Source organism: Capricornis sumatraensis, chromosome 1 (genome assembly GCF_032405125.1).
Source record: "Capricornis sumatraensis isolate serow.1 chromosome 1, serow.2, whole genome shotgun sequence".
In the NCBI taxonomy this organism is placed as follows: Eukaryota; Metazoa; Chordata; class Mammalia; order Artiodactyla; family Bovidae; genus Capricornis; species Capricornis sumatraensis.
The window spans coordinates 188,922,333-188,993,778 of NC_091069.1; the positions used below are offsets into that span (position 1 = coordinate 188,922,333).

The window sequence follows — 71,446 nt, forward strand, 5'->3', positions numbered from 1 at the left end:
GTCGAGTTCAGCTATTCAATATTAGAGCCCTCTGTAAAACCCAAGGTAAGACGCTCAGCCTCTGTTCTTCCACCTGAAAACATGTCAACGTGGTGGAGATAAGATGAGACAAGAGAAGGGAAAGGAAGAACAGTGGGAAAGGGAAAAGGTATAAATCTCAGTTTCTCGCTTCCTTTGATCAACATGCTCCCCACACACTCACAGGCTGTGGGAGAAGGCCCATTCCTGGATCGGAGGGGAATCCTCTCCCCTTCTTTCTTCCCCAGGCCATTCGAGGGCCCCCATGACTCATCCTTCACAACAAGCAGCTCTTTTTTGTTCAGCATGGAGCAAGGTGCCTTGCCTGCTGGCGCCTGACCCAGAGAGGGAGGCTCGGGGTCTGTGGGGCTGGTCTGGCTTCCTCAGAGGTTCCATGACTAGATCCACTCCCACTTGTACCCCGATGCCACTGCTCAAGCCTTGAAGATTCCCAAGGACCTGAGCTAGAGGGGGCAGAAGGCAGGAGAAGGCTTCACCAGGAGGTTCCCCTGATGCTATGCTGGTTCCCCGAGGCCACGGGGACCTTATACCCATGACATCAATTATCCCCCCAAACTATACTTCTTCTTAAACAGATACAGAGCAGGGAGTCAGCTTATCTTCCCCAGAAAAACTGAAACCTTCACACATTATTACTCCTAGGAAGCATCTGTTACTGTGTGCTACACATTTTCTTTGCATCATCTTGTTTCATTTTCTCAGCAACCATCTGAAGCGGCTGCCATTAATTCCCCTGTGGTAGAGCTAAAGACTTCTAATTGAATGCCTTCAGAAATGGAGCCTGCCTTATTCCTTCTAGCCTGCCTGACCTGACTGCTATTCTGAAAACACCTTCTCTACCTAAGAATAGATATGGCTGTCCTGCCAGCCCCAGAGAACACTCCTTTCTCCCTAACACTGTGCCCCTAACACCTTCTGAGATGCTTGTTAGTTTCCCACTTTAATCTCAGCCTTCCATCCTAGCATCTGCTTGTGTCATGGGGCTCTGGGTTAGGCCTATTAAAGAGACCACACAGGGGATGGAGCGGGGAGCACCCATCACCCCCATCCTCCCCCTCAACCACCACTCACCTTCTTTCTAGGCTGGTTATTTGGAAGGTGCTTTCCCTGGACATCAAGGCAGAAGACCAGGAAAGGAATCAGGATTGCTGGAATTCATTCCAAGATGTCTTTGTACTGGGGGGTGTGGGGACCAAACTTTGGGGACTGGCTGTGGGTTTGCAGAGGGTGGGTAAGGACAAGATACATTCCACACGCCAATGTGGAAGAAATGGCTAAGAGAAGTCATAGCTACATGGAGGGAAAAGGATAAAGGCTATAATTTGTGGGTTTTCTTATTCTCTTTTATAGCCCCAAATACAAGAATCCATTCCTTTATCCAGCCAACCATCTAAACATCCACTCATCCATCCAACCATCCAATCATCCAGCCATCTAATCATCTAATTACCTATCCATTCATGTATCCCTTCATCCATAGGCCCATTGTCTTATCCATTCATGCTACCATTAATCTGTCTTTCCATTCATCCACTCATTTATCTACTCATCCATCCATTCACCCATTCATCTCCCTAACAATCTTCTCATCTATGCTTTTGTATCCATTCATCGTTCCATTTCTCCTTCTATCCTTCTATCCACTCACCAACTCACCTATTTTTTCATCTCTTCACGTATTCATTCATCCGCCCATCCATCCATGCATTCTCTCATCCATACACCTGCTGCCTATCCTTTCATTCATCCTACTATTAATTCATCCATATATCCATTTATCCATTCACCTACCTGTCATCCATTTATTCAACTATTCATTCATACAGACATTCACTTATCTATCCATCTATCCATCCTGCCACTTATTTTTTCCTTTACTCATTGATTCATTAATCCATAATTCATCCACTTGTTTCATGTATGTGTGTGTATATATATATATATATATACACTACATATTTTACTCCATCCATCAAAACATTTATCTATTCATTCATTTATATAGAAATAAATTAAATAACCTAATAATGTTCTTAGCACAGTACCTGGCACAGTAAGCATTCAGTAATGGCAATCAAGAGTAGTTGATTTTATTACAAGATTTTATTTGAGAAGCAGAATAGTGTGGGAGTAAAATGCATCAGCTTTGGACTTAGACTACCTGGATTCACATCTAAACTCTTATTTCCACTTGATCTCAAACAAGTTATTTAACTTTTCTTAGTCAAGTTTTCCCATGTGTAATATGGAAATGGCAAGAGTACATTTCCATTGAGAGTTGGAAATGTTAAGTTGTCCTGAAGATTAAATGAATTTCTAAATGTAGAGCACTTAGAAAGGTGCCTGGCACATAGTAAGCCCTCAACATACTACTTGGAGAGGGCACTGGTGACCCACTCCAGTACTCTTGCCTTGAAAATCCCATGAACAGAAGAGCCTGGTAGGCTGCAGTTCATGGGGTCTCTAAGAGTCGGATGTGACTGAGCGACTTCACTTTCACGCATTGGAGAAGGAAATGGCAACCCACTCCAGTATTCTTGCCTGGAGAATCCCAGGGATGGAGGAGCCTGGTGGGCTGCCGTCTCTGGGGTCGCACAGAGTCGGACATGACTGATGCGACTTAGCAGCAGCAGCAACATACTACTATAATCATTCTTCCATCCTTCAGGCATTAATGAGCTTCTATCTTGCGCCAGACCCATGTATATCTTCCTGGGAAATAAGAGTCGTAAGGATGTGTTGCCTCCTTCAAGGAGCCCACATCCAGGGAGAAAAGACAAACAGATAATTCATGTGATAAGAGCTCTCAGAGAGGCATGAAAGATGCCTAGGAGCAGTGAGGGGACATTCCCCACATACCCACCTCAACCTCTTTTGTCTTCTCTGTACAACTCTCCTGGGCAATCCTGCCCATGATCTGAACTTCATCCCTGGACTCCACGCTGTGCCTGGTACTCCAGCTCAGACCTCTCTCCTGAGCTCCAGATCCATATATTCAGTGGCTTACTGGGCACCTCTCTTTGAAAGCTTCAGACTGAGCCTATTGTTCTCCTTCTCATATCCTGTCCTTCTTCCTGTACTCCTGAATCCATAAATGGTACCAAAGGATGCCTGCTTGCCCAGTGCTCAGAATCCCCCAGGCTCAGACATCTACTGTGTCTCCCCTTCCATACCCAGTCAGTCACTAGGCGTGTTGCTACTTACCTTTGCACCTATCCCTCACGCCTATCTTCTCCTCGTCATCTCTGCAGCACCTCCTCACCCCGTCTCCATCCAGGACTTACTATCCTCCACCTAGACTGTGGCCTCCTCCCCTGTCTACCTGCCACCATCTCTGTGTCCTCCAATCCATCCCACACTGGCCTCACTTCACTTCCCAGACACTGTGCTCATGATGTCATTCTCCTCTTCAAAATTCAGCAGTGATACCTGGAATATCCCTATATCACTCTATCACTTGCCTTTATATTCCCCTGCTGGAGGCTTCTTGAAGGCAGCACACTTATCTCCATTGCCTGCGACTCAGTGCCTGGCAAGAATGCATTATTTTAGTTAAGTAGGAGGTAAGACGGAAAAGGCGATGGCACCCCACTCCAGTACTCTTTCGTGGAAAATCCCATGGACAGAGGAGCCTGGTAGGCTGCGGTCCATGGGGTCACGAAGAGTCGGACACGACTGAGTGACTTCCCTTTCACTTTTCACTTTCATGCATTGGAGAAGGAAATGGCAACCCACTCCAGTGTTCTTGCCTGGAGAATCCCAGGGACGGGGGAGCCTGGTGGGCTGCCGTCTATGTGGTCGCACAGAGTCGGACACGACTGAAGTGACTTAGCAGTAGCAGCAGCAGGAGGTAAGAATGGAAGAAGGTGCAAGTATGGGCTCAAGTAGCATAGAAAAGTCTACACAGCTGCTGCAGAGGGAATTTTATTGGAAATGAGCAAAACAAGAAAAATGTTGCTCAGAGAGATCATGGTGGGATTGTTTAGGAGTGGGAATAGTCCAGGTTGGGCTGGGAGAGAAGTAGACACCAGAAGGCCCCCAGGTAGGGAGAAGAAGAGGTTTGGGGACCAAAGATTTTGAAACTAGGCAGAACAGGAGGAAGTTGTAGGAGCCTGGGGTATCAGACGCAGTCTGGAGGAGACGGTTAAGTGATATAACCAGGATCATAGCATAGTCCAGTGTGCTGTACTAAGTGGAGGCCAATTAGGAAGGAGGAGGAGGTCACTGAAGGCGAGAGGTCAGCATCTGGGTGTGAAAGCCAAGAGGCTGGAGCCAAGAAGAGTCTGGTTGGCCAGGTACCAAGACCGAGAAGAAGCCTAACTGTGAACCTGAGGCTCAGAAAGGCCAAGGAAGGTGAGGCTGGGAGGAAGGTACGACAAGGGAAGAGTGCAGTGGTGACTTCAAAAGCAGGTGGAGAGGATGTGGGAGGACCGTGCCCGGGAGCAGTGCTGGGGTGGCTGAGTGGAAGGAGTGGTAGGCTTGTGGGAAGCCGGGGCTTCAGGGGACAGCAGCCTCCTGTACCCACCCACCACGGTCCCGCAGATACACCCTTCCTGGTCCCCTCGGGCAAATGCCACCTCTTTCATTCACATGCCCCAAGTTCAATGCCCAGGAAAGGGAGAGGGGTTCAGGCAGGGTTGTCTCCTGCCTTTCTCCTTCTCCCCGTCAGGCCAAGACAAAGTGGGGAAGAGGGTCTTCCCCAGCCCCCAATAGTCAGGGTCAGGGCAGCCACCTTGGGGCTGATGTCACAGCAGGCCTCCAGCCAGATCTCGAGTCTGTTTTCATTCCTGCTCCATGAGACAGGAATAATTAATGAGAAACAGAGAGGGGCAGGGAGGCAAAGTGGAGGGACAGAGCTGCTTGCCTGTCATACCCGCCCCCCAAGGTGGAACCCTATCCCACTCTTGGACTGTGCTCCTGACAAGGGCCTTCAGCACCTGGGGGCCCAGCTCTCTTCCTCTTTCTTTCCCTCCCTTCTCTGAAGAAGGAACACTGAGGCAGCCCTTGCCCACGAGTGCAGACCCCCCTCCAGGGCAGGGTTGGGGGGAAGAGTGTCACTCTGAAGTGGTCCAAGTGCACTTCTAGGTTCCCTTAGGCCCCCTGCCAAGGGATCTTGATGTAGTGGGAAGAACACAGAATCGTGGATGGGTGAAGTCTGATTCAGATCCAGGCTTTGCCATTGACTGGCTCTGCGACTTCACCCAAGCCACATCATCTCTCCTGTAGAATGGGGATAGAAGACAACAGGTGCTCAGAAATGCTGTAGACAGATGTGCTGTGTGTAGCAGGGAACAGGCAGAGCAGAGGGCTACAGAAGTAGGAGAGGAGAGGGTGCCTGAGTTGTAGACCTGCTGGGACCACATGCCCGAGACTAGCCAGCCCTCTGGGCTGTGAGAAATGGATGGCCTGATGGAGGAGGAGTCGTGGCAAAGAGGAAGCCTTGGTCAGTGTCATCTGTCCATGGCCCTGTTCCTTCCTCATCCTGACTTGGAATGGCCTCTGTGCCCTTTCTTACCTAGCCCAGGACCTTTGTAAACACTGCTCCCTGCTCCCCTCTTGCTAACTGCAAACAAGTGGGTCTGGGGGTGGGTCTGACATGCAAGCAGCTCTGTCCCTCCTCTTTGCCTCCCTGCCCCTCTTCAAGGCTTAATTCAAGCCTGGGTCCCTTCCTCCAGCCCCGAGTGCTTACCTAGCTGTAGTACTTATGCACCACATTGTATTAGTTGGTTTATATATCAGTATCCCCCTGTGAGCTGTGTCCCCCACACCTTAAGGGAGTGGGAGCTGTAACCGGTTCATCCCCACACCCTCAGCTCCATACACTCAGGCTGGCATATGGAAGGGACCAGTGAAGGTATGTTGAATAAATGAAGTGAGGCAGGGACAGAGTGAATGAAGATATACTCAGAGTCAGATACCAAAAAGCTAAATAAAGGGACCTGGAGAGTAATGAGGGCCCCGACTTCCTCTGCGGGGCATTAGAGGATGCTCAGCTTTGCACTAGATTAGTTCAGGTCACTAGAGCTGGAATTTGATCCTGCACCAGTAACATTTACCTTGACTTGTAATTATATACATTTTTTTTGCATTATTATTTGAAGAGCATCTATACCCCTATTAGACTAAGCTCTTTGAAGCAGCATCTGTCTTTGTTCTTGTTCATCACAGTATCTTGGTGCCCAGCACAGTGCCTGACACACAACAAATATCCCGTAAATATTTGAAGAATGAATGAATATTGGAGGGAAAGAATCCCCTCCCTGCCCCAAACACACCCAGGATCAGTGTACTAAGGGGTCACATGCAGAAACCACGGTCCCTCAGCCACTTGCTGCATTCTCTACCCCTTAGCAAGCTTCAGCACCCTCACTCTCATTGCTTTCAAACCACTTGGGCCCCAGTAGAACTATCCCAGGAAGTGGGCCAGCCTGGGCTAAGCCTGCAGCAAAATGCCAATCATTCCCGTGGCTAGAATGGGGTTGGTGGATTTCCGCACCCCGTGCCTTAGTTTATTGGATCCCAGCTATGCACCAAGCACTACTCGGCATTTTCCTATCTGTTCTTATATTTTATTCAAACGCCATACTAATAAAAATAGTAGCTGACATTTTTGAGTACTTACTATGACCCTGGCACACATTTTACATGTATTAACTGATTTCATGTTTGCAACAATCTCATGAGGTAGAAATGATCACTACACCTTTCTACAGATGAGGACATGGAGGCACAGAGAAGTCAACCTGCCCAAGGTCAAAGAGCAAAAAGCTGGGCTCTGACCCGAGGTCTGCCTGTACTCTAAATCTGCAGCTGCCCTGCCCCAGGCACCCCAGATCTCCAGATTTGAATTCAGGGTCTGGCCACCCAGGCTTAGATCTAATAGCTCCTTGTCCAGGACCCTCTCCCTGGGGCCACTGTGGAGGAGGGGGATACTGTGGGGGGCTGAGTACAGCCTAGAGTAGCTTACTGTCTTTACCTGTCCCTATTCTCTGCACTCAGGCACAGAGAGGAGCATGACATGGGTCATTTGGGGCTGCAACTGTCTCTCTGGGGCAGATGGGATGAGGGAGGTGAGGGGAAGCAGCCCCAACTCTAGGCTCAACACTCTCCCCCACCCTCAGCCCTCTGGCTTCCCTTTTCAAGCACTAGCTTGGGAGATCGAATGTTCTGCCCCCAGGAGTGTGTAATTAATTAAGGAAGACTCTAACCAGATCAAGACCTCACTACCTCTCATTCCTCTCCTGCCCCCAGGAAAGCCAGACTCCTCCTGAGTATTCTCATTCTTCCTATGCCCTAACCACGCCCCGTCCCTCTACATCACTGCTCAAGGACTGAGGACTCATCTCAGACCCCAGTGAGACACAGGTTGTTAGTAGGGTCACGCGGCCCAGGTAGGAATGCACTGGGGGGAGGAGCCTCCAACGAAGGGGATGGCTTTTGTTCTCCCTTCTTTGCATCCCTTCCCCCACCTCTTCTCTATCTTGGGAAGCTCTTAGGGTGTGTGGGCTGGGAGGTGGAGCCAGGCAGAGTATTGTAACGGGACGTAAGAACACGGGTAAGGACGTGACTTGGGGACATGGTGTGTTTGCAGGAGAGTAACAAATCCGGACACAAGTGAAGGGAGGTATGTGTCCTGTGCTGCACACGGCACATTCGACAGAGTACTTTATGCCCCCTTGAAATCGCCCTGGAGCGCACCCACCAAGTGCCCCCTCACTGTGCGGCTCCCAGACCCCAACCCCTCCCTCGGCGTTCGAAGCCCACGGTCCCGCCCTCTCTGCCTACCCACTGGGGCGATGCCCTACCTCTTCGGGCCAAGCCCCCATCCCAGAGTCCCGCTAAAATGATTACAGTGAAGGAATAAGTGAGGGGGTCACTCCAGGAGACGCGGGCCACGGACCTTCCCCCATCCCGGGGCCTCGCGAGTAGGAAGGGGACACTTGAGCAGGAGCTTGGAACACCCCCTCCCCTTTATCTGAGCCCTCAGCCCGGGAATGCGGCGCAGGACGCCACTCAACACCGCCTCCCCTCCTCTGGCCGCTCGCCACACCTCGCGCCGATGACAGCGGCGGCGCCTGGGTCCAAGGCGGCCTGGGTCCCCCACCTTGTCCTCTCTAGCTTCCGCCCTCGGCAGAGTTCCCAGCTAGGGAAGAGAGGAGGGCTCCGTCCCACCGGGTCCCGGATCCCCGAGGCTTCCCGTCCCACCTCCCCCGGCCCCACCGCCCGGGGCCTGAGCCTCGCGGGGCGCCCCTCCCCCGAGCAGCCTCTGCAGCGCCGCTGGGCTCCGTGGGGGGAATACTAAAGAGCCGCGCTAAGCGTGCAGCCCCAGCGCGTGAGCGCGCGGTGAGGGGCGGAGCGGCCTCTGCCCCTCTGCCTGTCGGGCTTTGGGCTGGCGGGTCGAGTGCCTCAACCTCCGCCTTGGACCAACTCTACTCTCGCCGGCCTGGTCTGCCTCCCGGGGTCTGGCCCCCTGCCCCTGAAATAGCTGCCCGTTGCCTGCAGCCCTTCAGCATCGCCAAACCCTAGCTACCGCCCCCGCTTAGAATTCTGCTACGAAGCTCTGCCCTGCCTGGAAAGAAGTGCTCCGTGTGAACCAGGAGATCCACAAGGCTTTGCCTACACTCCCTACCGGGTCCAGCCAGACTCGAATTTGGGATCGGCAGGTTCCTTGGAAACCTGTTCTATGCGCCACAAAGGTTTACTGCCCAAGGTTCCCTCCTTCTGACACTGGGAAAGTCACTGCATTCGCACCCTCCGCGCGCCACCCCCCCCCGCCCCGCCCCGCAACACACACATACGTTTCTGCATCTAAGGGGCCTCTGAGTCCCCATTCCCACTCCACCCCCTTTCTCCTTTGACATTTATTTCCAGAAGCTGTTTTCCTAACCCTCTCCCTGGTTCTGGTTATTTATCCTCTGAACCTTTCAAGTGTGCAGGCAGTCTCAGGGTGGGAATCCCAGCCTCGGGCCTCACTTACTGGCTCAGCGACTTTGGGCAAGTTACTTAACCTCTCCCCTTCCTCCTCTGTAAAAAAGAGATAAAAATACTTCCTTCCCTGGCTCAGTTGTTGTGAGATTAAATAAGATCCATGTATAAATGGAGCATTTTAGCCCAATGCCAGGAATATGGGAATTGTTCAGTAAAGAGTAGCCATACTTCTCCACAGACACTTGCTGAAAAGGACTGCCCTCTGCATCTGAACACCAGTGCGGTTCCATCCTCTTTGTCCTGGGCCCTATGACCCTGGGTGCTGATCAACTCCCTCTACCCCCAGCTCCTTCTAGACAACAAGTGTGAAAGGGCTCAGTCTATAAAACACCATCCAGAAGCAAGTGTCTGCCCAGACAGCCCCTGGAACGGGAATGGCTGGGCCTTAGCAGGAAGGAGCTCTGGGGGAGTTTGCTCTATACTGTTATCACCCCACTTCCAAGAAGTTAGGTGCAATAAGGCTGAAACACAAAAAGGAAGTTGAGCCTGGAGAAGCCTGCATTTGGCCTCCCAATGACTCTTGGGAATTCTGAAGGGCCAGGGCTGAGAGGCCATGAATTTGAGAGGTGGAATGAGGAGGGGCAAGAGAATCATCTTATTGCCTTTATTCCGCTGACGGCCCAACTGGCCCCACGGCAGGGCACAGGGCCAAGCCTTTACACACTCACCCATGCTCTCTGTGCAGGCCAGTGCATGCACACATATGCTCACACACACATACACACACACACACACACACACACACACACACACACACACACTCAGACACACACACACACATCCGACCTCTGGCTCTGAGAGTCAGTCTCTGGGGGGCAAGGGGCTGCTCCTCAGCTGGCCCCTGCTTGCCCTTTTATGACAGCACCAAGGGCGGGGGTGGGGCAGGGCCCTCAGCCCCCAGAACAAGTCCCTGTGCAGACTGGAGGTGCCAGCTGGCTTCCGGCAGGGGGCTTACGTTTCCCCATTCCCAGGGTTCCCTCCTCCAGTTCCTGAGGGAGGGACTGCTCTCTGCCTACCTGGGGGGCCAGACCCCTGCCAGGGCTGGGCCCTGGAACCCAGGCTTATTCCCCACCTGACCATGCCAGGACCTCCAGCACTGATGAACAGCCAAGTCTGAGGTGGTGGGGATCCCCCCACCAGCGAGGAGGAAGGCCTGGGCCCCGAGGGGCTGGGGAGGGGTCGTCACCCCCTCTCCTAATCCATCTTCAATATGAAGAGGTTTGGGGCACACTTCCTGGGGAGGGAGCACAGGCCTGGAGGAGAAGTCCCAGCTTGGGCCTTTCCCAATCTTCCATCTTCTGGGCCACAGCCTAAGGCTGGGCATCCAAAAGTCCAAAAGTCCAGTCGGCTGGTCGAAGTTCCTGTACGGTCCTTGGTGGGGCACGCACCCAGTGGGAGTCGGGTGTCAGACCTGCACAGGCAGCGTCTGGTTCATCTGCAGCCGCATGTCCTGGATACTGCTGAGGATCTTCTTCTGGTGGCCCGCCAAGGTGACCCCGATCCGGAGCAGGTCTCTGCAGAGGGGCCAAGGGCAGCGTCAGTGCCTCCCCTCCTGCCCACCACTCGGGCCCAGCTCGGAGTCCCCAGCCCCGGCCCTCCAAATGTGAGGCACACTCACTCTGCAGTCATCTGGGCCACCAGGTCAAAGGATGCAAACCCCGCACTGACAAAGCTCTCCTTGTACCGCCCCATCTTGATGGCGTCTAGCCAGTCACCAACTGTTGTGAAGGTGGTGTAGTCGGGGACCGTGCGGTCCAGGAGGGGTTGTGACATGCTGTGGGAAGAAGAGGGGACCTGATGAGTCCTGATGTTGGGGGAAGCAGGTTAGGGCTGCTGGCTCGGGAGCAGAGGCTGAGGTACTGACCCAGACTGGGCACTGGCGATGACCTTAAGGCTGGCGGCATTACGAATGAGCTTGTCCAGGGTGTTGACGATCTGGGAGAATTTGGGCCTGAGGTTCCGGTCCCGCACCCAGCAGTCCAGCATGAGCTGGTGCAGTGCTGTGGGGCAGTCCATGGGTGGGGGCAGCCGGTAATCCTGCTCCACGGCATTGATGACCTGAGCCAAGAGCCAGGAACCCTGGAGTGAGCCACCACTTGGCTCCCCAGCAGCTCCCACCCACCCGAGCACTCTGGCAGGTCCAACTCACATCCTGGTTGCTCATGTCCCAGTAGGGTCGCTCGCCGTAGCTCATGACCTCCCACATGACGATGCCATAGCTCCAGACGTCACTAGCAGAGGTGAACTTCCGATAGGCTATGGCCTCTGGGGCGGTCCAGCGGATGGGGATCTTTCCGCCCTGGTGAGGGGGGCACACGCCCTTCACCCTATGTCTCGGGGCTGGTCCCCAGCCCCGAGCCCCTGCCTGGTTGGCCCCGCCCCCAGTCTCCCTCCCAGCTGCTTCCTGTACCAGGGAGCTGGTGTAGGTGGGATCAGAGGGGTCATCCTCCAAGAAGCGAGAGAGGCCGAAGTCTGAGACTTTGCAGACCAGGTTGCTGTTGACGAGGATGTTGCGGGCAGCCAGGTCACGGTGGACGTAGTTCATCTCGGACAGGTACTTCATGCCGGCAGCAATGCCTCGCAACATGCCCACCAGCTGGATGACTGTGAACTGTCCATCGTTGAGCTGGAGATAGTTAGGAGGCTCAGGAGGCGGCCCATCCCCTGCTGCCTGGCCCTGGCTCCGTCCAGGACCTGCCTGCCTGCCCACCTTCCCAGGTCCTTCAAGACCACGCCTCGTCTACCCCTCTGACCACATCCACTGTGCACTGAGAGTAAGGAGCTGCCCTCCTGTGTGGCCAGCATCTGTATATATCACCGATTAACCCCTGTGAGGACCCACTTCTATTTTACAACCAAGGCAGCTGAGACTCAGAGAGGTTAAGTAAAGCCTGTGGGGCAGAGTCAGGATGAGAACGCTGGTCTTCTTGGCTCTGAAGGTCCAGCTCTCTCCCTGCACTGGGCCACCTCAGCAAATATTTGGGCTTGTATAGGGTCTGTCTGACTTGTGGGAGCGAGTGGCTTACCCAACCTAGCTGTCTAGGGAGTGGAAGGGGGTTCTTACCCGAAGGAAGGAGTCCAGGGCGCAGTTCTCCATGAACTCAGTGAGGATCATGACTGGCCGACTTTTGGTGACCACGCCCTCCAGCCGGATTATGTTGGGGTGGTCAAACTGACCCATGATGGAGGCCTCGCTGAGGAAGTCCCGCCGCTGCCTCTCCGTGTAACCCACCTTCAGGGTCTTGATAGCCACAAACACCTCCCGGCGGCCGGGCTGTTTCAGCCGACCCCGGCACACTTCTCCAAACTCCCCTGCACAGCACAGGGCACAGGTACTAAGCTATTTGTGTACCTAACTGGCCTCCACCCTCCCCCAGGGGTAACCGTCAGCCTCTCCTCCCCACTGTGTGCCCCAACAGACTCACCAGCTCCAATCACCTCCTCTATCTTGACGCAGGACACATCAATCTCCTTAGCAAATTCCCGCACAGCCTCATTAGGGTCTTCATAGGTAAAGGGGTCAATATAAACCTTCATTCCAGGAGCAACTACAGGAAGAAAAGGTGGGCATGAGAGGGAGCCAGATCCTTGGGCTGAGGACAGTGAGGGAACTCTGCCACCCAGACCCTGCCCCCGTCTTCCTCCCTATCCCCTGGCCCCATAGGAGCACATTCCCAACCTCCCTGCTAAGCCTGCTCTGTATTCCTTTCTGATGAAGCTAGAGCTCCCCTGTCCCCACCCTCCACTGTCCCCTTGGTGAGAACTAGCAACCATAAAGCCTAGACACCTAGTATTCTCCTTTCTCCCTCATCTCTCATCACGTCAAAGCCTGTTTCAGACCCATCCCTCCCCTCATTCCCTCTGCCCCTGACCTTGCCAGGCCGTCAACACCCAGACTACTGCAATAGCCGCCCAGCTGGGCTCTCTGCCTCTGGACTTTTCTCACCTATCTAGCCTGCATACCTGTCTTTCTACAACAATGCTTTCATTGTATTGCTCCCCAGCTTGAGAGCCTTTCAGATTACCTATGGTGCAGTCAAGTCCAAACTCCTCTGCTTGCCTTTCACGACCCTTCAAGGACTGGTCGCAACTACCCAGCCTGGCTTCCCAGCAGCTGTCAAACCAGTCTTCTCACTGCCCCCACAGCTGGGCATTCTCTCCACCTCACCCACTACCTTCCAGAGACTCCTCTAGCCCAGAATGCTCCCCCTTCCACCTCTCCAAACCCCGCTAAATCTCACCTGTCTCAGCTCAGCCCAAGGCTACCTCCTCCAGAAAGCCTTCCTCTCTTCTGAACTCTCACTGCCCTCTGCAGCAGGAACCCCCGACCTAACACTGAATTGTTCTCTCATTGTTTCCTGTGTGTGCGTATGTTGTCTTTCTCACAAGACTAACTACCCCTAGGACAGGGGTCACATCTCACTCACATCTGGGGCTAGCAGGAGTGAGGTAGGGGCTCAGGAAATGGCACTTAATTGGAAGCAGGACAGAGCAGCCAGGGGAGGAGTTAAAGGAATGAAGTCCCAGCCAGGGAAGAGGGTATCCCCAAGCCCTGCAGGGACCAAGGGAGCTTTGGGAGGTGGGAATGAGGAGACAGACTCACTGTATTGCTGCAGCTTCTCCGTATACTCCGAATCAGAGCTGTGCCGCTGCTTCCTAGGGGGAAGGGGAGAAGGGAGGCCTGAGACAAGTCCAGGCTCCCTCGGTTCAGGGAACCCCTGGGCTCATAGGAGGGGCAGAGTGCACAGGGGATGGCCCAGTGCCTGGTCCCATGGTCAGTGGTTACAGCTGCCTCTGGGTCTGTGGGCAAGAGGCTCCGTGGACATGATCCCGGAGGGAATCTGGGGACAGGGAGGGGACAGAATGAAGACATGGGTGTGGACTGGAGAGGGCCTCTCCAGCAATGACACCCTGGGCCTAGGAAGGCTGTGGTTCCAGGTCTAATGTGGGTGATGGTCACGCATGTGCTGAGAGGTTTCAAGGGCACTAAAGGAATGCTCCAGTGGACCCCGAGCCCATCAGTACCTGAGGCAGACGACAGCGATGACCACCACAGCCACTACGAAGACCAGCCCAGCCGTGGCTGAGCCCACGATGAGGGGGAGTTGCTCCTGGAGCTGCTGGGCACCGGAGCCTAGAGACGAGGGGGAGGCACAGGTGAGTGGAGGGGTGGCAAGCGTGGGTGGTGCGGGGACAGGTATGGGGGGACATGTACCTCTCTCGCTTGTGGTCTCAAACTCAGCTGGGTGGCTGTATTGCCCATAGCCAGCTACCGTGCGGGCACGGACCTGGACCACGTAGCGGGCGTCGGGCCGCAGCCCGTCCAGCTGCACGGAGTTCTTCTGGCTGGTCACGGTGGAGGCGATGCCCTCACTCTGCAACGCCAGGAGGACATTGAGTCTCAGTGGGTCCTGACGTCCCTTGGTCCCTGCCCAGTCTCCTCAGTGCCCAAAGCTTCCCTCCCAGGGGACCCCGACACTATCTGGGACGGTCTTCTTGCCCAGGGCTTCTTCTGCCCCGTGGGGCTCTGACCTTCTCAAAGTACTTCATCTCGTAGTCCAGGATGACTCCGTTGGGCCGCTCTGGGGGTGCCCAGGACAGGGTCAGGCTGCTCCCGGAGCTGCTGTGCAGGCGCAGTGTCGGCACTTCGGAGGGGGCTGGGGAAGGGGTGGGGCTCAGCACGGGCTTCTCGGGCTCTGGCATCCTCCCCAAGGACCCAGTTCCCAGGGGCCCCCTGGTGGTCCATGGGCAGGCCCCAGACAACTCTGCTCTGGGTGGGGGAAGATGAACCAGGCCCTACCCTCCCGTGTGCCCTCCTCACCAGCCTGGTTGGTGGTGATATTCACAGCCGCGTAGCGGGGGGGCAGAGGGCTCTTGCCGGAGACGCCGTTGACCGCCTGCACCTCGAAGGTGTAGCGCGTGTGGGCCAGCAGGTGGCTGACGTGCACCCGGCGCTCGGTCAGGCCCAGCTGCCGAGGCACAAACTCCACGTTGTCATCACAGCGTGAGCAGGTCATGGTCCCGGGGCCCCCATGGCACTTCTTGCAGATGACATTGTAGAGGAGGTCGTCCCGGCCACCCAGGTCCCGGGGCTCACTCCACTCAAGGATCAGTGAGGTCTCATTCACATTAGAGATCACACCCCGGGGCGGAGATGGCACAGCTGTGGGGAAGATGAGGGGGAGAGCAGTGAGCTGGGGTCCCGGGACCACCCTCTGCCCAGAGTGCCTGTGTTCTCCAAGCTGCTTCCTACCTCTGCTTTTGCCTCTGCTTTCATATGCAGAATACCCTTCCTATGCCTCTTCACACTCCTATTTGGGCACACTCCTATTTGGCCTTTAAGGCTCAACTTGAGAGGTCACCTCCTCTCCCCATCCTCTGTACTCCCGTAACCATTCCTGGGCATCCCTCCAGCTTTGCATTTAGCACATTATACGGTTGTTATCTGTTTCCACATCTGTTTCTCCCACCAGGTTGCAAGTTCCTAGGACAGTTGACTGCATCATTCCTGGCGCCTGGCAATGCCTGGCACCAAAGGCCAGAGTAGAGAGAAAGCAGAATACCAGGCTGCCCCAGGGATGTGAGGCCCTCTCTCTGGCTGGAGTTGGACCAAAAGAATAGCAGTCCTAGACAGAAGAACCAGCAGTAAACTGGAGGGTCCTAGACAGTTCCTGATACCTGGCTAGGAGCTAGCAGATGCTTATTAAGTATTGGTGGAGGGCTAAGCCTTTCAGTTCACCTGGATTCCGGCTCAGGGGCTGGTCACGTCCTACCTGCACCATGGTTGAGCACAACATCTAACCCCCACCCTGAGCCTCAGTGTCCCCATCTGGAAAGTGGAGATATTCATAGAGACTGTTTAGGCATCCCCAGCCTGGCCCGCAGAGGAGAACATGAAGATGCGCCACCACTCACTGGTACAGGCACTGTCTGCGGAGTCGGAGTCTGCGCGGTAGAAGTTGTTATGGCAGGTGCAGATGCCAGCGGCTGGTGAAGTGGTGCGGCTATTGGGTGGACAGGGGAGGCAGGGCCCTTCTCCCTGCTTTGCCTTGTAGCTCCCGGGGGGACAGGCTGTGGGGGAGAAGAGGATGGAAGTCTCAGCTCCCTTTCCTGCAGACACAACTCTCCACACCTCCATGGGAATCTGGCCCTTCCCCAGCACAGGTCTTGGCCCTCCACCTCCCAGACTGTGCGGCCCATGCTAGTATTGCCTAACTCTGACTGCAGCTACAAAAGGCAAACCCCACGTCAGCGGATTCCTCCCCACCCCTCCCCCACCTCCACCCCTGGGGCCTCATGGAAGAAGACGTCAGCTCCATCACCTGGACAGCCTGGACTTGTCGAGGCAGGGAAGAGAGAGGGAGGAGGAGGAAGTGGAGGGGGATGGGAAGAGACCACTAGCAGGCTGGCAGCATCCTCTACTCTGCTGGGATGCCCCTACCCCTCCCTGAAACTCAAGGACAATTACTCGTAAAGAACCTCAAGAACACTCCAGAACAACCAGCGGTGGGGACTCCGAGGACTCTGAGATTCACGGCCCACCTCTCTTCCCGCCCACCAGGAGCAGGGCAGCAGCTCCTTTCTGCCCTGGGGCAGGGGTAGGGGCTGAGAAGGGGTGAGAAAAGGAGAGAAAGAAACCAGGCAGGAAGGCTGAGGTCACCTGGAGTTCAGAGGCCTCAAAGTGTCCACAAGAGGAACCCCAATCGCAAGAGGGAGCCCAGAGCTCGGTGCCTGAACACCTGGCACCTCTATTTGGACTTGGGTTTCTGGAGATCCCCTATATCTATGATGGCCATATGATTTATTACTCAAACTGGACTGCTTTGAGAGTAAAAGGGGTCACAATAATCACAATAGCTTGATGGGTGTAAACCAGGGCTGCCCTGGACATACTAACACATATGGTCACCCTGTCCATACACAACTGCTTTCTAGAAGGTTATCCTGAGTGTGGGATGCCCGGAGTTGGGGCTATGCCTTCTCTGGGGTTTAATCTCCCCTGACTAAGGTGATATTCCATCCAAGCTCTTTTGAGCCAGTGGGAGAGGGGGCAGGGGCCAGGCCAGCCTGGTTGCCATGGGAACCAGCATGCATTTCCTGCCAGGGACCTGCAGAGTGTTAGCCCCTCTTTAGGCTGTCAGGCTCATCACCCCCACCCCCTTTCTCCACTTAGGAGGAGGAAGTCTGGGGGCAGGTTCCCATACTGAAGTGGAGAGGCGCCGGGCAAGGCACTGTTCACCTTCCCATGACAGCACAGACATGAAGTCTCACAGCCAGGTTGGGCCACCAGCCCCCCCACACCAAGGCCTGTGCGAAGAGCTGGCTCCCACCCTTTGGCGCTTCAGGCTGCAAGCACCAGGAGGGCAGACAAGGCCCTCAGCACCTTGACACACATGTAACAGCAGCTGAATGAGGCTGTTGTCCCAGTGCCCACATTCCCCACCATAAGGCCTGGAGAGCAGAACCTCTCTGAGCTTCCTTATTGGCTAAACAGAAGAGGTAACTGGAATCTCCCATACAAGACTGTGGTGAGGCTCAGGTGAGAGAACCTCTCGTGAACGGGGGTTATAGCTGGAAAGTCTAGTACTGTGAGGTCTTAGGAGTCTTGGCGAGCCACCAGAGGCAGGCCCCCTACCCTCCTTGTTGCATGCCTGCATGTGCACGTGCTCAGTCGCTCAGTCGTGTCTGACTCTGTGATCCCATGGACTGTAGCCCACCAGGCTCCTCTGTCCATGGGATTTCCCCAGCAAGAATACTGGAGTGAGCGGGCATTTCCAGGGGATCTTCCCAACCCAGGGATCGAACCCACGTCTTCTGCATTGGCATGTGGATTCTTTACTACTGTGCCACCTGGGAAGCCTGCTCTTGTGTATCAATCAAGGACAAAACAATCCCTGTCCCCTTCATCCCAGTACTCCTGCAAGTCACAGCAGATACTTACATGGTGCTCTGCTTCCCCATGTGCCGGGCACTGTTCCAAGGGCACCCATGCATCGACTCAGTTCAGCCCCATTACAGCTCCATGAAGGAATCACCACTAATGCCCCCATTTTGCACATAATAAGGAAATCAGGGTTCAAGAGTTCAGTGACTTGCCCAAGGTCTCACAGGTGGTAAGTGGCAGAGTCAGAACTCAGAAGTTCAGAGACTGGGCCTCTGATCTCTGTACTATAAATGTAGCGTCTTAAGATGCAGACGAGACCCCCAGGTTAAATGGCCAAGCATGAGGTGCCTGGAGCTCCAAGGCCCACCCAATATTTCCAGGTGACACATACACTTGGGCCTGGACAAGCAGGCATCTCTGCCGGCCTCACATGGCTCTGAGCACATTCTCCAGGTGCCTCTTTGTCAAGGATTCCCCATGGTTTCCTTCCTCTCTCTTTAGTTTCATTATTTCTCTTACGATCCTGGTGTCTCTCCTCATTTTCTCTCATCTCCCTTCTTGTACAACATTTTTGGCACCTGATACCCCTCTTCCCTTTCCTCCCTCTGCCCCAGATCTGGCAGGCAGGAAAGCGGTGGGTAGGGGGCAGTGGGCAGTGGTGGCCCAGGCCTATCCTCCATCCCTTCCCCCAGGCCAGTCCTCACTCACGGCGGCACTGGGACTCCTTGGCGGCTGGCTCGTGGCCGGTGGCACAGGTGCAAGCACCCACAGGCACCATCCACTCCCCATCACCGTTGCAGTAGAGCTTGAGGGGCACGGACACCTCCACGGCGTTGGCGATGCAGGTGCCGGGGGCGATGACCAGTGAAGTGGGCTCAGCCCCAGTGAGGGTCTCAGGGAAGAGTGCAAAGCCCGCGGTGGTGGACGCACACTTCTTGTAGAATGCACGCACGGAGATGAGCGACATGCAGGCGCCCTGGTCCTGGAAGGCCAAGTAGAAGCCAGCCTTGGAGAGCGGCCCAAAGCTGCGCACCTTGGTGTTGACACGGCCAGTATCGAGCCGGGAGAAGCTCTCATCGGGTGCGATGGTGTCCACCTTCACATAAGGGTTCTCCATCCAGAAGGGGGAGGAGGCTGAGGCCACGTCACTGTCAGCCTCATAGTAGAAGAGGTTAAAGGTCTCCTTGCAGGAGCCAGGGATGTTGGGAATGCTATTGCAGTCCCGCACAGTGAACTTGAGCTCCACGTAGACCCGCTGCACATCTCGCCGCCAGATGAACCCTGTGCGAAGCCAGTTGTTCTGGCTGGACTCCCGCACGTTACACACCTGGTACGTACGGATGGGGTTCATGGCTTCATCATAGCCGCTCACCTCTTCCCACTGCGCAAGAGAGAAAGACCGACAGTGAGACCAGCATTTGCCGGGTGTTTATCACAAGCCCAGATCGGACCTGTCACATTTACTTCACAGAGATGCTTCCGTGGTGCAGTGGCTGAGCATACAGACTAGTGCGCTCCAGTCTCAGTTCTCTGTTTGCTGTGTGACTACAGGTTAAGTCACCTAACCTCCCTGGCCTCCCTTTCCCCATCTGGAACATGGTAAGAACAAAGATATTTAAGGAATAAATGACTTTAACTGAATAAAGCGCTTAGAATGGGGCACCTGATAAGTACTTTGTAAGTATCAGCTATATTACTTATTATCATTATGCCTCAGTTTCATTGTCTATAAAATGGGACTGATTGAAAGTAAATGAGGCTGTGAGGAATTAAATAGATCCAATAAACACTGATTACCACTATTACCATCACATTTAACCTTCACAGTTCCTTAAGAAGATGCATCTGTTGTTCCCACTCCAGAGAAGAGGAAGCCAAGACTCACAAAGGCAGGGACTTGCCCAAGGTCACAGAATCAGGTCTGATGACTTGAAGGTCTGTAATGTCACTCAAACCCAGTGTTCCAGAACTTAGTACAGTTGTGAAGGCCATCGAGGGAGGTCGATTAGAACACGTCAGAGATGTCAAGGACTATAGGAATGTAACATTCAAGAAATGGAGGCCCAGAAAGGTAAACTGTCTTGCTCAAAGTCACAGCAAGTCAGAGATCTGGAACCAAAGCTTCCTTGTTCCCAAGCCAGTGCTCTTCCCAAGGACCCAGGAAGGAGGGAGACGACAGACATGCAAAGGGCTGCCAGGTAGAAAGGGATGGGAATGGGCTGAAGACAGGCTGAGGGGTGGGCAGAGGGAGAATGGGACAAAGGTGGTGTATATGTCGGAGGAAGGACAGAGGCAGGCTAAAGGGTCAGAGATGAAAACACTTTCAGAGATGGACCAGCAGGCAAAGAGGAAGGTGACAGGTGCAGACGATGAGGATGCCACAGGTGGGGAAACTGACAAGTAGGGGACAGAGGCAGCCCTGCTGAGGCAAAGGGGCTAATTGGCAAGCAACACTCAGGAGAAATGGAGAGGCGGTCTTACCCCACTTTCTGGATGAGAGGTCCATGCCAACTCAGATGTCACCCATTTTGTATCCATGAGGGTCTCTGTGGAAGCAACAAGAGAAAAAAGGCCAGGGGCCAAGCTTAGGATAAGGAGAAAGGAGGTTGCCCAGGAAAGTCCAGGATGCCAGACATCAGTTCCCACCAGGTACTCCCAGGTTCCCAAAGCTCTCAGCTCCCCTGGCCCAGAGGAGACCCTGCAGCCACTCCCAGAGATGTCACAGCCTCAAAGATGTCTTGTCGGGCCAGCTGGGAGTGGGTGTTAGTTGCTGACCCCAGGTCTGGGTTAATGAGGCAGAAGCCAGGGCCGGTTCACACACCTACAGGCTCTGCTAATCTCCACACAAAGGGGCTGGCAGGGCCTTTATCCTGGAACAAAGGGCCGTGTGCTTCAGACCCTGTTGCCCAGGCCTCCCCTGACTCCATTCCCAACACAAAGGCGCAGCCCCGCAGTCCCACGCAAGCTCAGGGGAACGGCTCAGGGGAACGGGAGAACAGTCGCAGGCCAGAGCCCACACCCACCCAGCCTCCTACACAACCACCTCTGGCAGACAGGACAGGAATGCTCTTTGAGAATGGGGTGAGGACCACCAAGGCCCAGCCAGCTCCTCTAGAGCTAGTTCCGTTGTTCCTGCAGTCCTTGGATAAAAGTACTGTTGGTGTATCCCTTTTACAGATGAGAAAACTGATGCCTGGATACAGTATGTGAAAAAAAAATGAAGGTATTAGTCGCGCAGTTGTGCCCGACTCTGCCATCCCACGGACTGTAGCCCACCCGGCTCCCCTGTCCATGGGATTCTCCAGGCAAGAATACTGGAGTGGGCAGCCATTCCCTTCTCCAGGGGATCTTCCCAACCCAGGGATCGAACTCGGGTCTCCTGCATAGTAGGCAGATTCTATACTGTCTAAGCCACCAGGGAAGCCCAAGTACAATATATATAGGACCTAAGGTAACTGCTAGAATTTGAGGTGAAAAGTTTTGAAATGTGTCTCAAATTCAAGTCTGACTCTACAACCAATCTCTTAACCCGGGTACTGTGACTTCAATATGCCCTTCTGTAGAGAGGAAATAGAAAGCCTGGAAAGCTCCTGTGTATACTTTGTCTCAACCAAGCTGCCACCTCCTCTGAGAAGCCTACCCTGAACCCCCAAGTTAGTGTTCGATGCCTTCCTCTGTGTATCCAGGGTCAGGGGCTTTGTTGCAGCACCAATCCCATTCTAAGCTTCGGGTTTTTTGTCTGTTTCCTTTGCTTGGCCATAGGATGGGTCTATTAATGCTTCTGACATAAGCTTGCTCCCCTAGGAACTGGATCTGGGTTTTGGCTTAATAACTCTTCTCTCAGCAGTGAAACCCCAACATTACACCTAGGAGTGGGAAAGAGGTCCTGAGTCTTTTCTCATAGCCTGGAAGACAGCCAGTGGTTCTCCCTTCAGCTCCAAGCTGGAAGGGGGCAGGATTGCCCCAGAACTCCTGGGGCCTCTACATCAACAGCAGGGGCAGGCTGGAGGTACTTGGAGAAGGGAAAGATCCAAACCCTGCAGACTACCGGCTTACGGTCTTCGCCAGTTTCCTGCAGTCTGGCTCTGAGCTGGGGATGGTGGACGGGGCAGCTGTGGGCCCAGGCCCTCATGTGAGGCAAAGGGGGCCCGCCAGCAGCAGCCATTCACTTGGGAAGCGCGGCTCCCTCCTCCTTCCTGCAGAAGCAGCTGGCCCCTGGAGGGCCAGGCTGAGGGGTGAGCCATCCCAGCTTCGTCGTCGGTGGCCTGACAGGCCCCTCTGGCAGACAGACAGGCAGACACCACGTTCAGCGCCGGGGTGGAGGGGTCGGGGAGAGAAGAGGGGGTGGGCAGAAGCAAGGGCCCAGAGACAGGCAGGGAGGGAGACAGGCAGGGAGGGGCGGAGCGGGCGGATGGTGGGCGGCACCCAAGCTCGAGGGACGTGCGGGGCGGCGGACTAGGACCAGACAGCCGGGATGGCCGGCGGTGGACTACAAAAGACAGCGAGATGGAGAGGCAAGGAGGCCTAAGGAGACAGACACGGAGAGGGAGTTGCCAAGTAGCCTCTTCCCCAGCCAGCAGCCCGGAGTGCTGCGGTCCCTGGGAGCCCCTGGGAGCCGCGAGCCAAGTGCACCCCCTCCCCCCAGCCAGTCCGCCTGCTGGTCTGCCCGCTGCCCGCTGCCCGCCACCGAGCCGGCCAGGGCTCCCACCGCTCCCTCGAGCTGCCTCCCTCCTCCCTCTCCCTCACTTCCTTCTGCTCAGCCTGTGCCAAACCCATCTGGAACTGTTTAAACCCAAATATTCAGCCCCCTCCCCCCTCCAAGCCAGATTCCTCCACAGTTTAAAACAAGCCCTGCGCTGGCTCTGAGAGGCGGGAGGGAGGGGGCGCTGGGGAGGGGGGCGGAGGGGGGGGAGGTTGGTGAGGGGAGGCTCTTCATTTCTGTTTAATTTCTGGGGAGCGAGAGGGGGAGGGGCGAGGGGATCGGCCCTTGGCCATCGCTCAGCCTTGGCCATCGCTCAATCTCGGCACATTTTTCCCATTAATGAGGAGAGGACTTAGATTTCGAGTCATGTGTGCCTGAGGAAGGGCTCGGTCACCCTGCTGGGGAGGGGCTTGCTCTCTAGCGGAGGGGAAGGGCCTACTCCCTTCTGCAGGAGGGAGACCCTGAGGTGCCTGTGTCCCAGCCTCAGGAAGAAAGTGGGAGGGGGGTTGTGTGTGAATCTGTCTGTGGTGTTGCGGGGGAGAGGCTCACCTCTCCAGAGCCCACCTTTCCTATGTGTAGGGTGTGTGTGTGTGTAAGTACACACTTGCTGGGGTGAAGGATACAGGTACAGGAGACAAGGACAAAAGAGGAATGAAGGGGCAGCCTCCAAACTCCCCAGCTGCCCACCTCACGCCCACCCCCATCTGTCCCGCCATGTGGCTGCTGGAGGGGAACCAGAGGGCGGTGGACACTTGCAGATACAGGCTCCGTTGGGCAGACCACCCCTGGCCCCCCCGCAGGAAAGCAGAGGAAGTGGCCGCCGGGCCTTTCTGGAACTCTCTAGGACTGGGGCTCCAGTGCTCAGAAGGAAAGCAGCACCCCTTTCGGGTTTCATGGGGCCAACGTGAATGGCCACGTGGCAGCAGCTGTATGGCTCTCGCTTGTGCACACAGAGGCACACACTTCACCGAGTTCTCAGTAGCTGGGCTCCTTCCCACCACTGGGGCTAAAGAGCGACCAGTCCCACATATGGTGGACAAAAACACACAAAGCCACAGCCACCCGCAGACACACACACGCTTTCACACACAGTCTGCCTTTCACAGACACACGGACGCATCTGGTCCAAACAGATCAGTCTTCCTGAGACATCCATATACAATGAATCTTTCCTACACACAGATTCGGCATGCCTTAGGCAAAGACTCACTCTCTCAGCCTTCATATGTGCGGATTTCCTGAGACATATGCATCCGCGAGGGCGTGTGCAGCCAACAGTGCGTTCTCCCTACACACCCAGCCGCATGCTATTGCCAGCCACACGTCACAGTCTTAAGTGTAGTCAAGTGCAAACACAAACACCAGTTTGCCTGTACAGACGCCGTGACATGCTCTTACACAGTCATACACAACTAGCATCAGCTGCACACGCGCAGATGCCCACTTGCACCGAAACGTTCCACAGGAGCATGCAGACACAGTATGTGTATCAATATCTAGAGGTGGCGTAAGGCCTCGGAGTTGCATTCTCGATGCACAGGCCACACACACACACACATTCTGCAAGCCTGTTCTTTCTGTGAGGTGAGTTTTCAAGCGAAATGGATAAGAGTTGGGAGAGGGCACTCTTCTGCTGAGAAAGCAGAGAGACTGGGGCAGCCTTGACCAGAGGCACAGGGAAGGAACAAGCCCCAGACTGGCTTCCTGTGGCCCTGGCCCAGGCAGGAGCTGTCACAGGTCACGAGGCTGGGGTTGGGGCAGGGGCATGAAGATGCTTCTGGGTGTGGCAGGGTGCAGCCTCCCCAGGTACAGCCCTTGCCCAAGCAGCAGGCCACTTCCCTGCTAGCACCATGGTACCATCCCCAGCTCCGGGGCCGTGGTAGGGTGAGGGTGCTAGGATGAAGGCAGGTAGCCTCAGGAGCTTCGGGCAACACGTACACGCATAAGTTGGGGGCCCAGGAGGAGAACATCATGGGCAATCAGCATGTGTCTGAGGGCCTCACTGGGCCATACGGGAGCCTGGCACCTGCCCTAGTGAAGGGCCAGGGGCACATGACTTTATGGAGTTACTAGATCCCACAGCATCCCCAAGCCCCAAGTCACACAAAGCACCCCACCCTGCGAGCAGGTGTGCCAGTGAGACCCAGAGAATAAAAAACAATCTAGAGAACAGGAGCAAGGACCAACCAGCCCTAACTCCAGACCGCGGACTGTGAGGCGGCAGGAAAGGTCACACTCCTGGACTGGGGCAACAGAATGTGCAGGGCCAGGAGGACAGACACACAGGGTCTGAGCAAGGAGGCACGCCCTGGGACGCTGCCTGCAAAGAGAAAGGGAAGACTCGTCCAGAGTCGGTCCCCCTCTCCCGCCTGGGATTCCCTACCTCAGACAACCAACCTGAGCGATCCGTCCTGTCTTCTCCCCTCCCGCCCCTCCCCTGCGTCTCAGCGTGTGCACATGCGTGTACCAACCTGCACACCCAAATGGTCAGCCAGGAGGAAGGGATCTAAAACAGACACTGCCACAGGACCTGGAGGACCTCCTTTCCCTCCCCCTGCCACGGCCCCAAGGCCCTCAGGTCTGGGTCAGAGAGGAGGGGCGCATCTCAGAACAGGGAACACATTTTGTTTTTCATTCTTCCCCTCAGATCACGGGGATTTATAATTAAATAAACCTGAGAGGGAGGAGAAGGGAGGCGGAAGCAAGAGGCAGGAGCCCAAATGCCTCAGTGCTCATCCACGGTCCCCACCCTGCAATGCAAGAGACCCGGGTTCGACCCTTGGGTTGGGAAGATCCCCTGGGGTCGCAAACAGTCGGACACAACTAAAGCGACTAACACTAAGAGGACTAATGGCCCCCACCCCAGTCGTGGCCCTGCCAGCCAGCCAGAGGGCGGATGCACAGCTCGCCTTTAAGGGCTTCCCTGGGATCCTGGCCGCAGCCGGTCTGACCAGGAGTCTAAGGGCAGAGAGGCGACAGGAGACCGGGTGCCAGGGCCAGCCCTCGGGGCAGGGGCCGCTCCCACCCCATCAGGTGCCCAGCTGTACCCAGTCTCCCTCCCCACCACCCCCAGCTGCCCAATCCCGACAAACCAGTTTGACTCAGCACAACAGGCAGGGCTACAATTTTCAAACTATGCAGGCCTAGTGATTCAGCCTCTTCATGCTGTTTAATTAGTGGAAGGCCGGGTGGCAGAGGCCTTGCCCATGGCAGCTTTGGGCTAGCTTGCTGCCGCTGAGGCCACAGTGGCGGCGGCAGTTCTGGTTAAAAGGAAGACGGTGACGGGCAAGCTGGTTCCCTCGAGTACCCGCCACTGTCCCTCGTCGCAGCTCTGAGGTGCCAGCTCAAGACAGACGGGTGAGGGGCACCAGAGGCCACTCAAACACATGGGAAAGCCACAGAAACCCGAGCCCGCTGTCACTTTTCAGCTGCCACCTCCTCAGTGGTCACTGCCGCTGAGAAAGAGGTGGACTCACACACGCCTCCCTCCCCAGGGAGAGTCTGCCGCTGCAGCAACAGGGCTTGCCTGGGAGAAGGCCGACCAGCCCCCACCTCTTACATCTGGTAACTGTTTCTCTTTTCTCCAAACGGTCTCTTCCTAGCAGGGACCTCCCCATCCTACCTGAGGTATAAGGACCGTGTGGTCTGGACATCCTTCTTCATCCCACACCCCGTTCCTAGTCCACTCACCTACTGGACTCCACTCATGATCCCTAAGGGGAGAATGATCTTGGCTTGGGGACTGGGGAACATGCTACGAAACAGGAGTGAGCAACCAGGTGGCCCTGTTTCCCCGTGACTGAGGGTAAATTGGAGGGCAATTTGTACGCGTGTTGGGGGCGGAGGAATCAATTAGAGGGCAAGGAAAGGTATTTAACCAAGGAGGACAAGCAAAGACCCTGGCTCTGTCCTCATGGAAAACTGAAATATTTGGAGGCAAAACCTTGGTGAACCCCAAGTGTGTAGATGGAAGACCAACTAGGTACTAGTTGGCATCTAACCAATGAGACCATGAGGGACAGCACCCACAGCTTAAGAACCTGGCCTAAATATAATGACCCCAGAGGCCAAGGGCAAACCAAATACTAGCAAAACCAAAGGGAAGGCTGGAGTAAAGGGGTGAGATCCTCCACCCATAAAGCTTGGGGATGCTGAAGAGATTTCCGGTGCTGGGTGTCCCACCTAGCCCTGCCCTCTGGCCTAGCCCAGGACCCCCAAATCTACCCATCCCCCATTCAAGTTCCTGAATAAGGATGGGGTACAGGCAGGAGTCAAGGTCAAGTCTCCTCCTACCCCATCCTGTCCCTCCCAAAGCTGGAGAGAAATGGAGGTTGGCGGAGGGGGGATAGCAACTTCCCCAGACCAGCTTCTCCTCCCCCCATCATTGCTTCCTCTAAGCTCCCTCCTGCAGGGCAAGTGTACACACCAGTTTCACTTTCTGGTGCTCCCCAAGGAGCAGACCCTAGGGTAATAATAATAACAACAGGTAATCCTTGAATAACAATAGCTCTGTGCTAAGCACTTGACACACATTAAGGATTCAATCTTCATAACACCCCCTAGGAGGTGGGTTCCACTACTATCCCAGGTCACAGTGAGGGAGGGCAGGAAGGTGGGTAGGGGGACCACTGGGCTGGGGTCAGTGCCTGAGCCATCACCTCGCTTCTTTCTTTCATTCTCACACTAACTGAAGACCCTAAATTCTGATATATGGCAAACGTGAAGGAATTAATGAAAGCCACACTTGGGAGGCACTGCCACCTTCTTAGGAGCGCCCCACACTGGCCTGGCCTCCCAGCTACCACCCACGCAGTCAGGGAAGAGCCCCAGACCCCACTTCACAGCTGAGGGAGGAAAGGACAGAGGAGGGGCCACAGCCCCACTGCCCTCTCTTTCCTGGGCTGCTGCAGCTCACCAGGCTTCTGCCTCCTGGTCTGCCCCTCATGTCCTGGGCCTGGAAAGCCAGATGCCAGCTCCCAGCTAGGGCCTGCCAGCTAGGGTCTAAAGGGACCAGCAGATTGTGAAGAGTGGAAAGGAGAAATAAAGGAAGGGAAACAGGAAGAAGGGACACAGGGAGGGAAGAAGGAAGGAAGGGGGTGAGCCTTTTCAGGTAGCCCTTGCTCACCTGACCCAAACCACCCCCCTTCGCCCCACTCTCAGCATCAGCGTCCACCGCACCCCACAACAAGGGCTCTGGGGCCTGGCACACACAGCCCCCGTAAGCGCGTGTGCCGGTGTCGGCTCTCCTAGGCTAAGACACAGACCTGGGAACTCCAGCAGGCTCACACCCTTGAGGCGATCAACAACAAAGCTCCACACTGGTTTCTCACGCCTGTGATCCTATCACACACATGTGGGTGAGTGTGCGCCAAGTGTGGGTGCGACCTCGGTGTGTCTGTCTGGATTTGCATGTGTCCACCCGTGTGAATCAGTCTGTCAGCACCAATGGGCTCAGAGATAAAAAAGACGATGGGGATTCAGAAGAATGTTTTTTTTTCCTCCTGGAGAAAATGAAAAAGCACCAGAAGATGCCTTTCTCTCGTAACTCTGTTCTTTTTTCCTTCCAACCTTCAAGTTTACCGACTGTGAACATGAGAACAAACCAAGTCACACAGAATTCATGTTTTTGTTCTTAAACTAAGAAAGTGACTAGATCGGTTAAAGATACCAAATAGAAGTACTGCCTGTCATCTCAGTTTCCCCCAGTCTGTGGTGTCCTTTCCTCCACATTCAGGAAGGTTTTTATTCCCTCATTTAATGGCTCCAAAAATTTTAAAAAACCGTGTGTGTATGTATGTGTATCTGTCTGTCTGTATTGTTTGCCCGGTGTCAGTGCCTCTGTCCCCGCAGGCTTGTGTCAAGTGGATTATGTGAGCTCTCCCACGGGGGCCAAAACCACTTAGGCTGTTCATCCAGGCACAGTCCTGTGGAAGTTGGAGCAACCCCCCTCCCCTCCCAGCAGCCCTCTCTGCAGGTTTCACACAACCCACGGAGAAGCCTGGCCTTTTCCACTGGATAATGGGTAAGGCATCAGCTCTGGCTCTACCTGAGACAAACCCCACAACCTCTGGAGTTTGGTGGAGACCCCAGCACTGGGGGTGGGGGTCCTGCAAGAAGGCAGAGGGGGAGCGCCGGAGCAGTGTGCAACGGCGGTGCACACGGCACCTTGTGGGTAGTTGGCGCTCGGTAAACCGTCAACAATAACAGGCTCCCGCCTCACCATCCCAGCAGCCATCCCCTGACAAAGCGGCGTGCACGCACTCACTCTCCGGGTTAACTCCAAGAGGTTCCTCGCCGACGCGGCCCCTCAACCCGGGGAGCCCAGCAGCAGCCTCAGAGCCCCGGCCTTGCCTGGTGGGGGTCGCGCACACTTCCCTGCAACCAGGAGGTGCGGAGGACGCCGCTCCTCTATTCTGAGTGCCTGGCACTCCTACAGAAGCTCACCGCCGGGCCATGACTTTTCAGGGACGCTCACCCAGGTCGAGCTGCCTGCGATCCCACAACTGGCAGACAGCCGGCAGCTGGAACCTACGAGGCGGCGCCCAAGGCGTCCCCGCCACCCCAGCTCCAGCCTCTGGAGAGGGTGCGGGTGACCGAGCCTCCTCCGAAGTGCGCCTGGACCGCATCGGACCGACACCGCGGACTCACCCCCGGCCCCCGCTCGGGCGACCCGGACACCTTAACCCTTGGACGCACTTCCCCGACGCCGCTCACCTTCCAGCGCCCGGCAGCCGGCGGGCAGCAGCAGGGGCAGCAGCAGCAACGGAGAGAGCAGCGGCAGGAGCCCCGGCGGCAGCGGCGGCGGCGGCGGGCGGGCTCGGGCCATGGCCGGGACTGGCTCCGGGAGCCGAGCCGGGCCGCGCCGGGCCGCGCCGGCGGGGCTGCGGGCACCCGCAGGAGGATCCGCTCGGCAGGCGCGAGAAGGCTCGTGCACGGTCCCAGGAGATCCAGGGAAGGAGAGGGTGCAATCCAGGCAGTCGGCTCCGGGACCCAGGCGGCGCCCTGAGCCGGGCGATCCTGGGGTAAGCGGGCAGGTTGGTCCTGGGGGAATCTGGACGGACAGGTCCAGGAGGATCCGGGGCGCTTGGAAAGCTCGGAGCCAGAGAACTCGGGGAGGCGGGCCGGGGCGGGAGGGAGCGAGTGGTGGTAGTTCGGTGTGCACAGTAATCCAGCGGTCTCCTGCGGGCCCGACTGGGATCTGAGACTCCGGGTGCGCGCGCCGTCCGGGGTTCCAGCTGGGTTCTTGCTGCGCCGCTCACGTACTCACTTCTGCTGTCCCCAGCGCTGGCGCGGCCGCTCTGGATGAGAGGGGCGGGGCTGTCCGCCTGCCTGTCATCGCGGAGTCCCCGCCCCTAGCCACACGCCGCCCACTCACAGACCGCCAGGCGCGCTGGTTCGGCCTCAACAGCACTCCGCCGGAGTTCAGTTGGCAGCGGTTCCGTCACGCCCACGTCAGGTTCTCTGAGGCCTGGGGTGGGCGGGGCCAAAGAAAAGATGAATTAGATTGGGCGGAGCGATACTGTCCATCAGAAGGAGAAGTCCGCCTCCTGTCCCCAGTGGTGATTAGTAACCGAACCTGAGTCCGAGGTGCCATTCACGTAAAACGAGCCGGGGGCGCCCCCGTGTGGTCTGTGCGTGCCTGAGGCCGCCCCCATGTGGCTGTCTTTACAGGCACGTCCGGACCCAACCTAATCGCGGCTTACGCACTACCAGGTGGGCGTCCTCTGCGACACATCCTGTGACCAGGACCTTCTCACTTGTTTATTCATTCGTGTATTTCATCATTCTTTGAGCCAAAGACTGACTAGAGTTTTCTGGCGATACAGCAATGGATAAGACAGAGGTTTGTGTTCTCTTGGAGCTAACACAGTGGTGGAGGCAGGCATGAAGTCATCACCGCAGAGTGTTAACAGTTATGGAGGAAGGACGGAGTTGCTGGAGCCCATGCGAGAGGCATGGCTATGTCTGGCCCTGAGGAAATGACATTCAAGTCGAAATATGAAAGATGAATAGTAGGCGAAGAATATGTGTTTGGGGACCGGGGAGGGCAGTCTCAAGCAAAGCAAACACGCTTTGTGTGAAGTCCCAGGGGCAAGAGAAACTGATATTCATTGGAGGAAATGGAAAGAAGTTCAGAGTATCTTAAATATAGAGTTGGAGGCTGAGGGGAGCCAAAAGGAAGCTTGGGAGTAGCTGTGGGGAGCAGAGGATTTTTTTTTTTTTTTTGGACTCAGAAGGCCTTCCTAAGAGCTAGGGTCTGAAGCAGGGGCATTACTTTATCAGGTTAACATGGCTTCTCTGGGAAGGAAGAATGAGAAGAGGCAAGGGTGGAATCAGGGAGATCAGTGAGGAAGCTGTGCAGTGAGCAGGCAGAGGAAGGTGGTGGCTTGGACCAGAGTAGTGGCTGTGGGGATGGAGAGAAGTGGATAGGTCTAAGATATTTTAGGACACAGAGCTCAGGGGAATTGTAATTGGGTGGTTGAGAAGCATGGGGTAGATAGAGACATTAAGAAGAATCCCCAGGTTTCTGAACTGGGCAAATAGACTCCTACCCCATTTGCTCAACAAACGTTTGCAAAGTGCAAAAACACTCTGAAAAAAAATCAGTCTAGTTTACTAAGATGTAGATGTTATTATAGCCCCATTTTACAAACGAAACTGACATCTGGAAAGGCTTAGTGATTTGCCCCAAGTCACAGTGCTCATAAGTAGCAGGATGGGATTTGAATCAGAGTCTCTAGCTTTTTTTTTTTTTTTAAGGATTATATAGCTTTCAGACTCACTCATTCTACTTCATCAGACACCTTAGGATCACTTAGGTGCCTGGTAAAAACTCAGAATTCTAAGCCACCCATCCACCTTGGATTTTGGGACTCAGAATTTCTGGGGATATGGAGCCCAACAGTCTGCATTTCAAATAAGCATTCCAGGTGATTCTGATGCGCTCTAAAGTCCGAGAGTCACTATCACCATGCAGCCTCTCACTGTCCTAACTGGAGAGATATCCGTCCCTCTGAACCTCCTCCAGATACCATGAGATTTCTCAGGACAGAGAGTAAGAGATCAGATTCTGAGTTGCCTCAGAAGCAAAATGGTCACAGTTAATCCTTTGACCATGAAGTATCCTAGATCCAGTCCATTAGTGTAAACTGACCCATGGATCCAGTGCTCAGGGACATTGCTCTAGAGAGGTTAGTCCTACTGGCCAGAGGCATGTGAGGGTACATGGGGCTGGAGTGTGGGTGAGGGGTGGGGGAGGATGCCATGAGATTCCCAGATTTCACCCCTTCAATCTGTTCTCAAGCCCCAGAGACTCCCAGAAACATCGTTCAAGGTTCTAGGTCACAGAAAGGATCTTGGAGATCACCTTGTGCAACTCTCCCATTGCAGAGCTGGAAGCCTGAGGCCCAGAGACAGGAGGGCTGGCCCTAGAGCCCCCTCTGCCCTGGGGTGCTGGTTGCAGTAGGACAGGGTAACATTTCGGCAGGTGGCCTGGCAGCAACACCTCCCAGCTGAAGTCCTGCTCGTAAGGCGGATCTGTGAGGCCGGCAGTCCTGTTTGCTCAACATCTGTGCCAGGGTAGGCCTCGCCCTGGACAAACACAGCCTGCCTAGCGGCAGGCACCAGGCTCCTTTGTTCTCGGGCCCGATAGCAGAGGCTGCAGGGCCAGCAGGTAACGGAGGGCCGGTCCTCACCGGATGTTGGCACTATGGTTCCCACGGGAATGGCTCCTGATCAAGAGGCCGACAGGCTGGAGGGCACCTGAGTACTGGCTACAGCAACCTTGGGCAGGAAGTGACCACCTGGCAACAGAACAGACGTGAGCAGAGGGCAGGTGGAGGGACAGGAATAGAGAACCAGGCCAGATAAGGAGGGCTTTCATCTCTGCAGGGCTAAGTGAGCAGACAGTCTTCGCCCTCTTATCTTTACAGGCTGATGAAGTACCAAGGAACCCAGGAGCAGGCTCCTCCAGCTTTTGATTTGGAGTGAAGGGAGAACGTCCAGACTGAGGTCAAGATGCCTCTCTCTGGGCCCATCATTCTTTGCCGGTTTGTTTCCAGGAGGGAGATTAATGTAGAAGCAAAACCTTGGACTTTGGCATCATAGGGAGCTAAGTCTAAATCCTAGCTCAGTCATTTACCAGCTGGGGGACTTATGATAAGAAGCTGAACCTTTCTGAGTCCAAGTATCCATGGGAATGAAGGTGGGACAATGATCATACCGCCCTCACAGGGCTATGATGGTGCTCTGACCACAGGGCCGGGAGCACTGCAAATATCTAATAACTGCAGGTGCCATATAATAATTAACACTCATGCCCCAGAACCAATCTGGACACACGGTCAGTTTTGGGATAATTAAAATAGAATGCATGCGAATTGAATTGGGGCTGGAACCAACTCCAGATTCTCTTTTTAAAAAATGATACATATGTGTTCCTGGGTTTTATGGTTTGGGGATGGTGGTGAGAAAGACAAAACTCGGAGAAGAGGGCTTTGGGGAAATAAGTGATGGGGGATGAGTGCTTTGGGGGTTTCAGTTAAGAACTAGCGTGGAGGCAGAGAGTCCAGTGAGGAGGGCAAGAAGTGATGGTGACAGGGCTGGCTTTGTACAGCATGGTAGTCTGAGCAATGGGATGGGTGGTCATTTATAGGAAGAGAAGTAAAAACTTGAGGAGGGGCAATGTGGTTGGGGCAGGAAGGGGGAGTAGGGACTGAGGATGTCATTTTGGACTGGCTAGGTTTGGGAGGCCTGTCAGCATTCAGATGGGCTCACGGAGCTGACAGCTGACAACACCACTCCCACCTCCTTCGCTGACCTCCAGTACCACCTAGGCAGCCTCAGATCTGATCTCTCTCTGTCACTTGTAGGCACCACCTCAGGATCTTTGCACTGGCTGTTCCCTCTGTCTGGATCTCTTCGTCTTCCAGCTCCTATAGAGCTGCCTCTCAGAATTTAGGTCTCCACTTAAGTATCACCTTTCTGACCACTTTGATCTCCTCCCTCCTCCCCCACACCACCACTGTCTCTCCCATTGCACTGTTTTACTTTCCTTATACTTAGCACTAGTTGAGATTATATTACGTAGTCATTCGCCTATGTATGCATTGTCTGTCTCCCTTTCTAAAACGTTAGCTTCCTGAGAGCAAGGGCTTGTCTTATTTTCCACTGAATCTGCAGTATAAGGACCACTGACCTGCATGAAGTAGCAATTTACTGAATCAGCCAGTAAGAAGGGCAAATATATGGGATTCCTATTGCCGCTTCCTCCTCCCAAGCCTATGGCAGACGTTGCTCATCAACTATGGGCTGTTTCCTCAATGCCATGCTGCAGACGGCCCTTGCCCTCGCCAATCTCTGAGAGTTGGCATAGGAAGTTCCACCAACCTGCCATCCCTGTAGTAGACAAAGGTCCTCTGCTGGCTACCATGTGATCATGTGTGAGTCTTTTAAAACTTCTTGGGGGACTTCCCTGGTAGTCCAATGGCTAAGACTCCAAGCCCCAATGCAGGGGCCAGGGTTCAATCCCTGATCAGGGAATTAGATCCCACATGCTGCAACAAGTGTTCACATGCAGATCCTGAGTGCCGCAACTAAGACCCGGTGCAGATAAACATTTTAAAAACATAAATAAAGCTCCACGGGCTTCAGTTTCCTCATCTGATGTCTCATCCGAGAGGTAGGGGAGACTCTCCACTCTTCCTTTGTGAGCAGGGTTTCCTGTCAAGAACTGTGGTCATCTGCAGACATGCATTGAGTCACAATCACTCCCGCACTTTTCTCTTTCTCTGCTTTCTCCGTTTTCTCACCAGCCCCAGAAGGCAAGCCTAGAAATAACCTTTGACTCCTGGCCCAACAACACCCTCGTGTTCGGATGAGGAAACTGATCTCAGAGAAGAAAAGTCAATGGAGCCAGAAATCTAACAAAGCTTAGTTGTCCACACGCAATGCTCTGGCAACAGCCATTCCTCTCCTCTGATCCCCGCAGGGCCGGGCACTGGCTGCCGTCAGCACCTCCCCTCCGGGATGGGAGCTGGGCCCGCAGCTTCCTTTATTCTCAGGCTCATTCCCAAGCCCCAGGAGGCGGGCAGCCTGGCTTCCGTCCAGGCCCTGGGCAGTTGGTGGAGGAAAAGGATGCCCCGTGGATTCCTGGCTCCTTCCCCCACTTCCGAGCTGCCCATTCAAGGAGGCGAGAAAGGTACAGGCCTCTTCCTTCACAGTTGCTTCCGGAAATTGGAAATTGCCTCGGGGTGTTTGGACCAGGGTGAAGTTCTCAGCTGTTCCAAAGCCAATTAACGCCCTGTTGGCAGCTTCTGGCCTTCATCTTCTTCTGATCCAACCTGGATCATCCCCTCCGCTTTCTTGAAACTGTTCTACGGCCTGTATCTTCTCTGACAGGAGCTCAGTTCCGGCTTCCCTTGAGGAAGGGTGGAGGAGGAAATAGAGGAGTATTGACTAAATCTCTCTGTGATCTTAAGTGGAGGTGCTTTAAACATCTCCCAGAGAGAGGGATGCCTCAGTTGCCGCTGAGCCTGCCTGCGCAGAGCTCCTGTTTGCAAACTGTCTTTTCTTGTGGAGACACTGCACTTCCTTTTTCTAGGAGCTATTTGGGGAAACACTAATGTTTGCAGGAACAGAGAGCCAGCTCCCCGCTCAGGAGGACAGCGAGGACCCAGAGGGATCCAAAAGTGCTAATTAAAGACCAATACCCGTAGCCGTTTGGGGAAAGTTAAAAAATGGAAAAGACTGGGGCTTTCATGTTTAATTAGGAAGGAAGAAATATCAGGGACTAAGGATGACATTTTTTTTTTTTGGCTGCACCTTACAGCTTGCAGGATCTTAGTTCTCAGACCAGAGATGGAAACCCACGCCCCCTGCAGTGGAAGTGCAGAGTCCTAACCACTGGACTGCCAGGGAATTCCCTAAGGGTGACTTTTAGGGAGGCAGATTTTGACTTGGTATTTATCATTTCAGCCATTTATTGAATAGCTACTGCATGCCAGGTGTGAGGGAACAATTGAGATCAGGTCCCCTGACCGCAGGGAGGTCACGGTCAGAGGGGGAAGGCAGGTGTCCAGGAAACACAGGACAAGCCCAGGACAGTAGGGGGCCTAGGCACAGACATGCACCCAGCCCACCTTGTCAAGAACACCATGATGGGAGTGAGGGAAGTTTTCCTAAGGAGGCAGGCATGGTGCTGAGACAGGGCTAAAGCCTGGTGAATAAGAGAAGCTGGCCAGTAGAGGGTGACAGACAAGAATGCTGAGCAGTAGGCGTTCTCAGCTTCCACACATCAGAATCACCTGGGCAGTTTTTAAAAATGAAGGCTGCCCATATCTAGGGATCTCAGCGGGGGACAGGGCCTGGCACTGATGTGTCTTAGAAGCTCCCAGAAGGGGGATTTAGGGGAGAATGGATCCATGTACGTACATGGCTGAGACCCTTTGCTGTTCACCCGAAATTATCACAACATTGTTAATGGGCTGTACCCCAACACAAAATAAAAGTTCAATAAATAAATAAAAAGTTGAGCCTAATGTCGGAGGAAGGTCAGGAGAAACACCAGATCATAAAGCAGGTGTTGGGGGTGGTGACAGCCCAGGAGTCACTGGTGGGTCAGCAGTGCTACACTGCAGAGGACTTCAGCAGCCATGTGAAGGAGGTTGGAGTTCTCCCCAAGGAAGATAGGAAGTCCCCATAGGTTTTAAGGTTTCAGGGAGAGAAGTCGATCAGTTACATTTGCTTTACAAGATAATGCCTTTGCGTCTTGCATTTCCCCTCCTCTTCCCTTCACCTCCACCTGATATGAAAGGATCCCTAGAGAGGCCCACTTGGGACCACCAGGGTCAGTGGTTCTTCACCCCCTGGCCCCCGCCAGGGGCTCTCCTTTCCTCTGCAGAGCTCAAGCCCTCGCCAGATCCTGCCTTGAGTCTCTGGGTAGTGCAAGTCTTCTGTACCTGCCCCAGGTGGGGAGGGGTCACTGGAATCCCCAGCCCCTTCTCCCCGCTTGTCCCCGTTCCCCAGTATCTGCCCTGATACTGGCTCTGGCCAGTTTCATCCAGTTCCAGCCCAGCTGAAAATGGCCCCTGACCTGCCCGAGTTCTGCAGTCACTGGACAGGTGAGGCATTTGCTTCTCCCTGATTGCCAAAGCTACCGCTCTGCGGTCAGACTCACTAGCTTCCTCCTGGGAATGTGTGTCGTCAGGCCTGTCTGGGTCCCTGCTGCTACTCTCGGAGTCCCCACGGCACCTATTGCTCCCAGCCAGAGGGAGAGCAGTACAGCGGCGAAAGAACGGGGCTTCAGAGTCCATCAGACTTGGCTTACGAACCGGACTCCACCTCTCCTCAGCACTGTGACCTGAGCAAGTCGCTTCCTCTCTCTGAATCTCCACTTCCATATTCCTAAAATAACAACACCGACCTCCTAGGAGAAACATGTAAAAGCCTGAATGGAATACCTAGCCCACAATAAGTCATCAATAAATGGTAGGGTCATTCACTACTATTAGTCAATGCTAATTATTATTGCTAGTGCTGGACGCTCTGCTAAATGAACAAAAGTTGTAGAACAAGGAGAAAACAGGATGCTCAGCTTGTAGCGTTACTTTGAACGCAGAACACAGGCAGTTTGAGAGACTTTTATCAGAGCTGGAGGCTACTCATTGGCCAAGGAAATGCTACCTACCTAATTGGCCCTTTGGACCTTTGGACTCCTGCTCCGTTCTTGATATTTACACCCCATTCTTGATATTTACACCACTACTTACTGGCAGACCGACAGGGGCCTTTCAAAAATGCGTCAGGATGAAGGCTGGGACTGTTGTAACGTCACCGTCGTCTGGCACGGTGTGTGGACTGTGCACAAGAACACTGCCCAGGATTTGCATTGCATTCAGAGCTCCGAGACCGATGCTCTAACTCAGCTGATATTAATGATAAAGAAGCATGTTGGTTTCTCACTTATTTTTATCCTCCCCACCTTGGGAACTTTATAGGAAGGGGAGTGACGGTAGGACAAGACTTGGCCATCTGTCTCCTGTCTTGCCAGGGACAGAGCATCATAAACGGCTGTGATTGGAGGCCAGAAGCCTGCTCTGGTCTTTCCAGATCTGCCTTCCTTCTTTCCCTGATTAAATGAGGTGAGGGGTCCAGTAGGTGGCTAAGTCTTGCCCTCCCATCAGCCTCCCTTTCCATAAAGTTCCCAAGGCACTGAGGATAAAAATAAGTGAGAAACCAAGGCTCCTCTTTATTATTAATATTAGCTGAGTGAGTATATGAGACATCCCGAAGTCGGTGTCTCTCTGAGCCGATGGAGAACCTCCTCAGCCTGACAGTCCAGACCAGGGCCTTATCAGGGGCCCTGGCCCAAATGCAGAGCCCTCCCAGGGGCCCTATACTTGTGCAGAAAAACAGGAGAGGAGAAGACACCAGCTCCCAGGATAGCCTGGCTGTCCATGGATTCAGGGGCATAGGTGAAGGAAGGGAGAGAAGGACCACAGGAATGTGAGTGAGTTTTAATACATGAAACCCAGTCCCCATCTGAGCCTCAGAAACTAACCACGTAAATAGACATCCCTGGAAAAGGGCGGGGAGTGTCTCCACCTCCTACAAGGATACCCCAGAGAGACAGGCACGGCTCCTGCCTGCATGGAAGCTCAGGTCTAGCAGGGCAAGTATTTACTGACCTGATTAAGTTGCTATAATACAGTAAGTGCTGCAGCGCCACAAAGCGCACTCGGCAGGCCAGACCAGGCTCTGCTCAGGAAATGCTCTGGACACTGGAACGTAAGGACTGACTTACAGACTGGGTGAGGCACGGTGGGGAGAGGCGGTGGGGCAGAAAGAACCGCACTGATGGGCAGTAACAAATGAGAGCCCTTCCCTGATGTTTTCTCATGAAATCCGGTCCCTGGGAAGTATTCTGAATGGCTCCTAAATGCTGCAACCCCCAGGCTTGCCTTTGGGAGTCTTATGCTACCTGGCACCCTTGGGGGACACCAGCTATGCCAGCGGCTCTTTCCCACACTCAGACCCCATCTCCACAGGCTCCGGGACATCTCCACTGGGCTGTTCTTCAGGCATTTCAACTCCAACATGTCCAAAATTAGACTCATCTCCCTTCCACCCTCAACCCCCTACCTCCTCCTCTGCGTTCTGCTCCAGGAAGGACAGTGCCGTCCACCAGGTGCCCACACAGGACACCTGTGCGGCTGCACAGACTTCTCTTCTTCCTTTTTTCCTTCATCCCATTCGTTATCAACTGTGACAGGTCTTAGCTCCTTAACATTCCTCTTCCTGCTCTCCAGTCATTCATGTCCTCCCATCCGTCTTAACTCCTGCCTTGATGTAAGTTGGTCCTTCCTCTCTGGCCTGTTTGATTGTGATTCCCTTCTAACTGGTCCACAAACTCTTCACCACTATGTTATCCTGTTAAATTACTGTTTCTGATCAAGTGAGGTACCCCCACTATCCCCCACCCATGGTATAGAGATTAAGAGTGTGGGCTCTGCAGCCAAGAAGTTTGGGTTTAGGTCCTGTCACTCACCACCACTGTGACCTTGAGCAAGCCTTTTAACCTCTCTAAGCCTAGAAGGTGGAGATAATAACAGCATCTAGACAGTACCTGGCTGCTGTTTTTGTCCACCCCCGATACACCACCTGGGCTTCCCAGGTGGCTCAGTGGTAAAGAACTTACCTGCCAATGCAGGAGACATAAGAGACACGGATTCGATCCCTTGGTCAGGAAGATCCCCTGGAGGAGGGTGTAGCAATCCACTCCAGTTTTCTTGCCTGTAAAATTCCATGGACAGAGGAGCCTGGCAGGCTACATACAGTCCATGGGGTTGCAAAGAGTAGGACATGACTGAACACACACTCACGCAATACATTTCCCTCCTTCTCACCCTTCCTTTGGGTGACCTGCCCTTCCTCAACTCCACAGGGCAAGGTTGCCAATCACAGAACCTGACCCCCATCCCAGAGATGGGCATCGGCCCAGGTCAGGTCAGTGAGAGCCTTGTTCTGGGCATTGGAGGCCTGAGAGAAGTCGCGGGGACAGAAGGTAGCTGATGCTGAGCCCGTGGAGCAGCACCCTCTAGAGTCCACCTACAGCCACTGCAGGTCCTGGTTCCATCCCAGCCCACCCTAAAGCAGACCTGTCCATGGTTTCCTTCAGCTCGGTGAACTGACTCTCCGGTTCTCTCTCTCTCTTTCCACCCTCGCATTTCCTCTCTCCTGTTTTTTGTTTTTGTGTGTGTGTGTTTTTTTTTCTTTCTTGAGTTAGGACCTGTTTCTGACTCTGAGGCCTAAAATCTACAGATAGCACTGTTGCCAGAACGAAATGGGGCTGTGCTGTCAAGCCCAGTTCTGAGAATGTTAGCTGTTGGGAAGTTGGCCCCACCCCAGTCATCCTGGAATCAAAGCCTGCTAGGAGGTGAGACTCAGTGGAGACCACTCAGTGGACACAGCCGTCAAATAGACGGCCAGCCATGGGAAGGCAGGGGACGTGTCAGGTTTGCTGACCACTGAGCCCCACTCCCCACCAGGCCTGCACGGTGTCTGGTATTGAGCAGGCCCTCAGTTATCATCCACTCACTGTTGACTGATGTCCAGAACCTGCAGGTATAACAACTTCTTGTGCTTGCAGAGGGGATGTCCTTGTAAAACTTGGCCAGGCCTAAGCTCCTTGGCTGTTGTTATTAGAGGCTCCCAGAGTCCTCTAGCTCTGAATCTCTCTTCCTAGGAATTCCTCAAGCTTCAGTGCTGTGCTCTGGATGTCCATTAACTCTGTCTTTTCAGGACCACCTCCATCCCCTCACTTTGGGGAGCTGTCTCTCCCCAGTGCAACCATAGGGTTCTAGTGGGCTTTCCAGTCAGAGGACCGCCTCCCGCCCATCATGGGCCCAGGGGTAGTTGAGGAACTATGGGAAGGCCATGGAGCTGCCTTCTTTTCCCAGAGCAGAAGTGCTAAGAATTAGGGCTTGCTGGTGACCATCCTCCCCGAACATGGAAACAGTCTGTCCGCACAGCAGAAACTGAGATAGACAAAAATGAGGAAGACGAAAAACAGACTTGACCTATCATCTGAGTTCCTCTATCCAGTCAGCTTCCGGGATCAAGCCCTCTAGGTGCAGGATTGACTCATTTCTTCATTCAGGAAACTTGTACTAAGCGCCTAGTGCATAAAGGGGAATGCAGAACTAAATGAGATCCTGTCACTGTCCTTGGGGGAATAATTCTGCTGTGATAGGCATGTGTGCATGTGTGTGTGTGTGTCTACAGTCATCACGGATCATGGGGGAGGCACAATTGCAAGAGGGCACACTATTATCTGGGCCTAGGTGGGGGTGGGGCAGCTCAACAAAGACTTCATGGAGGTGTCTGGAAACGCCTCTGGTAGGAGTTATCCTCAGTGGGTCTATTCTTTAAAGTAAGAGACTCAGCTGCTGAGGCGGCTCGGTTGGAAATCCCATGTGGACTTATTTCTAAGGATAAGCCTTTGTCACATGAGCATGCTGCTAAGCTGGTGGCCTGTGCCTGGGAGGTGGCCCAGTGCTGGAAGAGAACCCCTGAATGCCAGTGCCCTGAGCTGTCTCCCACCACAGGTCTCCCATTGTGCCCTGTCATTTCCTCCGGAAGCTTTAACACTGGAAGGCCGCCCTGACCTACCTCTTCAGGTTGATCAGATGGCCCAATTATCCATTTAGGATCCCAGATTGTCTGGAAGTGAATGGACAGGAGTGAGGGGGCTGTCTAGTAGAGAAAGTGCCAGGGGGAGTCCAGCCATCCACAAGCTGTTAGCTGGAGCCGGCTGCCCACAAAGGATCTCTTTGTAATTCCAGGAGGTGGTGTCACAAGAGCTTGGCCACAACTCACGAAGCACGTCCAGGAACCGTTTTTGTGAACGGGCTGGCAGGGAGCGCTGTCTGGTGGCCTGGAACAGATTCCGATCTTGAGGAGCCTGGGAGGGGGAGGGCCTGCCAGGCTGCCCGGCACCACCTGCCCCTGAGCTGGCCGTCCCATGGGCAGTGCCTGGGAAGCAAGGCCAGGCCTCCTCAGTGAGCACACCAGACCTTCTCAGGGGAAGGGGCTGTGGTCAGCTCTCTGAAAGTTTCTGAGGGCTTGTACCTCCATCTTCAATCTTGTTTTTGCAGCAACAGTGGCAGCTCTGACCCCAGGATTCACAGCCCCCAGGCTCTCAAAGTCCTCCATCATCTCTGCATCAATCCCAGCAGAGTAGCAAAACTCAGAACACTTTGGGTAGGAAATTGATCTGAATTGTCGCTCTTATAGCTAGGGTGACCGTGTAAGTTATCTTTCCAAGCTAAGCACTTTGAAGAGTCAAAGAAGATGCTATTAATACTTTTGCTGGGACAACTGGCATGAACTAGGATCATGCCAGGCAAACCCAGAAGATTGAGCTCCCTGTTTATTCCCTCAAACACAAGGTCGAGACAAAAAGATGGTGCTTTGAAGCAGATTGCTGGTGGAGATGGCCAACAGGCACGTCCAAGTTCCCAGCACACTCCACGTCTCTCACTCCATGTTTCCTAACAGGATGTTCTTCCTGAATTAATAACGGCACAGCTTGCCTTAGCGACCTCCATCCAGGCTTTGCTGAGGACTTAACAGCCAAGAACATGGTCTAGATGCATTCCCTGTGTGACTGTTCTGTTGTTTTTATCACAAAAGGCTATTCAGCCCAGAATAGGAAGGTAGGCTTGTACGCGTGAAATCTGGCTCCACCAAATGTGGGGGAGGGCATAGGGCACATAGCTGGCACATAGACTACAGGAATTGAAGAGCACAATGCCCTGAGCCCAGGAGCTCCACTCCTGCGTGTGCACCCACCCTTGTGAAACTCTCCCATGCCGGCACAAGGTCACCCACACAGAAATGTCTGTGGTAGCACCATCTATAATAGCGGAAAATTGAGAGCAACCTAAGGGGCCATCAACAGAATCATGACTTTTAAAAAGTGACTGTAAAAACAATAGAAAAAACGGGCAGAGGATCTGAGTAGACATTTTTCCAAAGAAGACACACAGATGGCCATAGGCACACGAAAAGGCTCACAGCCATTTGCAACAACGTGGACGGACTTGGAGGGTGATATGCTAACTAAAATAAGACAGAGAAAGACAAATACTGTGTGATCTTGCCAACATGTGGAATCTAAAAAATAAAACAAAGTAATGAATATAACAAAAGAGAAACAGAAAGGTACATTAGGAGTAAGGGATTAAGAAGATAAACTATGATGTATAAAAGAAGCTCCCAAGATATATTGTACAGCACAGAGGATATAGCCAGTATTTTGTAATAATGATAAATGCTGTATAACCTGTAAAAATTATGAATCACTGTGTTGTACACCTGAAACATATATAATATTGCACATCAAATATACCCCAATAAAAAAATGTTTAATGCTCTATCCGCAGGGTGCACTAAAGTGAAGCTCAATAAAATGAAGTGTGCCTGTACTTTTAAAAGAAAGAAAAGGTTCAACATCACTAATCACTGGGCAAATGCAAATCAACATCATAGTGATAAACCACTTCACACCTGTTAGAATGGCAATTACGAAAAAAAAAACAAGAGATAAAAATGCTGGTGTAGAGAAAAATGTAAATGAGTGCAGCCACTGTGGAAAACAGTATGGTGATACCTCAAAAAACTAAGAATAGAACTATACAGAGAACTACCATGCTGCTGCTGCTGCTGCTAAGTCGCTTCAGTCGTGTCCGACTCTGTGCGACCCCATAGATGGCAGCCCACCAGGCTCCCGTGTCCCTGGGATTCTCCAGGCAAGAGTACTGGAGTGAGTTGCCATTTCCTTCTCCAATGCATGAAAGTGAAAAGTAAAAGGGAAGACGCTCAGCCTATCTGACTCTTAGCGACCCCTGGACTGCAGCCTACCAGGCTCCTCCGTCCATGGGATTTTCCAGGCAAGAGTACTAGAGTGGGGTGCCATTGCCTTCTCCGAGAACTACCATACGACCCAGCAAATCATGTCATTCTGGGTATTTATCCAAAAGAAATGAAATTAAAAAACGCAAAAACACATCTGTATCCCCATGTTCACAGCATTATTTTCAATACCCAAGACACGAAAACAAGCTAAGAGTCCACTGACAGACAGATGGATAAAGACAGTGTGGCAAGTATACACAATGGGGTGGTGTTCAGCCCCAGGAAGAAGGAGAGTCTCCTGTTTGTGACAACATGGGTAGACCTTAAGGACCTTATACTAAGTGAACTGTCAGACAGAACTGTGTGACCTTGCTCATATGGAGAATCTTATTTAAAAAAAAAAAAAGCAGAATTCATAGATACAGAAAACAGACTGTGGTTGCCAGAGGAAGGAGGTGAGGGGTGGGCAAAGTGGGTGAAGGTGGTCGAAAGAGACAGACTCCGAGTTATAAGGCAGGTCCTGGAGATGGAGCATACAGCATGACGACAGCTAATCAGACTGGATTACACATTCGAAAGCTGCCGTAAGAGTAGGTGTTAAAGGTTTTCATCAGGAGTTCCCGGCTGGTCCCATGGTTAAGAATCTGCCTGCCAGTGCAGGGGATATGGGTTCAATCTCTGATCCGGGAAGATCTCACATGCCTCTGAGCAACTAACCCCGAGCACCGCAGCTACTGGGCCTGCGTGCCCTCAAGCTTGCGCTCCACAACAAGAGAGATCATTGCAATGAGACGCCCGCGCACTGCGACTACAGAGCAGCCCCTGCTCGCTGCGACTAGAGAAAACCCAAGTGCCACCACAAAGACCCAGCACAGCCAAAAAATTAATTTTTTAAAATTTTGATAAGAAGAACATCCATAACTTTGTGTGGTGATGGATGTTACTTGGACTTATTGTGGTGCCCATTTCACAATACAGACAAACATCAAATCATTGTCATACACCTGCAACTAATACAATGTGATATGTCAGTTATATCTCAAATTTCAAAATACATAAGTAAAAATTTTGGGGATTTCCCTGGTGGTACAGTGGATAGGAGTCCGCTTGTCAGTGAAGGGGCAGGGCTTTGATCCCCAGTCTGGGAAGATTCCACATGCGGCAAAGCAACAAAGCCTGTGCACCAGAACCCCTGAGCCTGTGCCCTGCAACAAGAGAAACCACCGCAACGAGAAGCCCAGCCCCGCAATGAAGACAAGCCCTTGTTCCCCACAACTAGAGAAAGTCCAGGCACAGCAACGGAGACCCAGCGCAACTTAAAAAAAAATTTAAGTGATGATAAAACATAATTTAGAGATACATGTAATCAACATGGATAAATGTCAAGAACTATTTTGAGAAGAAAACACCAATGGCAAGAGGTTTTCATTGCTATGACACTAAATGGTTCAAAACATGCAGTAGAATACCATGTACTGTTTATGAATTTTTGCAAGTATGGTAAAGTTATACAAAGATGCATGAAAATGATAAACACCAAATTCAGGAGAATGGTTGTAGAGGAGAGGGTTAAGGAGTTCAGTTGGGGACTACAGAGGCTTCAATTGTGTCTATGATATTTTATTTCTTAAGCTGGATAGTGAGTAAGGCAGACTCATTCTACGCTTTTGCCTGAGACAGGTCTGTATTCTAATTCAGTCCAAGACTTGACTTCGGGTATCTTAGACAAACCACTTAACCCGGTGCACCCATTTCTTTCTCTGTAATGGATACTCATGGTACCCATGTCACAGAGTGGTGGTGAAAATCCTTCCATAATGTTTTTGGGTTTTTTTAAGATTTTTTTGACATGGACCATTTTTAAAGTCTTTATTGAATTTGTTATAATATTGTTTCTGTTTTATGCTTTGGTGTTTTGGCCTCAAGGCTTGTAGGATCTTAGCTTCCTATCCAGGGATTGAACCCACACCCTGTGCATTGAAAGGCAAAGTCTTAACCACTGGACCACTAGGGAAGGTCCCTTCCATAACATTTTGCAAGGATTTACTGTGTTGCCTGGGCTTCCCAGGTGATGCTAGTGGTAAAGAACCTGTCTGCCAGTGCAGGAGACATAAGAGACTCAGGTTGATCCCTGGGTCGGGAAGATCCCCTGAAGGAGGGCATGCCAATCCACTCCAGTATTCTTGCCTGGAGAATCACATGGACAGAGGAGCCTGGCAGGAGTCCATAGCATCACAAAGCGTCAGACACAACTGAAGCGACTTAGCCTGCACGCATGAATGTATGCACGCACTGTGTTCCCTATGTGAAGGTGCCATCTTAGTTCCTTCTATAACAAGTCTGGTGGCAGATGCTCCAGAAATGGCAACTGCAATGTGTGGGTGCCCACGACTGTGCCTGGGCCTGGAGTGCAGCAGTGTCTGTGTGATGTGGCCATTTGCAAAGACACCTGCCTGCAGCCTGGTGATCTCTGGCCAGGCACACTGCCCAAGAAATCTCTGCTCGTCTCCTCTATCCCTCCCTCCTTCCTGTTCCTCCTCCTGATCATTTCCAGCACTACAGAGGCAGGTGCCGCAGGCACAGCTGTCAAGAGGCAACACTGGGATTCTAATCCAGGTGTCTTGAAGATGAAACTCTTCCCAGTGAAATCAGGGACCCGCACCCTTACTCATCTTAGAAACAACTGAGGATCTTTAAAAACCACCCAAGCCTGGACACCACCCTTGGACTCTCCAGATACCACGACCATGTGGCTCCCTGGGTGAGTGATGACGGCCAGCGTTGATTTAACACTCTCCAGTTCATGTGTGCTCTGCCCTTCCCTCACCCTCCACCCTAGTCCAGCATCATCCTCAAGGAGCTATAACTCCTTGCCAGCCCAGATCCCCTAGTCTGTGAACTTTCTTGACACAGAGTTTACACCTTGCATCTCTATTCTCCCAACATGCAGCATCATCTCCAGCAGGGTTTTGGAAGAGTGATCAGAACTCTGCAAAGGGGAAGAAGAGGGACCGAGACAAGGAAGTTGCCAAGAGGCAGACAGACTTGGCCTGCCCAGCATCTGAAGAGGAAGAAAGGGCTGCCCATCAAGTTCTGTGCTCCTCTCGGGAGGAAGGGTTCCAGAAGCAGCAGAGGCTGACCCTTCCTAAACGGGTACTGCCTGTGTTCAGATTCGATTTATCTTGCCACCACCAACAAAGCGGGGATTTCCTTCTCACATTTCTTGTTTCCAGAGATAGAAAATTCTGGGACAGGAAGGCAGCAGGGGATGACCCACTGCAGCCCCCAGTCAGCCTCGTACAGAAATCTTCTCAGAACCAGCTCTGCACGGCCCCAGCAGGACCTTACCCCTTGTGGAGCAGGCAACCCGAACGGCTTTGATTATTAGAAAATGCCTCCCTTCCTGTGTCAGAGTTCAAGCTCTGCCACTCCTACCGTTTGGTCCTGGGCCCACCCTCTGTGATGACATCTTTCTACACATAGGCCACAGGGAGGCGTTTGGGTTTTATTTCAAGTGAAATGAGGAACAAGTGAAGCCTTCTTAAAGGCCTGGCAATGTGATCTGGTTTATGATTTTAGAAGAACTTCCTGGCACTATATGGAGTCTAGATTGTAGGGGAGGAAGAGCAGAACCCAGGCAATGTGCCAGGAGGCTGTGGGGATAAGTCAGGTTGGAGGTGATGGTGGCTCGGGCAATGGTCTGGCTGTGGGGATGGGTTTGGGATGTGTTTTAGGTTCAGAACCAACAAGATTTGCTGATGGATTAGATGTGGGTGTCAAGTATTAGGCTGATAGGAGAGAATTTTTATCTTTGTGTGCCATCTTGCCTTAGATACCTTTTTTTTTTTAGCTAACAGAATCAAGGCATCTGTTCAGTCATTTTTGCCTGAGAAGAGAAAGAGAAGAGAGGGTTGGGAAGAAAGCTGTGGTCTGGCTTTCCTCTGCCCCTGCCCTTGGAGGGCTCAGATCTGGTTGGCTGACTTCAACCCCCTCCCCAGTGTGACCCCAGCCTCAACCCACACAGTCTCAGCTCCTGCTGAGCCTCGCTCTCTGCATGACAGAAGAATGACCAGCGGTAATGGAGGCCAAGCCTGACTGGCTTCTGAGGACAAACTTCTATGCTTTCCAGCTCAAGGATTAGTGTTGCCACAAGTCAGAGTTCATGAAGTTCAGAGAGAATCCACTAGAGGGCACTGCAGCACTGCCCAGAATAGACCATTCCAGGACTGCGTTTTCACCTATTGCATTACAGAAGCACCTACAGAATTGAGCAAACTTTTAGCCAGAGCCCTAGGTTAGATGCTGAGATACAAATATTACAATATTATATTTGTATATAAAAATATGCATAGATGCTGTCTCCAGTCAAGTTGGGAGAGCAGGGTGGGGCTCGGTGTCCTCAGAGGTGGATAAGGCACCAGGATTGTTCCCAGGAAGGGTCAGTCTGTGACTTTTTCCTGCTTCTGGGGACTTAACTATAGGACACATGCATACATACCGCACATAAAGAGCACACACACATACATACAAACAATACACGCATGCACAAACCACATAAACATACACCCTGCAGTCCTGGGCTCAGGGTGTCCGTGAGACCGCAGGCTATGGAGCAGGTGGGCTGGAAACACTGAGAAGAGTGTGGAGCAGAGCAGTGCCGGGTTTACAGCTTGACAGAACAACCCCCTAGCCCCCAAAGAATCCGCACATCATTAGAAGCACTGTAAACAAGCCTATTAAAACACACCCATGTTGACCACATATGATCCAACAGTTACATGAACTCATCGACACCCACTAACACATTAGCATAGATTTACTGAGCACTGGGGTAGGGGTGGGCTTTTTGTCAGAGGGTCACAGGGGAGAATGCTAGCCAGCCCTTAAAGGGGCTTTCTGTGTGCAGACACCATTTGGGGGCCTGTGTGTTTTCTTTCTCTTAATGCTCACAGCACCACGGTGGGCTCTGACGTTATCCCCAGTTTATAGAGGGGGAACATTAAGGCCCAGAGAAGTGATGTGGTTTGCCCAGGATCCCAGAGCTAGGTGGGCAGAGGGGCTGTGATCCTAATTCTGCCCTAAAGCAAGCCAGAACTAGTTGGGAGACACGTGCATACAATGATCCAAACCAACACACAATGGGCCAAAAACGAGCAACTTCATTTTCTTTCTGGTTCTGTCTTTCTAAGAACTTAACACGTTGAGCTTGCAGATCCTCACCTGAGAAGGAAGGGGAAGCCCCCTTTAGGTGCCCACCCCCGACGCTAGTATCTGCAAGTGGCCCTGTGTTACCCAACAACACAAGCAGCTCTGAGCCATATGACCCAGCTGACACTGCGGTGCTGAAGTCCTTGGTGGTGGGAAAAGGGGCCTTGTGGGGCTGGGGACAAGCTCTAGGGAGACTCACAATGAGACCCCTGGGTTCACTAGCAAGGCTATGTTCTCTGCAGCAGAGAACTATGCATCCACCAATAAAACAAAACAAACATGCATGAGGCCAAGCAGCCAGAACTGCCCACTGTGAGTTGGGTCTTGTCAGGCCCTCCGAGCTGTAAGATCTGGTAGGCCCAGCATCGGTCCACTGTAAGGTGGAGATGGCTCAGCCAGGGCTGAGCAGGGGCAGGACCAGAAGCCACAGGCCTGCTGCACAGCCCCCACCACTGTGGCCCCAGTGCACTGCCCTCAGCTCTCTCCCAGGTGGGACTCCTGGCCAGCCAGCCAGGGGAGGAAGAAAAAGCCTGAGCTTGGGTTACAGATGGGCCAGCTTCCTATACATGTGTAAACTGAATGTGATGTTAGCCACACTACAGCCTCCTCTAGGGTGGCCTTGAAAAACAGGGATGCAGCCCTCCAATAAACAGGTAGTGTTTCAGGTGGTACATCTCATCATCCCCTTTGTGTGGAAAGAGAAGTGTCCTGAAGTTAGAATATGTACAATGCATAGGCGGTGATTGATGGCTTGGCTTACTGGTCAGCGGCCTGTAAGGAAGAAGATTGGAAGATAAGGGCTGGGCAGAGGATGTGAGCAGACACATGAAAATGGGCCCAAGTGTGCAGATCTTGGTATTACATGGTAACACCCACCAGAGAGCATCTAGTGAAGAGGCGCAGAATAACCAAGTAGGTGAAATGACCCAGTCAACAGATGTCAGCCAGCCTCCTTCGGCTAGCTTCTGCCATTGGTGCCCTGGAACCAGAGTGCATCACAGCCCCTTGTTGTTCACAGCAAAGCACACTGCATGCAGGCAAAGGTGCAGCTCTCGACCTTCACCTCAGGTGGGCCTCAGCACTGCCCAGCAGGCGGACTACAATCCTCCAATCCAGTGGCCTTCAACCTGGCTGCACAACAGCATCTCCTGGGCAGCTTCTCAAAGATGCCCGGCCCTGCTTACCCCAGACTAAATGTGGGGCCCTTGGGAGTGCAGAGGCTCCCAGGTGATACTGATGAGGTGGCAGAAAAGGACTCCTCCTCGCATCACTGAGGGGAAGAGCCGATGATGCTGTCTCGTCTGGATACCCCCTTGCTGCACAGAGGAGGGGCCTATGTGACTGAAGTGTGGGGTAAGCAAGCTGGTGTGAAACTTGTCTTTCGCATCCCTTGTCTCTATCCATGAAGCTTCAGAGCAGTGATACCAGCGGGAACTGAGGCACTGAGGGCCCCTGCTTCCCCTGCCCAGGACACACAGAGGGTCACAGATCAAGCCATAGGAGTCCCGGGCTGTGGCCTCAGGCTCTTAACTGCCATAACAGAAGCCACTTGTTTTAAAAGGACCAGGACATCCTGTACACCTTTAACTTACACAGTAATGTATGTCATTTACTTCTTATTAAAACTGGAAAAAAAAAACCACAATAAAGGGCCCTGGGATAGAGGCTACATTCTGCCTCTCTAACCAGGAGCCATGGGACCTTACCTTAAGTCTGATCCTCTATTTCTTCATCTATAAAATGAAGATAAATATCTATTTCTCAAGATTGTTTTGAAGTTTGAATAAAAACCATATATATATATTGATATTTTGACAACATTAAAACACTAATACAATATAGTGTGTTCTTTTAAAAAACTTAAAATTTTACTTATTTAGAAAAAAAAAACAAGAAATGGACATATATGGGCAAAATTCAAAAAATAAATGACCCTCCCTCCCATGCCCCTGGTAACCATTTCTACTTCTGGGAGGCAACTGCTGTTTGCAGTTTCTCAGGTGGTAACCAATGTATTCCTAACAGGAGTTCTGCCACACCAGACAATTTCCTGTACAGACCACGAGGCCTACTGATTTTGCCAGATTCAGGGTTCTCTAATGTTATGGAGCACTGACTACGTGCCAGGCTCTTTCACACCAACTCTCTTGTAATTATCAAAACCAAAACAACAAGAAAACCTGTAAGGTAGCATTAGGACTCCTACTTTTCAGCTCCATAAACTGTGGTTAAGCAGTTTGGCTAAGATCAGCTCAAGAAAGTCATAATACCAGGGCCCCAGTCCAGGACATGTAACTCACACACCCTAACCACTACTCCACGGCCACTCCAGAAATCCACCCATGTGCCTGCCATCCGCCATCCACAAGCACAATCACAGTCCACTTAGCCCCTGTGGCTCCTTAGTCAGCTAGGTCTTCACTGCACAAGGGTGTTTTCACGTCCTTTATTCTTTTCTGTAAATACAGTGCATGGTGCCCGTAAGCAAGCCCACATGCATTCCTAAAGTCTTTCCTTCTAAGGAGACTGCGTTCCCTGAGGAAGGCAGCTGGTGAGGTACCTCCCGTGGGCCTTTGCACCCAAGCCAGTGCCGCCACAAGACCAAATGCCCCAGCGGTAGTGGCTGGGCAGTGGGGGTTCCTGCTCAGGGGGCTGGGACCAGGCTTCCTTCTGCATACACACACCCACTGCACAATCATTCTCATCTTGTCTTTCCTGGAATCCTCCCCTGCCCTGGAGGAGGTTGGCACATCCAGGTGGGGACACCAGAAGCCGTGGGTCCTGCATGCAGGACGTGATCCAAGCTCATCCAGTGTCTGGCTATCCTTAGCTCCGTGCTGTGCCCGCAGGAGTGCCAGAGAGAAATCCTGGGACCTGTCTGCCCAGCAGCCTCTTGAGAGCAAGCGCTGGGCTTCCTGCGGTATCTGAGACTGAAAGACGGTCCTCGGGGGATCCAACATCTCCTGTGACACATCCCTGATCCACACGAGGAAAAGCAGGCTTGGAATACGGATAGGGATCTGGGACGGAATTTAAACAGATTTCTCATTAAATGGGTTTCTCATTTACAGATAGGGCCTATTGAAAGTCAGCACCTCCCTTCTGAGAAGTTCAAGAAGATTCCCAAGGGTGTGGCTTGAATGACAAAGAGGGAAGAGACAGGAAGGAAAGGTTGGGCCTGGCAGGGGCTGGGAGAGGCCATGGAAGAGGGTGAAAGAAGAGAAGGAAGAAGGGGGTGGGAGTAGTCCCCAGACACCTGGTGGGAGAGCCTTGGAACAGAGAAAGAACAAGTGAGAGCCTGGAGACTACAGCCGACTTCCCAGTGGGTCACCTCTTCTTGGCGGGTCATCAGTCAATCCATCAGTCAGCATCTCATAGCCCATCCCTCCCATTCGCGTTCAAGGAAGGTTAGATTTTCACCAGACTAGTCTCAAGAGTCAGACACGACTGAGCGACTGAACTGAACTGACTGAGTCAACTTTCCACCCTATTCCATATTCTTAACTGACAAGCAAAGAGTATTTTAGGATTTTGGAATTATCTACCTGAGTGGAATTCTCAACCTACCCCCACCCCTGTCATATGAAAAATCTAAAAGGAGATAAACTGCATTTTATGAGGTTTCCTAAACTATTTTGTTGGGGGTGGTTTTCTGCTTTTAAAAGTAGCGCATCCACATTGGATGTCTCCAAGTCCCAGTACCCTCGCTGGCACAACAGGGTTATTAACGGTACAGACTCCAAAGGTTTGCCTCAAGAGTTAAAGGAGACGAAATCTGTAAAGTGCTGAGCACCGTGTTTGAGGGTGTTTGGTGCACAGTAAACATTGGTAAATGTTAGCTATTACTCTGTAACAGCTGAGTCACTTCCAAAACTGAGACCCAATTTGCCAGCTTCCAGTCTGGTCCTTTTCTCTATCTTGACTTTAACGGCTGTTAATTGTTTCACAAGCTAAATTTCACTTATTGAGGCATTTCTCCTAGGCTGTCTTGGAGAGCAAGCTCCCTTAGTAAGTAAAAAATGTGACTCAATTTATAAAACTTCTATTTTTGTCCCCCCATTTTTAGATCTATCTTCTTCTTCCATCAGCTGAGTTGGATCAGATAAAACCGTGAAATCTCTCCCCATGCAACATTGATAACTGTTGTACAAAGTGAGGAACTGTCTGTCTACTCAAGTATCTTAGGGCCAACTATCAACAAAAACAGATTAATATTTTGTAGAGAGCAATTTGCAAACTTAGAGAGCTGAACCAAAACATTTAACATCCAGTGATGAACAGCTTGTCAATAATGAGGTCCTTTGTATGCAATGCATAATTCAGAAAGGAAGTAGAGACTCATCTGCCTAATTTAGCAAACTTTAAAAGATAAAAAAGAATGAATCCTAAGGAATTAATCTGTGATGGAGGGGAAAAGACCTGTTAAGATGTTCAGCAATGCATTATTTATAGAGGCCCCAATGATACATAATCTAAATCTCTCACAATATGAAAATGGCTAAGTAAAATTTGTCTCATCCAAACATTCAGCATATCATGCAGTCTTTAAAGAGGTGCAGCGTTAAAATGGTGGTTATGGCCATATGCTCTGGTCTTAGGTTGCCTGAGTTCAAATCCAGACTCCACCTCTTAGACAACCAATTTCTCTACATCTCTGTTTCCTCGCTTGTAAAATGGAGATTAAACTAGTATGTACCTCAGAGTGTTGTTGATTAAACATAAAGCCCTTAGAACAGTTGCTGGTGAACAGTAAATACTTAACACAGGCTAGCTAATAACACGCTGTGGCAGGGACTGCTAACATCAAATCCTTTTCATCACCTTCTAAGGCTGTTGGCTAGACTACAAAATGGCCTGCCTTTCATCAGTTAGGTATAGCTATGTGGCGAAATTCAGGCCAACAGAAGGAGAGAAAAATGATGTGTGTCTCTGCTAGGCATGGTCCATACAGAACTCGATGCACTCTCTCAGCTCTGACCCTACTGCTGGCTTGATGCAAACAAATGTTATGATCAGGAGGACCCATTTGGCTTCCTGTAAATTAGAAACATTTTACTGTTAAGACAGTGTAATTTAGGGATTCATCAATTACAGGAGCAAACATTAACTACTGTACAAACAGATTTTTACACTACATGAAAAAAATATATAGGATGTATAAATGACATATCAGAGTCTGGGCGATGTCCCCCAATATTTGTTTTTCCTTTTCTAAAAAATCTTTTGGCTGCACCACATGACATGTGGGGATCTTAGTTCCCTGACCAGGGGTCCAATCCCAGCCCTACAGTGGCAGTGTGGAGTCTTAACCACTGGACCACCAGGGAAGGCCTTCCACCTTCTTCTTCTTCTTCTTCTTTTTTTTTGATGAGGAAAACTTAAGCACAGTGAAGTGCAAAGATCTCAAGTGTATAAGACAAAGGTTTCAATAAGGTTTTATTTCTATGCAACCAACACATTAATCAAAACACAGGCTATGTCCATCACCCCAGAAAATTCCCTTGTGCTCAGACCCCACAGACAACCATCATTCCAATGTCAAATGATCATAAATCAGTTTTGCCCCTTCTTGAACACCGTGTGAATGGAATCATGCAGTATATACCCACTTGTGTCAGGTTTCTTTCACTCAACAAACATGTTTTTGAGCTTCATCCACACTGCTGCATATAACAATACTTCATTCTTTTTAAACTGTTAAACAGTATCCCATTGTCTGATTATGGCACAATTTGTTTATTAGTTCTCCTGTTGATGGACATTTGGATTATTTCTAGGTTTCCACTGTTGTGAATAAAGCTGCCAGGAATATTCATGTACAAGTATTCTTATAGTGTTTTTTGTTTTCATTTCTCTTGGGTAAATGTCTAGAAGAGAAATTGCTGAGTGTATTCATGTTTTTATTGCTCCTGTAACAAATTACCACAAACAGTGGCTTAAAACAACATAGATTCATTATTTTATAGTTCTGTGGTCAGAAGTCAGACACAGGTCTCGCTGGGCTAAAATTGTGGTCATCAGGGCTACATTTCTTCCTGAAGGCTCTAGGGGTAACTCAGTCAGCTCAGCTGCCATAAGAAAGTACCATAGGCTGGGTGGCTTAATCGACAGGAATTTAATTTTCTCAGGTTTGGCCCCTGGAAGGCTGAGATCAGAGTGCCAGCACAGTCAGGTTGCGGTGAAGGTTTTCTTCCTGGCTTATACATGGCCCCCTTCTTACGGTGTGCTCACAGTGGTAGGGGGCTGGAGATGGAGGGGTCCTCTCTGCTGTCTCTTTTTTTGAAGGGCACTAATCCCATCATGAGGGCCTCATTCTTATGACCTCATCATGCTGGAGAAGACTCTTGAGAGTCCCTGGACTAAGAGGAGATCAAACCAGTCAGCCCTAAAGAAAATCAACCCTGAATATTCGTGGGAAGGACTGAGGATGAAGCTGAAGCTCCAATACTTTAGACACCTGATGCGAACAGCCAGCTCACTGGAAAAGACCCTGATGCTGGGAAAGATTGAGGGCAGGAGGAGAAGGGGACGACAGAGGATGAGATGGTTGGATGGTATCACAGACTCAATGGACGTGAGCTTGAACAAACTTTGGGAGATAATAAAGGACAGGGAAGCCTGGTGTGCTGTAGCTCATGGAGTCACAAAGAGTCAGATGCGACTTAGCTACAGAAAACGTGAACGTGAAGGTGAAGTCGCTCAGTTGTGTCCGGCTCTTTGCGACCCCATAGACTGTAGCCTACCAGGCTCCTCTGTCCATGGGATTTTCCAGGCAAGAGTACTGGAGTGGATTGCCATTTCCTTCTCCAAGGAACAACAACAAACATTAAAGACTTCCAAAAGGCCCCATCTCTAAGTACCATTACACTGGGTTTAGGGCTTTTAACATATAGGGACCCATCAATTGCGGAGGGTGATAGTTCAGTCCATAGCAAGGGTGAATCAGTTTCTGGACTTTTTTTAGCTTCTAGAAGCTGCCTGAATTCTCTGGCTTATGGCTCCCTGACCTCGTGATTACACTGAGCCCACCTTGATAATCTGAGACAAATTCTTAATCACAAAATCCTTAATTTAATCACATCCTCAAGGTCCCTTTTGCCACATATTGTAATATAGTTACAAGTTCTGGGGATTGGGATGTAGACATCTTTGTATGGGGTCAGGGGGTATTGTTCTGCCACCACACCGGGTTATAAGATGGTATATGGCACCCCACTCCAGTACTCTTGCCTGGAAAATCCTATGAACGAAAGAGCCTCGTAGGCTGCAGTCCATGGGGTCGCTAAGAGTCAGATACGACTGAGCGACTTCCCTTTCACTTTTCACTTTCATGCATTGGAGAGCGAAATGGCAACCACTCCAGTGTTCTTGCCTGGAGAGTCCCAGAGATGGGGGAGCCTGGTGGGCTGCCGTCTATGGGGTCGCACAGAGTCGGACACGACTGAAGTGACTTAGCAGCAGCATGTTTACCTTTACATAAAAAGCTGCAATACAGTTTTGCTAAATGGTTGTCCCATTCCATTGATACATAGACACCAGCAATATATGGAAGTCCAACTGCTCTACATTCCTGCTAACCCTTGGAATTTCAGTCTTTTTAATTTTATTCATCCTAAAGGGTGTAAAGCAATGTCTTACTGTGGCTTTAATATGTATTTCCCTGATGACTAAAAAGTCAAGCATCTCTTGTGCTTATTGCTCAGAGAATTTTGTTTTATGAAGTTTTTCTTTTCAAGCCTTTTATCTATCTTTAATAAGGTTGTTTGTCTTTTGATTATTGATGTATAAGAGTTTGTTTTGGGGGCTATGCCATGTGCCATGAAATCTTAATTCCCTGACCAGGGACTGAACCCATGCCCCCTGCAGGGGAAGCACGGAGTTCACTAGACCTCTAGATAATTCCCTACAAGAGTTCTTTTTGTATTCTGGATAAAAGTTCTTTGCCATATATATGTACTGTGTGGAGGAGGGGTAAACTCCTCTCTACCCTTCTTGACCAGTTCTTTTGGCTGGTCTAATAATTAAATTGACACGAGACAGATTAGCAGGAGAAAAAAAAATTGTACACACATAAGTTTTGCAGAACAGGAACCCCCAAAGTGACCAAAGAAGGCTATTCATCTATCATTTTTAGACAAACAATTATTTGTGAAGATTTAATAAAGGGGCTTGGGCTTGGATGGTAGATGAATGAAGAGGTAACAAAGTTTGTTTATCCAGCTTTCTTAGCCTTGAATTCCCTAACTTTGGGTGATAAGAATGATTTCTATCCTGGTAGAGGGAGGATAACTTCCCACGGAAGATTTAGTTCCTGCTTCAGGGGGAAAGCGGTGGGGGTGAGGGTGGTTAGAGTGTTTTTTAATATTTTTCCCCAGATATTTCTCAACAACCTCCCATCTAACTGGGTGCATGAATGTGACCCAATCCTGGACAGCAGCACGTGAGTTAATGTGCTGTGCAGGACTCCCAGCTCAGGCCCCGACCGGGACTGGAGGGTAGTGTGACTTGAGTGAATTGTCGTCCCTCACCCCACTAGCTGGAAAGCAGCCAGGATGCCAGGCGCTAGAACAGACGTCCCAGACAGTGAGACAGAAGTCATGTGTTGAGAACAGAAGGGCAACAAGAAAGGAGCTTAGGTCCAGACCCCCTCAAGCTGCCATACCACATCTGCACTGTCCACTAGACTTTCATCCAACAGAGAAACCAGCTTCTTTTTTTTTAAGGCACCTATTTTAAGATCTTTTTATTGCAGTCACCCTATTCATTACTTTAACTCTAATACTCCTCTTCCTGGTAATTCTCTGAGATGGCATTTGGGTATATAGGGGATAGAGTTTGTATGATCTCGTGGTGAAGGGGAGGACGGGTCCCTAAGTTCCTGAGCACAGGTACTGGTACTGCCTCTTATTTTTGTAGCCATGTTTCTTCTCAGTCACTGAGCAGACATCTTGCCGACATTTGTTGCTAACATCTCTAGCTGATAAACTCGAAGTCTTTCTTAGCTTGTTCAGAATCCAGTGGTCCTTTCAATGAACTCTTCACTCCAGTCTTATTGGTGCCCCATGAAGCCTGGCTGCAAATCCCATTTAGGTCCCAGCCTGGAAGACCGCTCAGTCCTCACTTGTAGGGTCAGTCCCTTATTCCCAAGGATATGCAGGAAGTTTTGGACACTTTTCATGCCAACAAACACAGGAAAAGACTCTTGGTAGCTAAATGCTGGACTTCTGTCTACCTAAACAAGCAGAAGGGTTGCACCAGGGTGGGTACCTGGTGAGGCTTCTCTTCCCAGAACCCCCAAAGAAAACAGAGTTAGAGGCCTCTTTTTTAATAATTTTATTTAATTAATTACTTACCTTTTGGCTCTGTTGGGTCCTCGTTGCTGCGTGGGTTTTCTCCAGTTGCAGCAAGCAGAGGCTACTGTCTAATATTCAGTGCACCAGCTTCTCACTGAGTGGCTTCTCTTGTTACAGAGCCCAAGCTCTAGGACTCACGGGCTTCAGTAGTTGCAGTTCCCAGGCTCTAGAGTACAGGCTTAGTAGTTGTGGCACAGGGCTTAGTTGCTCCAGAGCATGTGAGATCTTCCTGGTGGTTTAGTTACTAAGTCGTGTCCAACTCTTGCAACCGCGTGGGCTGTACCCCGCCAGGCTCCTCTGTCCATGGGATTTTGCTTCCCTTGTAGCTCAGTTGGTAAAGAATCCACCTGCAATGTAGGAGTCTGTCTGCAATGCTGGAGATCTGGGGTCAATTCCTGGGTCCGGAAGATCCCCTGGAGGAGGAAATGGCAACCCACTCCAGTATTCTTGCCTGGAAAATCCCATGGACAGAGGAGATCTTCCTGGATCAGGAATCAAACCTGTGTCTCCTGTATTGGCATGTGGATTCTTTACCACTAGGCTACCAGGGAAGCCCAGGGGTCTCTCTTCTGTTTTGACATTCCCTTCCATCTATCTGTCTACAACTCTGGGACGCTCAGGATGCACAGTTCTCACCAACTGCTCCTCCTGACCTCCTCTTCTGCCCACAGTCCTCCCTGAAGAAGGGCTGGCTATGTTTCCCACTTCCTCTTGGTAGTAGTTCTCGCTGTGTAGACATTTATGCTCAAGTCCATCCAAATTGGTCCTTGATTTATTAAAGGCTAAGCTTCAGGATAAAATCATTCTTCTTCTTTTCTCCACAAAGGCTGGCGTCTGAGACCCCTGTCTTGCTAACAGGGTGAAGGAAGTCAGCATTGAGACTCAGTCTTTCAAGGACCTCCCAGCCCCAGGCAGTCCCTCCCCTCTTTTTCTGGGACGTGCACTTCATGGCTCAGCCTTGGAAAAGAGAAGCTGAAAGAAATAATGATTTATGGAGAAAATTAAAATACATGAATTTAATGTTGTTCCTGGTGCATATTTTATCTCAGTTTGTCGTTCATATTTTCACTTTGTTTATGGTGTCTTTCAAGGACAAGCCTTTTTAATATTTATGGTGTCAAATCTGTTAGCTTTCCTTTAATGGCTTCTGGGTTTGGTGCCCTGCATAGGAAATCTTTCTTCACTCTAAGACCAAATAGAACTTTTAATGGCTGCAAAATATGCCATGTGAAAACATGCAAGTATGCTCTAATTTGTTTACAGATGAATATTTAGTGTGCTTCTGATTTTAAGATATCATAAATAATGTAATGAACATTTTTGTAAATACATTTTTTTCTTCTGCAATTTAAATCACTTCTTTAGGATAGATTCTTAAGAGGTTCATGGGTCTTTTTCACTATTTTAAAAGCCTCAACAACAGTTAAATATTTACCTTTTATAAAGCTGCACAGGCCAACAAAATGTCAAATTCCCTTCTTTTGCATAGAACTGCAGCTGCTCAGTGTGGTGACATTTATATTTCATGTTGATTAGAAGCTGTGGTAGTTACCAGTGACTTTGATTAATAAAAGAACACAAAAGCAATTATTAGTCAAAAAATGCAGTTGGTTTTGTCAGGCGAGTGTATGCTCCTCGGTTCTGTCTCGTCACAACAAAGATTTGGAGTGATGGACATTAAAGCCCTCGGAGCGTCACAGCTCTCGGCTCTTGGACAAACCGTGTTATATAGCTCTTAGACAAATCAGTGTTACAGCTCTATTTTATTTAGATAATAGCAGGAGAATCCATCCTCGGAGTGTGAGGGCATGCCAACCCAAAGATGCTAAGAGAAGAGAGTGGAGGAGCACGCCAGCGTGTGGGGGAGAGAGAGAGAGCGCTTTAGCTCCTCTTTTTATTTGTTTTCTCCTCCCCCCGGGCCTGCCCTCTGTAAATTGGGCTAGCCAGGAGTGCTGTTGGTTCTGCCTGAGGTCCTCACTCAGGTCCTGGAACCTTCCTTTGTTCTATTTTCGCGGGCTTTTCCTTTCCTTGTCTTTTATCCACCGCCATTTTGGACTCCTGTTTCCTATTCTAACTACCTAACATTCCCCATCAAGAGATGGGAGGCCCAATTCTTTGGGAATAGGGGCATCGAGGTCTTTCTGGCTACTTCCTGCTGAATTGGGATGGTGAGGGGTAGTGGGCCTCCCCCTCTTGCTAGTCTCAGGCCTCAGAGTCCTCATAGCGGTGTCCATCTAAGGGTGAGTGATGTTTTACATGGTCGGCTATCGTTTTGTGTCTTTGTTGAACTGGCACCGCATGTTGTAGCTTGTTGACCTGAGCAGAGACAAAACAGGTTCAGTTCAGTTCAGTTCAGTCGCTCAGTCGTGTCCGACTCTTTGTGACCCCGTGAATCGCAGCACGGCAGGCCTCCCTGTCCATCACCATCTCCCGGAGTTCACTCAGACTCACGTCCATCGAGTCTGTGATGCCATCCAGCCATCTCATCCTCTGTCGTCCCCTTCTCCTCCTGCCCACAATCCCTCCCAGCATCAGAGTCTTTTCCAAAGAGTCAACTCTTCGCATGAGGTGGCCAGAGTACTGGAGCTTCAGCTTCAGCATCATTCCCTCCAAAGAAATCCCAGCGTTGATCTCCTTCAGAATGGACTGGTTGGATGTCCTTGCAGTCCAAGGGACTCTGAAGAGTCTTCTCCAACACCACAGTTCAAAAGCATCAATTCTTCGGCGCTCAGCCTTCTTCACAGTCCAACTCTCACATCCATACATGACCACAGGAAAAACCATAGCCTTGACTAGATGGACCTTAGTCGGCAAAGTAATGTCTCTGCTTTTGAATATACTATCTAGGTTGGTCATAACTTTTCTTCCAAGGAGTAAGCGTCTTTTAATTTCATGGCTGCAGTCACCATCTGCAGTGAGATTAGACAATTGATAATACATGAAACAATCATAAGCGGCATCAATATGGCATAACAAGGACTAGTATGGGCATTAGTCAATTCCACATTCACATTGCCAGGATGGCTCAGGTCCCTCCTTGTTCAGGGATCAGAAAATCTATCTCCTGTCTGTTTTGGAATACAGTCCCAGCCAAGCTGTGCTGGCTCTTTAGAGCGATCCTGAGAAATCTTATCCCCAGAAACTTAACTTTGGGGGTGTTCATTAGAATGGCACTCATTTGCAGTCCTGAATAGGTGTCTGAGATCTCCCAGGGGCTCACAGGTGTATTGAGTGTCCTCTTCTGTCTTCTTCCATGGCTTGACTCATGAGTAGTGAATCCAGGAGTGGTATCCTGGTACCTTGACTGCTGTGGGGGTAGAAAGTATTACAGGGTGGGGGCCCTTCCATGGGGGCTGGAGTTGAGCTTTTGGGGACACATCTTTCGAGACTTTAATTAGGACTTGCATCCCTGGAGCATAGAGTGGTGACTCCTTAGAATCTTTTGGGTCCTGGTTCACACCCCACAAGCGTATATCCTGTTGGAATTGCCCAGTGGCCATGGTATAAGACTGGAGGGTCTGAGCCTCTGGATCTAGGAAGAGGTCATTGACATAAATGAAAGGTCTCCCATATAGCATCTCATAAGGACTGAGACCAAGCTGTTCCTTAGGGGCAACGCGGGTGTGGAGGAGAGCTGTCGGTAAAGCCTCCTTCCATCCCAGGGAGGTCTCCTGGGTTATCTTTTTTATCGCTGATTTTAAGAATTGGTTGGCTCTTTCTACTTTCCTGAAGACTGAGGCCTCCAGGCACAAAGGAGATAATAAGTAATGGCCAATGCTTTAGAGACCCCTTGGGTGACCTTAGAAGTAAATGATGTCCCATTGTCACTTTGTAATGACCTGGGCAGACCAAATCTTGGAATTATTTCATGGAGCAGTTTTTTTTTTTTTTTTTACTACCTCCTCATCCTTCTCAGTCTGGGTAGGAAATCCTTCAATCCATCCTGTGTATGTATCTATCATGACTAATAGGTATTTACACCCTTGAGAAACTGGCATCTGGGTGAAGTCCATCTGCCAGTCCTCTCTGGGGTAAGTCCCACGTTGTTGAACAGGCTGAGCCAGCTGGGGTCTTCGAGCTCCTTGGGGGTTAATTGGCAAGTGAGACAAGAGGAGACCACTTGCCTTATAGTTGTTTAGAAGCCTGTTCCTCTGAAGGACCTTTCTAGTAATCTTTGGAGGGCCTTTTCTCCTAAATGAGTGGTGGCATGTAAGGAGTTAACCAACTTCCATTGAAGGTTTCCAGGCAGAAAAAGGAGTCTCTCCTTTTGGAACCACCCCATATGATCTTCTTGAAAGCCCTCACTCTTGGCTTTAAGAGTCTCACCTTCAGTATATGAAGGAGTTTCTGGCAAATTAGTCTGTGGAACTAAGGTGGCAACCCCTATTAGGTCATGGTTCTGTAATGCTGCTCTCTTAGCTGCCTGATCAGCTGTTTGGTTCCCTCGTGCCACTTCCGTGCTCCCTTTTTGGTGTCCTTTACAGTGGGAGACCGAAACCTCAGTGGGCAGATGGACTGCCTCCAAGAGTCGCAGAATTTGACCACCATATTTGATTGGGGACCCTCGGGTGGTCAAGCGGCCCCTTTCTTTCCAAACAGCAGCATGTGCAGGTAGCACCAGAAAGGCATACTTGGAGTCAGTGTAAGTGGCTATTCTTCTTCCTTTTCCCAGCTCTAAAGCTCGAGTCAGGGCTATGAGCTCAGCTAATTGGGCTGAAGTACCTGGTGGCAGAGGCTTAGCCTCTATGATTGCAAAATTGGAGACTACTGCATACCCAGCTCTTCTTTATCCATCTAAGACAAAGCTGCTTCCATCAGTGTACCAGATTTCCTCAGGATTGGTTAGAGGATCTTCTGACAATCCCTCTCAGGGTTTTGTCCAGTGGTCCAAGGTTTCTAGACAAGAGTGAAAGGGGAGAGAGCCCTTGGGGGTAGGCAGGAGGGTGGCTGGGTTAAGAACCTCACAAGGGGATATAGTGAGGCCTAGATTTACCATCAGCATTACTTGATATCTGAGGATTCTTTGATCAGACATCCATAAATTGCCTCTCCCATTTAGGAGTTGTTTTACTTGATGGCTGGTAAAAATAGTTAGTTTGCCCCCAAAGGAGAGTTTTAAAGCATCTTCTATCATGATTGCAATAGCTGCAAGATTTCGAAAGCAGGAGGGCCAGCCTCGGGCGGTTGGATCGAGCCTCTTGGATAAGTAAGCTACAGGCTAGGGCTCAGATCCCAACCTTTGAGTTAACACTCCCAAGGCTATTCCCTCTCCTTCTTGGACATAAAGGTGGAATGCTTTTTCTGGGTCTGGCAATCTCAAGGCAGGTGCCTGAGTTAAGGCCTGTTTTAATGTAGCCTCTGCTTTCTCAGAGGAGTTCCCCACATCAGTGGGATTGAATCATCCTGTCCCTCTAAACTTTCATATAAGGGCTGGGCAATTAGACCATAGTTGGGTATCCAGATTCTACAATATCCAGTTAGCCCCAGGAAAGCTCGCAATTGTTTTCAAGTCATGGGGGAGGGCAACTGGAGGATTCCTTGTACCCAATCAGAGGACAGCCTCCTGGACCCATGTGTAACCTGAACTCCCAGGTAAGTGACCTTTGCCTTGACCATTTGTGCCTTAGCACAGGAGACTTTATATCCCCTCTCTGCCAAAAAGTTTAGAACCTGAATTGCATGTTGTTGGGAATTTTTTTCATCTGGAGAGCAGATTAGTAGGTCATCTACATGTTGTAATATTTTCGCATTAGGTCCCAGGTCCAGATCTAGGAGATCCTGGCTAAGGGCCTGTCCAAACAGGTGGGGGCTATCTCTGAACCCCTGAGGTAATACTGTCCAAGTCATCTGTTGGTGTTTTTCTCCTGGGGCCTCCCACTCAAAGGGAAAAAGATTGGGATTCTTTAGCCAGTGGTATGCAAAAAAATGCATCTTTGAGATCCAAGACTAAACCACTTGGCACTGGGTGGGATTTCTCCCAAGATTACATAGGGATTGGGTACTATGGGATGGAGGGGGACTACAGCTTCATTTATGATCCGGAGATCTTGAACCATTCGCCAGGTTCTGTCCTTTCTCTTTACTGAGAGGATTGGGGTGTTACATGGTGAATTTGTGGGGACCAATAGCCCACAAGCAAGGAATTTATTTATTAAAGGCTGTAGTCCCTCCCAAGTCTCTCTTTTGAGGGGATATTGTTTCCGGTTAGGAAACCGAGTGGGATCTCTGAGGACAATGATGACTGGTTCAGATTGGTGGGCTCGTCCAGGGATCCCCTGGTCCCACACCTGGTGGTTAATTTTATCTTCCCATAGTTTTTGGTCCCTCTCTATTGGAGAAGGTGTAATGGGTTCTTCAGTAGTAACCAGGAGCTGTAGGGTTCTAGGGGCTGTAAAGCTTCCCATCAAAAAGGTGGTACCCAGTTTAGTGAGTATATATCTTCCCAATAAGGGAGTAGGATACTCAGGGACCACCAGAAACTGGTGGAAAAATATTTGCCCATCCCAGCAACATAGAAGTGCTCAGGTGAATCTTTTAGAAGTTGCTTCAAAATGGTACAGGTTTGGGAGAAGGTTCTGGAGTAGGAGATCAAGACAGAGTAGGTAGCCCCCGTGTCAACCAAGAAATTCTCAGACCTACCTGCCACATCCAGTTGTACCCTTGGCTGCAGCCCCGTGATGGTTATCTGCGACAGGCAGGCTGGCTGGAGGGGGCCACTTCAGTCCTGTTGAACCATCATGAGGGAATGCTTGGTGCTTGACCTTGAGGTTCTTGGGTCCCGAGGGCAGAGTGCTGCCCAGTGTCCCAGTTGATGGCATTTGTAGCAAGCCGTTCTAGGAGACTTGTCACGGTTTGGACACTCTGGTCCAATGCCCTGCCTGTCTACATATTAGGCATTTGCCTCATGCCTTGTCCTTCAGGGACTCGGGGTTTACCATAGGGCTTCCCTGGAGGGCGGCCAGCATCTGGGCATGCCTTGTCTCTTTCCTTCTCTCCCTCTCCTGGGCCTTGGCCTCCTTCTCCTGTTCTCTGTTATAAAAGGTATTGGTGGCTGTCTGGACCATCTCATCTAAAGAGGCAGCAGGGTCCTGCTGCTGTAGCTGTTGTAACTTAATTCTGATACCTCATGCACACTGGGACAGGAATTTGTCCTTTAGAATCACCTGTCCCTCGTAAGAGTCTAAGTCCAGATTGGTAAACTTTTGGAGGGCCTCTTTTAGCCTTTCCAGAAAGGCAATGGGGTTCTCGTTGGGCTCCTGAGTTATTGCTGAGACTGGGCACAGTCCCACAGTAATAGGGTTCCTTCTGTTTCCATGGTTGGACTTCCTTAGGGGTGAGTCTTTCTGAAGCTTATCCTACCCAGTACTGTTGCAAACTGAGAGCCAGGCATCCCCACCCGAGTCAGGGTGCAGATCCCCAGGCAGGGTGGGGCATGACAGCCTCCTGGAGATCAAATCCCTGGACAGGTCGAAGCGTGACAGCCTCCCAAGAATTGGGTCCCTGGGCAGGTCGAGCTGTGATGACCTCCTGGGACCCCTGGGACTGGTGGATCCCCGAGCAGCTTGAGGTGTGACAGCCTTTTGAGGACCAGATCCCTAGGCAGATCAAGGCAGGTTGACCTTCTGGGATCCCCGTACTGGAGTTGGGCATCCCCAAGATCTCCAGCATGACCAGTGCTGGGCAGGATTAAAGGGTTGGATATTATACAGTATTTCCCTCCCAAGGCCAGCTATTTTCTGGTTGTCCCTCCAGAAGACTGTAGAGGCAACATTGTAGGCCCGGATGGGGCTGAGGAAAGGAGCGTGAAACAGGAGGGAAGGAGGCAGAGCACAACCTTTGAAAGAATGACATAGCACAAGGGCATAATGCAAACCGATTAAAATCAATTGGGTCCAACATGACAAATCAAATTCAAGTAAACCTTAATCCCCAATCTGTAAGCCAACAGACACACCCAGAGGTGGCAGGACAGTTCTAAGGCACTGTCAAAAGAGGGAGGAGTGGGTGGTTCCCCAATGGTTGGGGTGATCCTCCCACTCACTAGCATATGAATTCACCCCGCTTGCAAAACCTAGCCAGGCCACATTCCATGACCCCAGCCCTTGCCCTCAACAATGGCCCACACTCTGAAGAGTGGCTTCTCCCTGAAACCTAACAAATCCACCTCTTACTTATTGCTTTGTCTCTCACTGAATTTTTGCAATGAGACATCAGAGCCTGAGCTTCATTAGGTCCTGAAGCCAGGCATCCTGGCTTTTGGCTGGGCTCGAGTCCCGGGAGAGAGCTGAGGGACAGGAGGAAAAAGCAGTGGGGAAAATGTGCCAAGGGATGTACTTCATAGCCTGCCGGAAAATCTGCTAAATACCTGACCTGTGCTCACAGATTTCATTGGCCTGATCCTTGGCACAGAGAAGATTAAAGACAGAAGAACCCCCACTGGCTTAGGTAACAGCTACTGGGGCTCAGCAGATAGTGCCTTTGGGACATACCAAAGAGTAGCCTCTCCAGAGTCCCTCAGTTCACCCACTGCCACTCGACTGTTCAAGGTGGGTTGAGGAGACAAGAAACGAGAGATTGTAAAGGAATTAAGATTTTGTTAGGCATATGTCCCTCCAGCCATAGGAGTGAGGACCTTCTTTCTACCTTAACCAGAGGTCTTCTGGAATCTGAGACTGAGCCGTGTTAGCTTTATACTGAGTTTGTTTTTCGGTGTCCTGGTTTCCAGCTCGATGGGCCTCTTGTCACTTCCCTTGAGAGGTGTCAGGCGAGTGTATGCTCCTCGGTTCTCTCTCGTCACAACAAAGATTTGGAGCAATGGATATTAAAGCCCTTGGTGTGCGTCACAGCTCTCGGCTCTTGGACAAACCGTGTTATATAGCTCTTAGACAAATCAGTGCTACAGCTCTATTTTATTTAGATAATAGCAGGAGAATCCATCCTCGAAGCATGAGGGCATGCCAACCCAAAGATGCGAAGAGAAGAGAGTGGAAGAGTACGCCAGCGCACAGGAGAGAGAGCGCACGCGCTTTGACTCCTCTTTTTATGTTTTTTCCTCCCCCTGGGCCTGCCCTCTGTAAATTGGGCTAGCCAGGAGTGCTGTTTGTTCTACCTGAAGTCCTCACTCAGGTCCTCGGACCCTCCTTTGGCCTTCCTTTGTTCTATTTTCGCGGGCTTTTCCCTTCCTTGTCTTTTATCCACCGCCATTTTGGACTCCTGTTTCCTATTCTAACTACCTAACAGTTTGATATACTGAATCCTTTTGAAGACAGGGGGAAACATAATAGAAGTGTTCCTTATTTTTGCAGAGAAGTCTAGAGAAGAAGAAAAGATTATCTTAAAGACATTCAGTTAATTCAAAGTAATCAGCTTCTGGGCTTCCCAGGTGACATGAGTGGTAAAGAATCCGCCTGCCGGTGCAGGAGACATAAGAGTCACAGGTTCAGTCTCTGGGTCAGGAAGATCCCCTGGAGAAGGACATGGCAGCCCACTCCAGTATTTTTGCCTGGAAAATCCTACGGACAGAGGAGCCTGGCAGGCTACAGTCCGTGGGGCCCCAAAGAGTTGGACATGACTGAAGTGACTTAGCATGCACGCACAAACAGCTTTTAGATTTCATAGCCACATGAATAAACTGATCATCCCCACCCTGCCATCATCAAATCATTCCTTCCACATGCCCGGTTTTGCTTTAAGGGAACCCACTCAGCTCCCCCACACCAAAACTGAGCCATGCTGTACAGGCTTTGTCACCCCTGACCCCTGCACACACCCACACACCCACACACGCCCCCCCCAACACACACACACAAGAAAACAGACCTCCAGAGATATAGTTACACATGAATTGGAAGGATAGTTTTCTGAACCTGAGTCCAGTGTCTTGTGAGATGCAGTACAGCACAGAAATCAAGAAATTAGATTCTCAAGTGAGACATTCTGGGTTAAGAGACTCAAGACTCAGCATCTTACCAGTTGTTGGCCTTGGGAAAGTTTATTTAACTCCCTGAAGTTTAGTTGCTTTTTCCATAGAAGGGAGACAATACAAGCACTGACCCCCAAGAATAAAATGATCAATACCAAAGTATAAATCACAGGATGACATAGAAATGGAAGAGGTTATCCATTCATAATACTAAGGTCTCCAGGCTCAGGGAGTACATATAATACAAGCAACAATATAAGTGATAGCCACTAAGAGCATTTCACGTTAATGCTTCTATTCAAATCTACTCATAGAGTTTGCCATAACCAAATTTACCTCAGTGGGACTTTGTCCCCTGTGTTCACTCAGGCAATCATACATTTATAGGGAGTTTATGCAAAACTCTAGCAGGACGAAGGTAAGCCCAAAGGCCAAGTTTCAGGGACTGGGATTCCCATCCCCATACAGTGTGTAAACAGATGCCCCAGGAGGTTAGATGAACAGCTAGTCCAATTGAGGGAAATCTGTGAACTTCTGCCTGAGTTTTCTTCTTAAAATAGGTAACTTCTGTGGTTTTGAAAGAACCTTTTTTCTTGCAATCGGAATATATGTTTATTGAAGAAAATTCAGAAAATAGTGATAAGCAAAAGGTAGAAAATATCATTTGTAATCCCATCTCCTAGGGAAAAATAGAGTTGGTATATTTTTTTGCATCTTTTTTGTGTATGTATGCATTTATGTGTTTGTGTAAGACATACTTTTTAAAAAGCCCAAATGGCACCCATCCCATATAGACTATTTTATTTTCACTTTACCATAATCCTAAATATTTCCCCATGTCAACACACAAGGCCTTACATTCCTGCTGCTCACTACTGTGCTGAGACAGCAGCACAGGTCCCACCGCGGAGCTAGTGAGAAATGGAGCACTTCAGATCTGCTGAATCAGAATCTGCATCTTAACAAGCTCTCCCAAAGGATGTGCCCCACAGGGTCTGAGGAGCATCAGCTGACAGTGTTTAAAGGCCACACAGTCTCCCATAGCATGGCTGAACCATAATAGATTTCACCTCTCACTGGTGGGGATTTTCTTGCTTGACAGAAGCTGATTGCTGGAGAATCTTGGACTTCCCAAGGCTGTCCTTGACCTTCTTCCCATCCTCCCTCTAGCAGAGAACTCTTCCCTGGCTGTGGGTCCCCTCTCTGTTCCCCGTTTCCCAGATGACCTCTTTGGCCCCTTCAGAGTCCACCCCCAGGAGACTTCTGACAGCTGGGGAGATACATCTTTGCATGTTCTCCATGGGCTGAATGCACCTGCTCACCTCTGTCATCACCTTCCTCCATCTGGACCCCCGGTATGGAGCCACAGACTTTCCTCAGGCCTCGTGGAGGCTTGGAGCAGAGCCTTTGGCCAAAGCAATGCCCGGGCCCCTCCAGGGGGCAACCCAGGCTCAGCAATGCCTCAGCCCTTCCTGAAATTCCTTTCAGCCTGCTACTCTCATAATCCCTTCTCACTCTGGTAAACTTCAGCCCAATCTGAACTGCCCCCTTAAATGCTGCCTGGGCCTCCACTTCCGGCCCCCCACCCCACATCTCCCTGTCCCACCCTCGGCCCCTCCCTTCCACAGGTCCCCTCTCGCATCAGGAAACCCGTCTCAGCCCCTCCTCTTCACCCCCAACTTTCCTCCCATCCCTCCCCTAGAAACAGCCTCCCACTTCTCACCCACGCCCTCACGCCTCCCTTTCCAACTTCCTCAATTTTCACCTCTCCCCCAAATTCCAATCCGGTCCCTGGGAAAGGAAAAGCGCCTCTGGTCCCACCCTGCCTGTGTGTGGTCCGAGGTGGGGTGGGGGTCGCTGGGGGCGGGGGAGGAGGATGCCCTGCCGATCTGCCCACCCGGGCTGGAGAGGGTGAATGGAGCCCTGTGTGCCCCTGCTTGTGGGCGGATGTCAACGGCCGGGGTGTCACTGGGTGAAAAGGGGCCAGTGACGGCTGTGAGGCAGCCCTGAAAATTCTCCCCGGTCCGCCAGCCCAGGGGAGAGCCAGATACGTGCGGCGAGTTGGGCAAGAAAGAACGACAGTGAACAGTAAACTATGACCCCGACCGCAACCACCTCGCTGGGCTTCCGTGGGGGCTGGGCGTCCCGGATCAGAGCCACCGTCCCCGGGGCGCTGAGAACTAAAGTCCCGAAGAACCAAAGGAGAACCGAAGCCGGATGCTCGCGCTGCACCTGCCGCGGTGCCGCAGGAAGAGACGACGGATCCCACGGCGCCCTCCACAGCCGAACTTCCTCCCTTTATGCACTTTTGATAAGCAATTGGAAAAGATATTCTCAAAATAATAGATAAGCTTCTATTTTCACCGATCAGAATAGTAAGCTTCTTTAAAAAAAAAAAGAGAGAGAAGGTTTTTTTGTGCTTAGTCCTGACAAAGATGCAGAGACAGGTAGTCAACCATGCTCTGCCGGGCGGAGAGTGAACAGGTCCATTTCTGGGCAAAATGTAATAATACTAAGAACTGAGGCTTCAGTGCTCACACAGTTTGATACTGTAATTCTACATGTGAAAATGTTTCAGAAGGAATAATCCCCAATACTCCCCAAAGCACAGACATCCTTTGTGTTGAAAAATGACGAAGAGCTTATTAACACTGGAATCAACATATTGGGAATTGATAAGTATATTACAATAGGTTGGGATATCATTCTGTCATTAACAACACTGATGAGTTTTTGATAACATGAGGAAATCTTAAGAGAAAGAAACAGAATTTCATATATATGGGATAATCACAAGTATACAAAAATAAACATAAAAGATTGGAGAAAATGGGAGTGGGTGATTTTCCCTTTTACCGTTTTATGAACTATTTCAGAGCTACATATAGATATAGAGACTAATTTAGCCATCGCTAAGCACTAGAAATGCAACATTCTGCCTGATATGGCCCCTGAGGGACCCCCGAGGGAAAACTCTACATGCTTTTACTAAATGTGAATGATTCCTGAACATTATATAACATTGCTTTAACTATTTCAAGCTTTCTTATTTGGATACTTCTGTGACTTGCTTTTTCCAGTCAATATCATGCTTTGGGGATTTACCCATCCTGACTCACTGTTGATAAATTCAAATCTGGTTCACTTAGTAAATGAGTTAATATTCATAAGGAACTTAGAGCAGGGTGCTACATGAGTTTTGGGGTTTTTGATAAATACAAATCCATTTTCCCTGAGGTATAGTATACTACTGTGTTAATATTAGGTTGCATTTATTTATCCGTTCTCCTACTGATGAAAAAATCAGACTGTTTGTCTTTTGTTCTGACTATAAACAATGCTGCTATGGACATTCTAGTCCATATCTGCTTGTGCAGGTGTGTGAGTGTGAGAGTTTCTGTAGGTGCACACCTAGAATCAGGGCTGCACTGTTA

At 51.2% G+C, this 71,446-nt stretch overlaps 1 protein-coding gene across 1 annotated transcript; it reads right to left on the reverse strand.

Annotated features, from left to right (window-relative positions):
* Window positions 1-9,953: 9,953 nt before the first annotated feature.
* Window positions 9,954-29,439, reverse strand: EPHB3 (EPH receptor B3). Its single transcript, XM_068983342.1, is given in 18 exon segments — window positions 9,954-10,195; window positions 10,198-10,261; window positions 10,439-10,541; window positions 10,646-10,801; window positions 10,892-11,085; window positions 11,177-11,326; window positions 11,438-11,653; window positions 12,092-12,339; window positions 12,453-12,575; window positions 13,631-13,683; window positions 14,053-14,161; window positions 14,243-14,402; window positions 14,560-14,684; window positions 14,849-15,190; window positions 15,943-16,098; window positions 18,620-19,292; window positions 20,393-20,457; window positions 29,328-29,439. Coding segments are annotated over 18 exon segments (3,156 nt in total). The 3' UTR covers window positions 9,954-10,088.
* Window positions 29,440-71,446: the final 42,007 nt, after the last annotated feature.